Source organism: Rutidosis leptorrhynchoides, chromosome 1 (genome assembly GCF_046630445.1).
Source record: "Rutidosis leptorrhynchoides isolate AG116_Rl617_1_P2 chromosome 1, CSIRO_AGI_Rlap_v1, whole genome shotgun sequence".
Taxonomy (NCBI): Eukaryota; Viridiplantae; Streptophyta; class Magnoliopsida; order Asterales; family Asteraceae; genus Rutidosis; species Rutidosis leptorrhynchoides.
In genome coordinates this window covers 139,925,864-139,997,952 of record NC_092333.1, presented here as the reverse complement: position 1 = coordinate 139,997,952, position 72,089 = coordinate 139,925,864, and the positions used below count along the sequence as shown (strand labels likewise).

General features: G+C 35.6%; 1 protein-coding gene across 1 annotated transcript; it reads right to left on the bottom strand.

Annotated features, from left to right (window-relative positions):
- Nucleotides 1-32,980: 32,980 nt before the first annotated feature.
- LOC139865787 (adenylate kinase-like) lies at nt 32,981-41,324 on the bottom strand. The gene is made up of 4 exons (XM_071853890.1): nt 40,894-41,324; nt 35,022-35,162; nt 34,617-34,889; nt 32,981-33,391 (listed from the first exon to the last, which is right to left on the bottom strand). Exons 1-4 carry the CDS (start codon nt 41,188-41,190, stop codon nt 33,248-33,250), a joined length of 855 nt encoding a protein of 284 aa, XP_071709991.1. The 5' UTR covers nt 41,191-41,324; the 3' UTR covers nt 32,981-33,247.
- Nucleotides 41,325-72,089: the final 30,765 nt, after the last annotated feature.

Here is a 72,089-nt window from a genome sequence, read left to right as displayed (position 1 = left end):
TTATATGTCTTAAGTATTTATGTCAAATAACGTTACGTATAGTTATCGTTTTGAAAACTTAAGTTAGTAGTTTCAAAATACACATATAACTTGTTGTTATTAATATAAAATGAGATATTAAAACATTTATTATTCATGTTAAATATGTATATATACATTTATATACACAAACGTATAATTATCATATATTGTATAGTTCGTGATATCATCGGTCAAACTAGACGGTCAAACGTTGTGTAAAACTCTTTTCGGAAATATAAGTCTCGACAATTTGGATTGCTTATCATGTTGGCAAGGTTTAATTTATGTAAATATTAATCTTATAAGTATAGTATGATCGAAAAAGTGCGGGTCGTTACATTACCTCCCCGTTAAATAAATTTCGTCCCGAAATTTTAAAATTGTACCTATTTTGCGTTATCGAGAAACAAGTGTGGATACTTTTGTTTCATTTGATCCTCTCGTTCCCACGTAAACTCGGGACCTCTTCTAGCATTCCAACGAACCTTAACAATCGGTATATTGCTCTGTTTGAGCTGTTTAACTTCACGGTCCATGATTTCGATTGGTTCTTCGACGAATTGTAGTTTCTCGTCGACATGGATTTCTTCAAGAGGAATGGTGAGGTCTTCCTTTGCAAGACACTTCTTCAAGTTTGAGACGTGAAAGGTATTATGTACTCCAGCGAGTTGTTGCGGTAACTCGAGCCGATAAGCTACCGGTCCAATGCGTTCGATGATCTTAAACGGGCCTACGTACCTTGGGTTCAGTTTACCCCTTTTTCCAAAACGTATCACACCTTTCCAAGGTGACACCTTTAGCATAACCATGTCCCCGACCTGAAACTCTAATGGTTTCCTTCGAACATCGGCGTAGCTCTTTTGGCGACTACGAGCTGTTTTCAATCTCTCCTTGATTTGTACTATCTTCTCGGTCGTTTCGTGTATGATTTCGGGACCAGTTAAATGTCGATCTCCTACTTCATTCCAACAGATAGGAGATCTACACTTCCTTCCGTACAATGCTTCGAATGGCGCAGCTCCAATGCTCGCATGATAACTATTATTATACGAGAATTCTGCTAACGGTAGATATTTATCCCATCCGTTTCCAAAATCGATCACACATGCCCTGAGCATGTCTTCGAGAGTCTGAATCGTTCTCTCACTCTGTCCATCGGTTTGTGGATGATATGCGGTACTCATATCCAACCGAGTTCCTAGTGCCTCCTGTAGTGATTGCCAGAATTTTGAGGTAAATCTACTATCACGATCGGATATAATGGAAATAGGTATTCCATGCCTTGAAACAACTTCCTTTATATACAATCGTAATAGTTTCTCCATTCTATCCGTTTCCTTTATAGGTAAGAAATGTGCAGACTTGGTGAGACGATCAACAATCACCCAAATGGTGTCGTATCCCCAGGCAGTCTTTGGTAACTTTGTGATGAAATCCATGGTAATACCATCCCATTTCCATTCTGGGATTTCTGGTTGTTGAAGTAACCCTGACGGCTTCTGGTGTTCTGCTTTGACCTTAGAACAAGTTAAACACTCCCCAACATATGTTGCAACGTCGGTCTTTAAATTAGGCCACCAATAACGTGTCTTAAGATCTTGATACATCTTTCCAACTCCAGGATGTATCGAGTATCTTGTCTTATGTGCCTCGTTCAATATTAACTTCCTTAATCCACCCAACTTCGGTACCCAAATACGATTTGCAAAATATCGAATTCCATCTTCCCGCATAACGAGTTGCTTCTCATACTTCTTCATTATTTCATTTCCTTTATTTTCTTTAGTAAGTGCTTCTCGTTGAACTTCTTTGATTTGTGAGTTGAGATTCATGCGAATTTTTATATTCATTGCTCGAACTCGAATTGGTTCTCGTTCCTTTCTGCTTAAAGCATCGGCCACCACGTTCGCCTTTCCGGGATGATAACGAATTTCACAATCATAGTCGTTTATTAACTCGACCCACCTACGTTGCCTCATGTTCAATTGTTTCTGATCAAAAATATGTTGAAGGCTTTTATGATCAGTAAACACAGTGAATTTAACCCCATACAAGTAGTGTCTCCACATCTTCAATGCAAACACGACTGCTCCCAATTCTAGATCATGCGTCGTATAATTTCGCTCGTGAATCTTCAATTGTCGGGATGCAAATGCAATAACTTTCTTCCGTTGCATAAGAACACAACCAAAACCTTGTCGCGAAGCGTCACAATATATTTCAAAATCATCGTTCCCTTCAGGTAACGATAAAATAGGCGCCGTAGTTAACTTCTTCTTCAGTAATTGAAATGCGTTCTCCTGCTCCGAGGTCCATTCGTATTTCTTCCCTTTTTGTGTTAATGCTGTCAACGGCTTAGCTATTCGGGAAAAATCTTGAATAAACCTTCTATAATAACCGGCTAAACCCAAAAATTGGCGTATCTGTGTTGGTGTCTTAGGAGTCTCCCATTTTTCAATAGCTTCAGTTTTTGCTGGATCAACCTGAATTCCTTTGCTATTAACAACGTGACCAAGAAATTGCACTTCTTTCAACCAGAAAGCACACTTAGAAAATTTAGCGTATAGCTGTTCTTTTCTCAACAACTCTAATATCAACCTTAAATGCTGCTCATGCTCTTGCTCACTCTTGGAATAGATAAGAATATCATCAATGAAAACGATAACAAACTTATCCAAATACGGACTACAAACTCGATTCATGAGGTCCATGAATACAGCTGGCGCATTTGTCAACCCAAACGGCATGACCAAAAATTCGTAATGACCATAACGTGTTCGAAAAGCAGTTTTCGGAATGTCCTCTTCTTTGACACGTAGTTGATGATAGCCCGATCTTAGGTCGATTTTCGAATAAACACATGATCCCTGGAGTTGATCAAATAAGTCGTCAATTCTCGGTAGTGGATACCGATTTTTGATAGTTAACTTATTTAATTCACGATAATCTATGCACATCCTAAAAGATCCATCTTTCTTTTTAACAAATAGAATCGGAGCTCCCCACGGTGAAGTACTTGGTCGTATGAATCCACGGTCTAGTAATTCTTTTAACTGACTTTGAAGTTCTTTTAATTCGGACGGTGCAAGTCTATATGGCGCACGAGCCACTGGTGCAGCTCCTGGTACTAAATCTATTTGAAATTCTACCGATCTAAATGGAGGTAATCCCGGCAATTCTTCCGGAAAAACTTCAGGAAAATCTCTTGCCACAGGCACGTCGTTGATGCACTTTTCTTTCTTTTCGACTTTATTAACATGTGCTAAAATAGCGTAACATCCCTTTTCTAAACACTTCTTGGCTTTCAAACAGCTAATGAGTTTTAGCTTTGAATTACCCTTCTCTCCATAAATCATCACCGGTATTTTATCCTTACCAGGAATACGAATTGCCTTCTTGGCACAAACAACTTCCGCTCCTATTTTGGACATCCAGTCCATGCCGACTATTACATCAAAACCTCCTAATTCCACGGGTATTAAGTCGATTTTAAACGTTTCTCCGGCTAGATTTATTTCACAATCACGACAAATTTTATCGGCTTTAATTAGTTTACCATTAGCTAACTCAATCAAGTACTTAGCATCTAGAGGTAATGATGAACAATTCAATTTAGTGTAAAAATTTATACACACGTAACTTCTATCGGCGCCAGTATCAAATAAAATAGATGCTGATAAGTTATTAATGGTAAACGTACCCGTAACAAGCTCCGGGTCTTCTCGTGCCTCTCTAGCATTAATAACAAACGCTCTTCCACGTGCAGGTCCGCCATTCTGATTCGGGCACTGGCTCTTATAGTGACCTTGTTTTCCACACCCAAAACAAGTAATGTTAGCCAAAGCAGTTCTATTTGCGTTGGTGGCAGGAGTCTTGTTACCATTTGTAACGAGAGCCTTACAATCTTCAGCAAGATGTCCCTGTCTATTGCATTTAGTGCACAACACAATACAGTAACCAAAATGATGTTTGTGACAACGGTTGCATAAAGGACTTTGTCCTTTATAACCAAAGCTTGAACCACCACCTGCACCTTGTATGGTTTCTTGTTTCTTAAAAGATTGTTGTTGGTTACCTCGATCATAATTTCCATTCCACTTTCTTTTGTTACCTGATACCTTCACATCAGTATTGGATACTTTCTTATCCAGAATGACCTGATCCATTAACTCGTTCGCCATGGTTATAGCTTCATGAATTGTCTTAGGTTTCGATGCTGTAACGTTTGCCTTGACCTTTTTGGGCAAACCACCTTTGTACATTTCAATCTTCCGTGCTTCGGTTGGAACCAATTCAGGACATAGTAAAACTAATTCCATGAATCACTGATTGTAGTTGGTGATTTCAGTACTAACCACCTTCAAACTTCGTAACTCATCTTCTAACTTAATAACCTCATTCCTTGGACAATACTCGGTGATTATCATCGCTTTGAATTCTTCCCATGGAGTATCATAAGCTACATCTCCTCCTACCGCCTTCACATAATTCTTCCACCATGTGAGTGCACTATCTTGTAAAGTGCACGATGCAAACTTGGTCATGTCTTTTTCATCACAACCACTGATTTTGAACACCGTCTCCATCTTTTCTATCCATCGGGTTAAACCGATCGGTCCTTCCGTTCCACTGAATGATGATGGCTTGCAAGCTTGAAACGTCTTGTAGGAGCATCCTACACGAGGATTTGGGTTAACTGCAGCAGCTCTTGCAGCTTCGACCCATAGCATTCTATCGTTCACTCGCTGGTTAATGAGTTCCTCGAGTTCTTGTTCCGTCATTCGATTCAATCGCGCCATTTCCTAATGAAAGAAAATAATTATTCACATGGAATATTATAGATGTAGTGTGTATTTATAGTACATTTATAGCTTGTTAATAATATGAACCAGGTATTATTATAAAAGCCTTTTCTTCTTATTAGCGTTTTATAATTATATCTTGGGTAGTACTGATGTTTAAGCTAAGGGGTATAAAATACTATTAATTTTGGCAGGAAAATAGTATTAAATACGATACAATTTTACACAAGATATTTATTTATTTATAGAATGGATATACTTAAACCTTGCTACAACACTTATAGGCAGTGTACCTAATCGTACAGTAGTGTAGTTTTTAGTAAGTCCGGTTCGTTCCACAGGGAAATCTTTAAACAAAGCTCAACGCTATATTAGTTTACTTTTATAAAAATACAAATATATATATAAGTAATATTATTATTATAAAGGGGGGTTTTTACCGTTTAATGACCGGTTTGTCGATTTTTAAACTTTAGTCGCAGTTAAAACCTAATGTAAAATATAAAATAAATACAAGACTTTAAATTAAAGCGTAAAGTAAATAACGATAATTAAATTGCGATAATTAAAAGTACGATAATTAAAAGTGCGATTAAATAACAATAAATAAAAGTGCGATAATTAGAAGTGCAATTAAATATAAAATAAAGGAAATTAAATATGAAATAAAAGAATTATGCTTATTTAAACTTCCGTAATCATGATGTTTGACGTGTTGATTTTAGTTTTATGCCCATGGGTTAATTGTCCTTTGTCCTGGATTATTCAATATGTCCGTCTGGTTTTTGTCCATAACAGTCCATCAGTCATAAATATAAATTGCAAGTGTCCTTGTCAAATTATTATTATACCCGAAGATAAATATTCCAACTAATTGGGGATTCGAATTGTAACAAGGTTTTAATACTTTGTTTAATGAATACACCAGGTTATCGACTGCGTGTAAACCAAGGTTTTACTACTTTGTTAACAATTACACCAATTACCCTTGAATGTAATTTCACCCCTGTTTTAATTATTCTAGTGGCTATTAATCCATTCCCGTGTCCGGTTAAATGAACGATTATTCGTACATATAAATACCCCGCCCATCGTGTCCGATTGAGTGTATATGGTAGTTTATAGGGACGCCCAATTGTAAATCTTTATATTAACATTAACAAACTTTCATTTAGTTAAACAAATATAAAGCCCATTAATAGCCCATAGTCTAGTTTCCACAAGTGTCGTTCTTTTGTCCAAACCCCAATTATGGTACAAAGCCCAATTACCCAATTTTAGTAATTAGCCCAACATCATGATTACTTCGTTTTAAATAAGCATAATAATAACTTAGCTACGAGACATTAATATAAAAAGGTTGAACATAACTTACAATGATTAAAAATAGCGTAGCGTTACACGGACAGAATTTCGACTTACACCCTTACAACATTCGCTAACATACCCTTATTATTAGAATTATAATTAAAATTAAAATATAAATTATAAATATAAATATATTTACGTTGAAGAGGAAGAGAAAAAGGATGTCTAAAACTCGGCACAAAACTGGCTTTATATAGGACCTGACCAGCAATCACACCATGCGACTCGCATGGTTTTGTGCCTCTGGCCATGCGAGTCGCATGGCCACCCTGGATTCAGCCAACTGCTTTTGTTTTCTTCTTTGTCGACGTAATATAATAATAATAATATATATAATATATAATTATATATAATTATATATATATTATATTATATTCTTGTGCATAGTAGACTAGATATTTTTGGTCCGTTGCGTCGGGCGTTTCTTCTTGGCTCAGGTCCAGGTTCCGGATTTTCGGACGTCTTCGCGTATTATTTTATATCGCGTACTTTGCGTCTTGTAACTTGTACTCTTGTCATTTTGAGACGTTCCTCATCAATATTTTGAACCTTTTTAGTTGTATCTTGTACTTTTTAGCTTTTTGGTCGTTTGCGTCTTCAATTCGTCGAATCTGTCTTTTGTCTTCACCTTTTATTATTTAAACGAATATCTCTTGTAAATAGAACAATTGCAACTAAAAGCTTGTCTTTCTTGAGGAATAATGCTATGAAATATATGTTCGTTTTTAGCATTATCAAATATTCCCACACTTGAGCGTTGCTTGTCCTCAAGCAATATCGTATTGAAATACTAGAATCACTTCTTTATTCTTCACACTTTGTACATCAGTGATTTTTATACGGCGGTATAAACAATGGTAGTAACGATATGGTTTACAGTCCCACATGACTATAAAAATTTAGATCCATTAAGGAAATTGGATCTTTATGAAAACATTTGATCTTTTGAAAATTAAATCTAGTTTTTACCCTAGATAAGTTTTCCGGAATAACCCTTTACCGGTGTTTGCAAAATATTTTTGTGGGTTTGGTGGGTTTCAGATTTGAAAATTTTAGCTCAAAACTTGCGGTTTTGTGTCGCCCACTTGCTAACCTTGTATTTGGAAAGCAACACGTCCAGTTTACTTGTTCCGTATATTACCTTTCGGCAAACTACCGTCCGGTTGTAAAGGAAAGCGTTGAACAAGCAACTGTTAAGGCAATGTCCCGTGACATGCTTTTGATTATGGTCTATAACGTGTCGGACGCAATTACTATCCTTGGTAGGAGCAATAGTAAAGCTCACCCTTATAATTTGTTGGTTTGGCACAAAGTCCTGTCTTTGACCATGTTATGCAACCACCGTTCTTACGGTTGACACCCGATTTAGTTCAGGTGACCTAATGAATTCCAGGTGAATTCCTAGGATTTTACGTTCAATGGTAATGAACGCATTGAAAATAGGGTTTTCAGAAAACAAATCGGTTTGTAATTTTGATCAAAATATTTTCTCGTTTAAGCTTGAGTTTAGATATCATTGAATTCCATGAGTTTGTAATTCTCAATCTTTAAGGTCAATCTCAAGGATTGAGTAATATCAGGCTTAAAAGCTGATTTTTGATCTTTAAGGAGATTATCCTTTCTGGGGATCTGATTCATTAGTCTTATCAAGCTAATTTGCATGGTGCCTCCCCATTGTACGAGATAAATCCTTCTCATGGTTAGGATAAATCTGACCACTTGGCGACCCTGTTTAATGCTGAGGTCCGTGGATTTCCTGCTGATTTTAGTGATGACTTTTCTAGATTTTTCGTCAACCTACAGCTGGTCTGAACGACAACTTCATGACCTAAATCAAGAAGCGCGTGTCTTTTTCGGAAGACTTTACTTCCTTTTAATGATGGAATTGATTCATCGTGTAGATCCATCTCTTCTTTTCTTTCATCGGGTAAAACAGTTTAGTTTAGTCCAAAGCAAAAGTATTTTCAGTTATTTGTTACAAATATATGTGGCATATGTTTAAAATAACTTGGTAAATTTTCCCACACTTGGCTTTTTATTTTTCTTTTTATCGTCCTCTATTCCATTTTAAATGAATTTTAACATTTTAGTTTGTTTCTCAATTTATGTCCTTTCCGAGGTAACAATAATTTCGGTGTTAAAACCTAGTTTTATCGTTCATAAATATGTATAAACATGATTTGAATTCATTTAATTAAAAATTTTGAAAAATTTTACTAGAATTGGGTAGTCAGTATATAAGACTAGGGCTGTTCTTTTTTATCAGAGAGCACTAGATTCTAATACAACTACTGCTTTACTAGTATTTTTAATAGTAACCAAGTGTTTAATATAAAAATTTTAAAATCCGATCCGAAAGAATTTAACCCCTTCCCACACTTAAGATCTTGCAATGCCCTCATTTGCAAGAAATCAGTAACAATTTAAATTATTGAGGGTGATTAGTGTGAAAATGATTAAATTTTTACCAAAGTTTCCAAATATATTGGCGTTTGTTTGCTGAATGATAAATGGTGCACGTCATTTGTTCATTCCGTCTTGTTGTTATTTCACATATATTTTGCATCATTGTCGTCAAAATTACTTGCTTTTGCTGAACTTAATGCCAGTCTTTGAAAATGCGTTGTTTTACCCTGTTTTGTGCATAAAATAGAATACATACAATACAAATATAATCATACATGCAATTTGAAATGGAACTTTGGCATCCCACTTTCAAACTATAAGAAAAATATTAGTACACAATAATAATAAGAATATCAAACATTACATAAACGTAATAAAATGTTAAGTGTTTAAAATAATTAAAATAAAAATTACCAACTTATCTCTACTGATCAGGAGGTGGGTTAGGAGGAAAATTAGGATATGGATCCCAATTCATGTTCGCGTCCGGGTTCCATGGCTGATTATAGGTGTACTGGTATGCTGCGTCATAATCATATGAATCATAGGGTGGTCTCATCTCTGGCTGATGTGCGGGATAGTATGCGGGTCGGGTCGGATAATACATCTCGCCAGGCTGCAACTGGCTTATAATTTGGCGCTGATGATAATCCCATCGGCCATGCTCTCGTTGCCGGGAATGCTCGTAGTCATTCCGGCGTTGCCATGCCTCGTACTGCATATGCCTATCATAGTTCGTCATGTATTCATCCTCCATACGAATGCCTAAATCAAGAGCAGTCTCCCGAACAACTCCTATAATGTTGTTCGCCTCCTCCATCTCATCATCCGAACCTCTCTCTACCTGTCGCTGAGGTCCCTCGTATCGATATACCCGACCACGTCTCATCAATAATACCCTTGCACCGTGATAAAGGTTTGAACTTATAGTTTCACCTCCGTCCTCTATTTCGTTCATTGGACCCCCTTGGTGCTTATCTACACCTAAATACTCTCCAATGAGAGTAATGAAAATACCACCACCTATAATACTTCCCGATTTCATCCCCGAAACTACATTAGCGAGATAATAACCAACACAATAGGGAATGTTAACGAAACTCCTCGGGTCTCTAATACACTTGAGGTAGAACAAATCGTTTACGGTCAATTTCTCCTTATTCCTACCCCTTTGTGTAATTGTGTTTGCTAAGAATCTATGAATCACCCGGAGTTCAGCTCTGTCTATATCTAAGTATGTATGATTTCCACTGGCGTGAAATTCATTAAAGTGGGACATACGCCTCCAGACAGCGTTAATATCAAATTCCCTATCTACCCTTTCTCCTTGGGCAATCAAGCTATTACAGTCGGGGCTCAAAAGTTCAGCAGGGGTGTAAATCTGTAAGGCCCTAGCTAAATCTATCATGGACATTCTGTACATGCGTCCACCTAACAGAAATCTAATAAAGCTTCTATCATCTATCCTCCTAACATCACTGTTCAACTTAATAGTACTAAGTAATTCTATACACCATTCCCTATATATGGTTCTACGAATGGAAAATAGGCGCATCCAATCGTTAAACTGAGAATTACCATACCTTTGCACCAATAATCCCCGAATCGGTTCGGCAAGGTCAACTGTTTCCAAAGGTACCCAGTCAATTGCCCTTGGCATTTCAACAACCTTAAAGTAGAGAATGTGCATGTTCTTTTGATAATCTGGATACTCTATCCAACATCGATCAAATCTCAGATTTGGGTGTAACTGATCTTCATTAATGTCTAAGCTCAGAATCCTTTGATGTGGAGCGAATTGACGAAACTGATTCACGAATAATTGATCTTGATCGTGATATGGAATATGTTGCTCCTCCTGTTCTTCTTCTTCTTGTTGCATATGCTGTTCTTGTTCATGAAACATTTCCGGTTCGGGCTCTGGTTGCCTGGATGATGATGCTCCTGAACCTCCAGTATCGGCTTTCTGCAAAACACATTAAACACAAAATTTTTGCATCCAAATATGCATCAGTGTTAGCAAAATAATAACTTGAAACAATTATGATGACATGTTCAATTCATAACACATTTTATACACATTTTCTTAACAATAACAATTCTACACTTTTACATACGAAAATGTGTACAATGTTTTATCACATTTAAACTCTTAAATATGTCAACAATAATCATTATAGCAATTAAACACTTGTTACATGGCATTCAAATCAAACTAGTGCTCATTTTCATATTTTTGTCAAGTCTACACTTTGTCAAATAAGCATATACGAAAAATGTACATCAAGTTCATAAGCATTTATCTCAAATAACATGCCAAAATAATCACTACTAGCAATGAAACAAGTTTCAAATGGCCTTTATATCAAATTATCCAAGTTCATGAATTTTTAGACTTAAAAAGTCTACTTTAATTCTCAAAAACATGTTTAGGCTCAAAGTTTGGATCAATTAACTACCTAGACATGTTACACTACTCAATTTAGTAACAATTCATGACAAAAATCGGCCATAACCTGTTTATATCAAAAAGCCCCAAATTGCTCAAGAACACAAACCCTAGATTCTTAAAAATTTGAAGTTTTTAGCTTCAATTCATGTTAAATAGCTTCTATCTAGGATATATATGCATAATATAACATCAATTTAGCTCTAATTACACCTAAATTTAACAAAATCAAAATATAAATTTTCTAGCTCAAGAACACAAAAATTCGAATTTAAAGAGATTAGGGGTGAAATCTTTACCTTTCTCCTGAAGGGGTTGAGACTACTGAATCTAGGCATGATTATTGTGAAGTTTTGCAAGAAATTTGGTAAAAAATGGCGGATTTTTGAGAGAGTTTGGGAGAGTTTTCGTGTATATGTGTGTGTGTTTGTGAAAGAAGCAGAACTCGGCTGGATTTTGTTCCTGTCCAGTTTTTAATGGCCATGCGAGTCGCATGGCTTACTGCCCATCCCCATGCGACTCGCATGGGGTGTAATTCCAGGTATTTTTTGTTTTTTTTTTTTTTTTTTTTTTTTTTTTTTTTTATTTTTTAAAAACCTTAACTTATAAAACAATTAAGAAATTAATTTTAAAATTTTGTTTCCCTTGTTATTTAGGACGAGGTCGTTTCGGATCGATGTCCTAGTCCGTCCCTCGACAAAATTTTAAAATTTGTCTTTTTGTAGCGATTGTTTTAAAAGCTAAGATTTTTGGGTTTTTTAATGTTTTTGGCATACTTTAAATCAATAAGATTAAAAATAATGATAATAAAAGTTCTCGTCCCTCCCTCGGGTAAAGCAATTTCGGTTCAAAGACCTAGTCTTCAACTTACGACGAATTTTAAAAATCATATTCTTAACTTAATGAGATAAAGTAAATTTTTGTTTTTAAATTCACACAACTTAAACATAAAATTTAAAATTTCATATTTTAAAAATTAAAAATTCACACCAAACTTAAAATTTGAAATGCATAAAATTAAAATTTCATATTTTAAAAATTAAAAATTCACACCAAACTTAATTTTAAAAATTCATATTATAAATTCACACCAAACTTATATTAATTTTTCAAATATTTACAATTTTAAAAATATTGTTTTTACAAAGTTTACAATATTAATTTAAGATTTAAATATTAATTTTAAAAACATGGTAAAAATAATATTAATTTAATACAATATTAATATTAATTGTATATTAATTTTAAATATGCGCCCCTCTTTTCGGTAAAGTAATTTCGGTTCCAAGACCTAATTTAACTCATGACGAATTTTTGAAATATTTTGGGTTGATTGATTAAAGATATTTATACCTTAAGAATAAACGTTAAATTTCGCAGTGATGTAATAAATTTTTGAACGATTTCAATAATTTCGGTCGCCAAACCTAATTTTATTTAATACCAATTTAATACTTTTTAGCGAACAAATTAGCGTTTATTATCAAAAGGTTAAAAATAAAAATAAAAATAAAAACTGTACAGACATACCTGTGAAATAGATTTCTTAGTTATATGATCTATTATATTCATAAGATAGTCGGTTTAATTGGTCTTCCATGGCTGCATAGGCGTAACCTCGAGCATTCATTGTCTTTTCTTCTAAACATATGAACGGTCCGTCTCTGCATAAAGTAACAAATTCGGTATTTGAATAGGTTTGATTATTTGAACATTTACCTCCATGTGACCATTTTCCGCATTTGTGACATTTTTCTAGGTGTCGTGCTCTTCTTTTTGCTGCGGATTTTGATTTTCCTTTACCAAATTGTAACTTATTATCTTCGCATCTGGATCCTTTTCTAACTCCGTCCATTCTTTCTCTGATTACTGATACTATTTCACTCGGGAGTATGTCATTATTACGTTTAGTGATCAAAGCGTGTAGCATTAGACCATGGTTTAGTTCACAGGCAGTCTTCATTTTGTAAAAACCTAAAAAAAATAAAAATTCAGAATGGGGGGAGAAGACTAGTTCTTTAGGGTCTGCTAGGGAAAGACCATACGTGTTCCATTTTCGAGAACTACACGAAAACAGACAATCTAACTCTAACAGAAATACATATTATCCTTTAAAGACTTGATTCTCCCCACACTTAGTTAGCTGTGGTATTGAAATTGTGAGTAACTTCGTTGTCGACTTCCATCGGACCATGTATGTAATGTTTAACTCTGTGACCATTAACTTTAAATTCAATCCCATTTGAATTTATTAATTCTATCGTTCCGTATGGGAAAACTCTTTTGACTATGAATGGTCCAGACCATCTTGATTTCAATTTTCCAGGAAATAGCTTGAATCGTGAATTGAAAAGAAGAACTCTGTCTCCTTCTTTGAATTCTTTTGAACTTCTGATTCTTTTATCATGCCATTTCTTCGTTCTTTCTTTATAGATTAACGAATTTTCGTATGCTTCATGTCTTAATTCTTCTAATTCGTTTAGTTGACTTAATCGTAGACGTCCGGCTTCATGTAAATCAAGATTACATGTCTTCAAAGCCCAAAATGCTTTGTGTTCAATTTCTACTGGAAGATGACATGCTTTTCCATAAACAAGTCTAAAAGGTGTGGTTCCAATTGGAGTTTTGTAGGCTGTTCTAAAAGCCCAGAGTGCATCCTCCAATTTAATGGACCATTCCTTTGGATTTGATCCTACAGTTTTCTCTAGAATACGTTTTAAAGCTCGGTTGGTATTTTCAACTTGTCCACTTGTTTGTGGATGATATGCGGTGGAGATTTTATGAGTTACTCCATATCTTTTAAGAACTTTCTCAAGTTGATTATTACAGAAATGAGTACCCCGATCACTTATTAAAGCTTTCGGTGTTCCAAACCTTGCAAAAAGACGTTTTAAAAAGTTGACTACAACTCGTGCATCGTTAGTTGGGAGAGCTTGTGCTTCCGCCCATTTAGATACATAATCAATGGCTACGAGTATATATAGATTATTATGAGATTTTGGAAATGGACCCATAAAGTCAATACCCCAAATGTCAAATACTTCACATACTTGGATGACATTTTGTGGCATTTCGTCACGTTGACTTATTCTTCCGGCCCTTTGACATGCATCACAGGATTTGCAAAGAAGGTGTGCGTCTTTGTAAATTGTAGGCCAATAGAATCCAGCTTCATAAACTTTTCTTGCTGTTAGTTGAGGCCCATAATGCCCTCCTGTTGGTCCTGTGTGACAATGGTTTAAAATTTTACTAGCTTCATCTCCAAATACACATCGGCGTATTATTCCATCGGGACAACTTTTAAACAGATGTGGATCTTCCCAGAAATAGTGTTTTATATCACTGAAGAATTTCTTTCGTCTTTGGTACGATAATCCTTTTTCAAGGAATCCACAAACTAAGTAGTTTGCATAGTCTGCAAACCATGGGATTTCTTTATAATCTATCTTCAATAGATATTCATCAGGAAAGTTGTCTTGTATGGCCGATTCATTCAAAACTTCTAATTCGGGATTTTCAAGACGAGAAAGATGATCAGCGGCGAGATTTTCTGCTCCTTTTTTATCTCGGATTTCAATATCAAACTCTTGTAAGAGTAAGATCCAACGGATTAATCTTGGTTTAGCATCTTGTTTTGAAAATAGGTATCTAAGAGCAGAATGGTCGGTATAGACCACCGTTTTTGCTAGAACGAGATATGATCGAAATTTGTCAAAAGCAAAGACAATAGCAAGGAGTTCTTTTTCAGTAGTTGTATAGTTCGTTTGTGCTCCTTGTAATGTCTTACTAGCATAATATATAGGTTGAAATCGTTTTTCAATCCTTTGTCCTAAAACGGCTCCCATTGCAAAATCACTTGCATCGCACATTAGTTCAAATGGTAGATTCCAATTTGGTGTTATCATGATCGGTGCATTAGTGAGTTTTTCTTTAAGAATATTAAAAGATTTGATACATTCATCTGAAAAGATGAATGGCGCATCCTTTTCTAGGAGTTTATTCATAGGAGTGGCAATTTTAGAAAAATCTTTTATGAAACGTCGGTAAAAACCGGCATGCCCTAGAAAACTCCTAACTCCTCTAACATTGGTGGGATGTGGAAGTTTAGCAATTACATCTACTTTAGCTCTATCCACTTCAATTCCTTCTTTTGAAATTTTATGTCCAAGAACGATGCCTTCTTTAACCATGAAATGGCATTTCTCCCAATTAAGTACTAGATTTGATTTTTCGCATCTAATTAGCATTCGTTCCAGATTAACTAGACATGATTTAAATGTATCCCCGAAGACTGAAAAGTCATCCATGAATACTTCCATGCATTCTTCTATCATGTCATGAAAAATCGCCATCATGCACCTTTGAAAGGTTGCAGGGGCGTTGCAAAGTCCAAATGGCATTCTTTTGTAAGCAAACGTACCATAAGGGCACGTGAATGTGGTTTTTTCTTGATCTTCGGGTGCTATTGGAATTTGAAAATATCCGGAAAATCCATCTAGAAAACAATAGTAACTATTTCCGGCTAATCTTTCCAACATTTGATCTATGAAAGGTAAGGGAAAGTGATCTTTTCTGGTGGCGTCATTTAATTTTCTATAATCAATACACACACGCCATCCTGTTACAGTCCTAGTAGGAATAAGCTCATTTTTCTCATTTGTAATGACAGTCATGCCACCCTTCTTAGGCACGCATTGAACTGGGCTTACCCATGGACTATCAGAAATTGGATATATCAAACCTGCATCTAGCAGTTTAATAATCTCTTTCTTAACTACATCTTGCATATTAGGATTTAGTCTTCGTTGGCGTTGCACATACGTTTTATGACCTTCTTCCATAAGGATTTTATGTGTGCAATACGAAGGACTTATTCCTTTAATATCATGAATCTTCCATGCAATGGCTGGTTTATGAGCTTTCAACACAGAAATGAGCTGTGATTTCTCATTTTCAGTAAGAGAAGACGATATTATTACAGGTAATTCAGATTCACCATGTAAATAAGCGTATTCCAAATGGTTTGGAAGTGGCTTTAACTCTAATTTCGGAGGTTCTTCTATCGATGATTTATATCGATATCTGTCTTCTTCTTTTAGCATTTGAATTTCTTCTGTTGTTGGTTCATATCCATTAGCTATAAGTGTAGCTAACATTTCAGCTTCATCAATTGGTTCATTACCTTCTCCTAAAGAACATTCTCCTGTTCCTTGTAATTCTGGAAATTCTTCTAATAATTCTGCATGTGCATCTATAGTTTGAATATAATAACATGTATCATCTGCAGATTGTGGTTGTTGCATTGCTCTATCAACTGAAAAGGTAACACTCTCATCCTCTATACTTAGGGTCAGTTTCTTACCGAACACGTCTATCATTGCTTTAGCCGTGTTTAAGAATGGTCTTCCTAATATGAGAGGAACTTGAGAATCTTCTTCCATGTCCAAAACAACAAAATCTACTGGAAATACTAAAGTACCAACTTTAACTAGCATGTTCTCCATTATCCCTCTAGGATATTTTATTGATCTATCGGCTAGTTGTATGCTTATTCTGGTTGGTTTCAATTCTCCAAGGTCTAGTTTAGCGTATAGTGAATACGGCATTAGATTTATACTAGCACCTAAATCTGCTAATGCTTCTATTGAACTAAGACTACCCAGAAAACATGGAATTGTGAAACTTCCTGGATCAGATAGTTTTTCTGGTATCTTATTCAACAGCACTGCTGAACAATTAGCATTCATAGTAACAGCCGAGAGTTCTTCCATTTTCTTTCTATTCGTGATTAGATCTTTCAAGAATTTAGCATACCTAGGCATTCCTGAAATCACATCAATGAAAGGAAGATTTACATTTATCTGTTTAAACATATCCAAGAATTTGGATTGCTCGGCTTCAAGTTTTTCTTTCTTCATTTTACTCGGATAAGGAAGTGGTGGTTGGTATGGTTTAACATAAGGTTTAGCCTTAACTGTGTTATCTTCATTAACCTTTTCAACTACCGGTTCTTTTTCCTTATCTTGATCAGGTTGTGGTTCTTGTGGAGTAGGAATAGTTTCATCAGAAGTTACAGGTATTTCAGGTGGTTTAAGTGTTGTACCACTTCTTGTGGTAATAGCTTTAGCTGTTTCATTCCGGGGGTTAGCATTTGTATCACTAGGTAAACTTCCCGGTTTTCTTTCACCTATTAACCTTGCTAGGTTACTTACTTCTTGTTCCAGATTTTGAATAGAAGCTTGTTGATTTCTAAATGCTTGAGCATTTTGTTCATTGGTTTGTTTCTGAGATGTGAAAAACTGCGTTTGAGTTTCAACTAGCTTTGTCATCATATCTTCTAAATTCGGCTTTTTATCATCGGTTTGTTGTGGTGGTTTGTTTTGAAAATTCGGTCTTTGCTGATTGTAAGTATTATTGGATACTTGTTGATTGCTAGGACCTTGTTGGTTATTGTATGGAATATTTCGGTTATAATTCTGGTTTTGATTGTAAATCGGTCTTGGCGGTTGATAATTATTCTGATAATTATTTCCAGGCCTTTGGTTTATGTATGAAATATTCTCTCTTTGTTCCATTGTTAATTCAATACTTAGACAATCTTTTGTCAAATGTGGTCCTCCACACTGCTCACAACTAATTCGTATTGAGTGAATATCCTTAGTCATCTTTTCCATTCGTCTCTCCACAGCATCTATCTTTGCGGAAATGGAATCTAAGTCATGGCTAGAATCGGCTCTAGCTGCTTTAGATGATCTAATGATATCTTTTTCTTGATGCCACTCATGTGAGTGGGAAGCAGTGTTATCAATAATTTTGTAAGCATCAGTTTCGGTTTTCTTCATAATCGAACCACCAGCTGCTATATCTATGTCTTTTCTTGTAGTGATGTCGCATCCTTGGTAGAATATTTGTACTATTTGACAGGTGTCTAAACCATGTTGCGGACATCCTCTTAACAACTTTCCATATCTTGTCCACGCCTCATATAGAGTTTCATTTGGTTTCTGTGTGAACGTAACAATTTCTGCTTGAAGTCTTACGGCTTTAGATGCAGGAAAAAATTGTTTAAGAAATTTGTCAACTAAAACATCCCATGTATCAATCGCCCCTTCAGGTAATGATTCCAACCAATCTTTGGCTTCTCCCTTTAAAGTCCAGGGAAATAACATGAGATATATCTGTTCATCCTCCACTTCTCGTATTTTAAATAGTGTGCAGATCCTATTAAAGGTACGTAGATGTTCATTTGGATCTTCCTTTGGCGCACCACTAAATTGGCATTGATTAGTCACCATGTGTAGAATTTGTCCTTTGATTTCATAATCTGGCGCATTAATGTCTGGATGAGTAATTGCGTGACCTTGGCCAGTGCGTTTAGCTCTCATTCGGTCTTCCATACTTAAAGGTTCCAGATTCTCCATAATTGAATTTGTTGAATCGGTATCACTAGATGATTCTGATTTAATAGTTCGTTCCTCAACAATCTCTGTTTGAATGATTGGTGGTTCCGGAGGAAAGTTTAATGGTTCAGGATCTACGAACCGTTCCTGAATATTTTCTGGATTATCAATTGTGAGGTTTGTTTCAAAAACTGGATTATCGGAAATTTGAACTGAAGTACTTGGTCGACTGGATGACGATTCTAAAGAAAAATCAACGGCGGTTATATTTGTTAAACGATGTCTTGATCGAGTTACAGGTGGTGAACGTACAAAAGGTGGTGAACGTCTTGCTCGGTGCATTCACTGAATATCCTATTAGTTTTTAAAAGGAAAGAAAAATTATAATAAGTTATCCAATTAATAGACTTTTCTGATTTTGCCCACGTTTCGAATAGCCAAAAGATGCAGCAGAGGGGCAGGATTCGTTTGGTCTCAATATAATTGAGGACTGTTTGGCTCCAATAACCCGGTCCACGTACAAATCCAACTATTACTACGAACCAGAAAATTTTGATGTCTATTAATTTAACTACTTAAAATAAGTTTTCGTAATTTTAAGAAATTTAGATAAGAAGTAGAAAAAATTCTAAGTCCTAAAAACTAGAATGGCGAGAAATAAGAGAGAAAAAGAGTTCGTCGAAAAAGGTCGAAAAAGAAAAAAAAATATGGTTGAAAAATAAAAGGTGGTGGAAAAATAAAAGAAACTTATAAAAACTTAAAAATACTTTACTAACCTAACCTTATTACTACAACTAACTTAAAATTATAATCGCAAATTGAAATTACTAATTGGAATGATAATTGATACATAGTAAAATGTCTAAAAATATTAAAGCTTACAGGAAAAACTAAATCCCAAATGGAAATAACTTAAAAAGAAACTAAAACTTAAAAAGGCGTCGCAAAATTCTAAAGCACCTAAATCTTAGTCTAAAGAAAAAGCACTTAAGGAATTCTACGGCAAAGCCTAAAAATCTAGGAGTAAAAATAACTATAGCAAAAACTAATTTTAAAATTAATTATGAGCTAAAAATACAAATATTACGCTACAACGATTAAAAAGAGACAAAATATAAAAAGAAATAAAAAGTTATAAAAATATTAGATTTTATAAAAATATTATTTTCATATTTTATAATAAAAGTATTAAGTAAATAAATAATAAAACTAAATAAAAGTAAAAATAACTAAATAAATTAAACTTAATTATAATAATAATAATAGAATTAGGGTTTAGTTATAATAATAATATAATATACTCCGTAATAAATGCGAAATTAGGGTTGGATGTGGCCCTGTCAGACCCCTCATGCGAGTCGCATGATTTAAGCCGGGGGGTCATGCGAGTCGCATGACTGAACTGAACCGGTTCAACTGGACAGGTTCAATTTGACAGGTCACGTATATTTAATATTTATTTTCTTTTTTCTGTTTTATATTTAAAATATAAATATATATATATAATTAAAATAAAACTTAATTTTTAAAACTAAAAATAAACTTAAAATACTTTATAATTTTGTAAAAATAAAAGAAAAACTTAAAAATATACTCAAAATATTTTTTATTTTTTTTTCGGTTTTAAAAAAAAATTTTAATTTTTTTTTTATATCTTTTTAATTTTTGAACAAAAATATAAATTTTACAAAAACTAATTATAACTTAAAAATTAAAAATATGGCGTTTCGCTTCGGCGAATGACTCCCCGGCAGCGGCGCCAAAAATACTTGATGTTTAAGCTAAGGGGTATAAAATACTATTAATTTTGGCAGGAAAATAGTATTAAATACGATACAATTTTACACAAGATATTTATTTATTTATAGAATGGATATACTTAAACCTTGCTACAACACTTATAGGCAGTGTACCTAATCGTACAGTAGTGTAGTTTTTAGTAAGTCCGGTTCGTTCCACAGGGAAATCTTTAAACAAAGCTCAACGCTATATTAGTTTACTTTTATAAAAATACAAATATATATATAAGTAATATTATTATTATAAAGGGGGGTTTTTACCGTTTAATGACCGGTTTGTCGATTTTTAAACTTTAGTCGCAGTTAAAACCTAATGTAAAATATAAAATAAATACAAGACTTTAAATTAAAGCGTAAAGTAAATAACGATAATTAAATTGCGATAATTAAAAGTACGATAATTAAAAGTGCGATTAAATAACAATAAATAAAAGTGCGATAATTAGAAGTGCAATTAAATATAAAATAAAGGAAATTAAATATGAAATAAAAGAATTATGCTTATTTAAACTTCCGTAATCATGATGTTTGACGTGTTGATTTTAGTTTTATGCCCATGGGTTAATTGTCCTTTGTCCTGGATTATTCAATATGTCCGTCTGGTTTTTGTCCATAACAGTCCATCAGTCATAAATATAAATTGCAAGTGTCCTTGTCAAATTATTATTATACCCGAAGATAAATATTCCAACTAATTGGGGATTCGAATTGTAACAAGGTTTTAATACTTTGTTTAATGAATACACCAGGTTATCGACTGCGTGTAAACCAAGGTTTTACTACTTTGTTAACAATTACACCAATTACCCTTGAATGTAATTTCACCCCTGTTTTAATTATTCTAGTGGCTATTAATCCATTCCCGTGTCCGGTTAAATGAACGATTATTCGTACATATAAATACCCCGCCCATCGTGTCCGATTGAGTGTATATGGTAGTTTATAGGGACGCCCAATTGTAAATCTTTATATTAACATTAACAAACTTTCATTTAGTTAAACAAATATAAAGCCCATTAATAGCCCATAGTCTAGTTTCCACAAGTGTCGTTCTTTTGTCCAAACCCCAATTATGGTACAAAGCCCAATTACCCAATTTTAGTAATTAGCCCAACATCATGATTACTTCGTTTTAAATAAGCATAATAATAACTTAGCTACGAGACATTAATATAAAAAGGTTGAACATAACTTACAATGATTAAAAATAGCGTAGCGTTACACGGACAGAATTTCGACTTACACCCTTACAACATTCGCTAACATACCCTTATTATTAGAATTATAATTAAAATTAAAATATAAATTATAAATATAAATATATTTACGTTGAAGAGGAAGAGAAAAAGGATGTCTAAAACTCGGCACAAAACTGGCTTTATATAGGACCTGACCAGCAATCACACCATGCGACTCGCATGGTTTTGTGCCTCTGGCCATGCGAGTCGCATGGCCACCCTGGATTCAGCCAACTGCTTTTGTTTTCTTCTTTGTCGACGTAATATAATAATAATAATATATATAATATATAATTATATATAATTATATATATATTATATTATATTCTTGTGCATAGTAGACTAGATATTTTTGGTCCGTTGCGTCGGGCGTTTCTTCTTGGCTCAGGTCCAGGTTCCGGATTTTCGGACGTCTTCGCGTATTATTTTATATCGCGTACTTTGCGTCTTGTAACTTGTACTCTTGTCATTTTGAGACGTTCCTCATCAATATTTTGAACCTTTTTAGTTGTATCTTGTACTTTTTAGCTTTTTGGTCGTTTGCGTCTTCAATTCGTCGAATCTGTCTTTTGTCTTCACCTTTTATTATTTAAACGAATATCTCTTGTAAATAGAACAATTGCAACTAAAAGCTTGTCTTTCTTGAGGAATAATGCTATGAAATATATGTTCGTTTTTAGCATTATCAAGTACCTACCCGTTAATGTTCATACTTAATAGCTTAGTACAGAATCAATTACTACAATCTAAATAATACTTAACCATGGAAAATTATTGCATTTCATACTTCGCTATTTTACATATGCTTATCTTACATCAAACTTTAAGCAAACCACACTAATAATATTATACAAAACATTATATGATTCCATGGCTTAATACGGCAGTGCATCGTTCGGTCTATTTTCTAGGGCGTTTAGTTCCAATGAATGGCCTAACGCTTATCCTAGCTGTCTGCCTACGTTTTGGCTGAGGAGCCGAAGAACTAGATGCGGGGATAGCACTAATAGGAATAGCGGGAATAGGGGTGGTAGTGTTGAGTGGAATTGGTGCTACGTCATTCTCACTAAGTTCGGGATTTGAATTTTCTAATTCATTCGCTTTTCGTTTCTTTCCTTGATCGAATTTTTCTTTCGTAATTTCTAGTATTTCTTCCTCGGGTTCACTTTCTTCTTCGGGTTCACTTTCCTCTTCGGGTTCACTTTCCTCCTCGGGTTCACTTTCCGATATTTCTATAGTTGGTTCATCCGGAAATTGTGAGTCTTCCCCAAAAATACCACTTTCGTCATCGGATATGTTAATGACTGAAACACAATCTGAAGGTTCTGATTCGGAGTCGCTGAATGTGATAATAAGTTTCGAGCCCGACATCTATCACACAACAACTAACCCATTAGTACTACATAATATTTACATATAAATTTTAACCAACAGTGATAAGCAATGGTTTTTTTTTTTTTTTAAATCAGACCCGGTCAAAGTCCAGACTTTACTAATGTATCCTAACGACTTCTCGGTTAGACACACTAATGCAAACCTGGTTCGCTAAGACCAACGCTCTGATACCACATGTCATAACCCGTCCTTAACCATAAGAACGCGTTAGATAACGTATGATTTCATTGCGAGGTATTGACCTCTATATGAGACATTTTTGAAAGAAAACTGCATATATTATACATTACAAACCATAACCATTATTTTTGTTACAAGCTTAAGACAATAAAGAGAAGATTAACGTTTAGCGATAATCTTCGACTTACAAACTTTACAAATGATGACAACAACACGGTTTCTAGCATATTTTACAATACAACATCTCGGATATGCAGTTTTATTTTTGACACAAACATGCGTACGCAAGATCCTGGTTAGATCCAACATGATGCAGCGGAAGCTTTAGAAATCACCTGAGAATAGACATGTTTTAAAAGGTCAACATAAAGTTGGTGAGATATAGGTTTAATGCCGGCAGCAATATATATATAGACCACAAGATTTCGTATATAAACAGTTTAATAAAAGTATTCTAAGTGGTTGAGCACTTGGTAACCATACTTAACATTTTCACGTCGCATATTCCCTTTAATATGAAATCTTACTACACCGTACCAAGTGTAGTCACAAAACGAAGTACTGTGCAACCGTTGAATACTGGTCGTCCAGTCCGGTTGGGGTTGTCAGGCCCGATAGATCTATCAACAGGATTCGCGTTTACAATACCGCTGTAAATATTAGTTACCAAGCTACAGGGAAGTATGCCAGTGGTACAACTCAACGTAGAACATATTTTTCAGTTACTTGTGTCCATATCGTAAAACATAAAATACATGTATTCTCATCCCGAAATATTTAGAGTTTAAAAGTGGGACTATATACTCACTCTTGTCTTGATGATATATATATTTTGACTCGGTCTTCCGGTTGATATCACGAACCTATCCATATATAATATATCAATATGTTTTCATTTTAAGACAAACGTTATATATATATATACTTGTTATACTTTTAATATTTTGTATATTTCCTTAGTCCGTAGTTAGCAGTTCGTTGTTAGTAATTCAATTTTAATGGTTCATTTTTAGATGTTTAATATACCCGCAATGAAATAAATAAAACCCCCAACGAAATAAATAAAACCCCATCGTATATGTATTGGTCGAGATTAATCTTGACCCATGGTACCGGTGTTGTCAAATGACGTGTTGCGTACATAAAGTACCGGTGTTGTCAAATGACGTGTTGCGTACAATCATGGGATCTTATGATTAATCTTCTCGTGTTGTTTACGGGTGATCCTGAACCATATAAAATTGAATTATAAGTACATATATATAAAATATCATGTTAACTTATAAAGATGTGATTTTATGTAAATTTTTCCAATGAATCCCGAAGTCAATTAAGTCTTGGATAACCAATTTTGTTTCGGTCATAGTTTCTTCGTTACAAGTCCGTTTTCGTTGATTCAAATTGCCATCTTCTTGGATCGAGTTCTTCTTTAAGACTATGAACTGTAAATACCTTGGTTTGTATTCAAAATCATACGGCATAGGTGAAAGTTTAGTGAAACATATGAAGTTAAACATTTTTGTTACAACAAAATCATTTAATGACCATTTTTCCAAAAATACTTATACTTTGAAAAACCAAGTTTTACCTTGTTAAATTAACATATAAATAAGTTATGTTACATGTCTTGAAGTATTTTAAAAGTTAAATTAGAAGGATCTATTTAGTTTGCAAACAAGTTTGAAAACATTCAAACTATGTTCTTGTTGTTAAACTTTTGTACCACAAAATAAGATAGCTATATATATATGAATTGAATAAGGTTATGAACATAGATTCTACCTCAAGTTCCTTGGATAAGTTTGCTGTAAAAGAGGAGTAAGAAGCTAGAATCAAAAGGGTGATAGAAGTGGATGAAAGTTTGGAAGTAAGTTGGTGTTCTTGGAGGGTTTTCTTGAAGTGTTGTTGTAAGAGTTTTCTTATGGTGTTTTAGTATGGTTTTTATGGCTAGATCTTCTTGGTTATTTGCTGGATTGTTATGGAGTTTAGAGAGTAAGAAAGAGTGTGTGTTTTTGATAAGAAAATGGTAGTAAAAATGGATCAAAATGAGCATGTATATATACACCAAAAAAAACGTGAATGGGGGGTATGGAGACAAAAATTCAAGCTATCATTTTATGTATCTAGTCTTATTTGCATCCAAGTTCAATTACCTAGCTCTAAGGGCAGTAACAAGAGTAGGTTTGGTGGTGATTTGATGTGTATTTACTATTAGTAAATACGTATAAAAGCTAGGTATGATACGAGTATAAATACTCTAGGTATACGTATAGAAATTTTGTGAAAAATGGAATGAGGATTCAAATATAGCTATCTTTTGTGAATACACTTATATGGTTTTATGTATTTAAGTCTTTAAAAGTGATTAAATACATTACTTATACAATATATGTATAAACATTATATGTCTTAAGTATTTATGTCAAATAACGTTACGTATAGTTATCGTTTTGAAAACTTAAGTTAGTAGTTTCAAAATACACATATAACTTGTTGTTATTAATATAAAATGAGATATTAAAACATTTATTATTCATGTTAAATATGTATATATACATTTATATACACAAACGTATAATTATCATATATTGTATAGTTCGTGATATCATCGGTCAAACTAGACGGTCAAACGTTGTGTAAAACTCTTTTCGGAAATATAAGTCTCGACAATTTGGATTGCTTATCATGTTGGCAAGGTTTAATTTATGTAAATATTAATCTTATAAGTATAGTATGATCGAAAAAGTGCGGGTCGTTACAGAAACCCCCACTACTCCTACTCATATCCGCCAATTTTTAGGCCTCGCTGGTTACTATCGTAGATTCATCAAAGGTTTCTCTTTGATTGCGTGTCCTTTGACTGCGTTAACTCACAAGGGGAAGAAGTTCGTTTGGGAAACCGAGCAAGAGTCGGCATTCCAAACCCTGAAGCAGAAGTAAACCACCGCTCTTATTCTATCCCTTCCCGATGGCAGTGATGATTTCGTTGTTTATTGCGATGCCTCCCGACAAGGTTTTGGGTGTGTATTGATGCAACAGAAGAAGGTTATTGCTTACGCCTCTCGACATCTGAAGGTTCACGAGTGAAACTACACTACTCACGATCTTGTGCTTGGAGCCGTTGTCTTTGCACTCAAACTGTGGAGACATTATCTGTATGGAACCAAGAGTACTATCTTCACCGATCACAAGAGCCTCTAACACATATTCGATCAGAAGCAATTGAATATACGACAGCGACGGTGGATCGAGATGCTGAACGACTACGATTGTGAACTTCGTTACCACCCTGGCAAGGCAAATGTTGTAGCCGGTGCATTGAGGTGAAAGGAAAGAATGGTACCACTTCGTGTCTGAGCCTTGAACGTCACCATTCACACGAATCTCAATAGCCAAATCCGTGTAGCCCAAGAGGAAGCTCTCAAGGAGGAGAATATTGCTCAAGAGCACTTGAACAGTCTCGTTTCTCGATTCGAGGTCAAGGAGACTGGACTGCGATACCTTGCCGGAAGAATCTGGGTGCCTAATTATGGAGATCTACGAAGCCTTATTCTAGATGAAGCCCATAAGTCAAGGTATTCGATTCATCCAGGAGCTGGTAAGATGTACCACGACCTCAAGGTTCAATATTGGTGACCAAACCTCAAGAAGGATGTTGCGACTTACGTCGGAAAGTGTTTAACTTGTTCTAAGATCAAAGCCGAACATTAGAGGCCATCCGGATTACTTCAGCAACCCGAAATCCCTCAATGGAAGTGGGAAGGAATAACGATGAACTTCATCACGAAGCTACCGAAGACGGTAGGCGGTTATGATACCATCTGGGTTATCGTTGACCGTCTTACCAAATCTGCACACTTCCTAGCCATGAAGGAAACTGATACGATGGAGAAACTCGCGCAATTATACATAAATGAAGTTGTATCTCGACACGGTGTAGCCTTATCGATTATTTCAGACCGAGACGCCCGTTTCGCTTCTAGATTCTGGCGTTCTTTGCAAGAAGCTTTGAGAACACGTTTGGACATGAGTACTGTATATCACCCGCAAACTGACGGACAGAGCGAACGCACGATTCAAACCCTGGAGGACATGTTGCGTGCTTGTGTAATTGATTTCAGAAAGGCTTGGGAGAAGCACTTGCCGCTAGCCGAATTCTCTTACAACAATAGCTATCAAGCAAGCATCAAGGCCGCACCTTTCGAGGCTTTGTATGGCCGCAGATGTCGTTCTCCTATCTGTTGGGCCGAAGTAGGTGAAAAGCAGGTCATCGGACCCGAACTCGTCCATGAAACTACCGAGAAGATTGTCCAAATTCAAGCGAGGCTCAAGACGGCCCGTGATCGTCAAAAGAGCTATGCCGATCTTAAGCGTAAAGATCGCGAATTTCAAGTGGGTGACCGAGTGATGTTGAAAGTTGCACCTTGGAATGGTGTAATCCGTTTCAGAAAGCGTGGGAAGCTAAATCCGCGATATATTGGTCCTTTTGAAGTCTTGGAGCGAGTTGGACCCGTTGCTTACCGTCTGGATCTTCCGACTCAGTTGAGTGCTGTTCATCCCACTTTTCAAGTGTCGAATCTGAAGAAATGTCTTGCTGAACCAGAACTTTTCATACCACTTGAGGAGCTTACGATTGATGATAAACTCCACTTCATGGAAGAACCTGTTGAAATTATGGACCGTGAGGTCAAAACCTTGAAACACAACAAGATTCCAATTGTTCGAGTTCGTTGGAATGCTAAACAAAGACCCGAGTTTACTTGGGAGCGAGAGGATCAGATGATGCAGAAGTATCCTCACCTCTTCACAACTCTACCGTCTACCTCAGCTTAAAATTTCAGGACGAAATTTTCATTAACAGGTGGGTAATGTAATGACCCGACTTTTTCGACTTGCTTTTGTGCTTGTTACTTTCTGCGAAACTGCGTATTTGTGCGTACTGAGCTATATTATATTCTGGGATCTTATTTCATGATTAATTACCTTCGTTTATACCATACAACGTGCCAGTAAGTACTTAGTTACTTAACTTGATCCTCGAATGCTTTTACGACCGTTAGTGTCACTTGACGTTGAGAACAAGCTATATGTATTTTGGTACACGTTCAACTTTGGTCGTAATTGGAATATTACGACTACGAAATACTAATTGTTATTTTCTAATAACAATTACTTGGTCTTTTAGTTGCTTAATTACGCTTAGTAATTTATTTATGCTCACTAGTTAGTCTTGTTGGACTTTCTACCTTGTTGGACTCAAGCCCACCCTACTCTAGCTAATGGACTATTTAATTAGCCCAATTTTAATAAGTTTATGACCCATATAAATGTAAGACAAATGCCCTTTTATTAGAGGGAACATACTAGCATTTTTGTTAACCATAATCACAATTGTTGCATGGGATCCCAACATAAGCACCAACTTTAGACAACCATTAACCAAAAAGCAAAAGTTTGTCCCTCTTGTCCCCCCCTAAACCCCACGGCCACCACCACCATACCACCCCATCACCTCCTATAAATACCATGCTAATTCCTCACATTTCACACTTGATTTCATTCACAAATTACACACACTTACTCTCTAATTCTCTCTCTAGTCTTTCTCACTCTAAAAAGTGTAAGTTTTAAATTTTCTCTCTCTTCTTCTTCCTTTCATATCCACGACATCATCATCATCATTTAAAGGATCTAGCTTTTTAGCTTTTGATCTTGTTATATCTTGTAGATTCAAACTTGGGTTTGAATCCTTCAAGAACATGAAAGATTCAAGCTTTCTAGCTTTGAATCTTCATTTACTTGTTAGATCTAGCTTATGATTTCTTTATTTGGTTATAAAGATCAAAACTTGTGTTTATGATCTTCATGTAACTTGAAGATCTAGTCTTTTGCTTTAAGGATCTTCAAGAACACTAAAGATCCAAGCTTTCTAGCTTAGGGTTTCATTATTTTGTTAAAGATCTTAGCTTTTTAGCTTATGGTCTCATTACTTTCATTAGATCTTAGCTTTCTAGCTTATGGTCTCATTAATCTTGTAAAGATCCAAGCTTTCTAGCTTAGGGTTTTCTTAATACTTGATATCTAAGTTATTATTGAAGATCTCACTTGCTTGAAACCTTTTTGTGTTTGTTGTGATGATAAAGATCAAGTCTTCATCATCACATATGATGGAGATGCATAAACTTGTGTAAAAAGGACAAAGGTTGAAGCTTTATTGGATTTATGCAATAAAGAGGCAATCTTGATGTTCAAAACTTGTAGAATGATAGATTTAACTCTTAGTTGTGTTTTGATGGTTGAAACTTGGTCAAATTGATGCTAAAATGTCAAAGAGTTGTACACTTGAAGCTTACACGCATCAAGGATGAGAACCGCGATGAGCATCAAGCACCAAGAAACCCACCGGAGCACTTGTTTGCTGTTTTTCGGGGTCTGATCAGACTCCTGGACTTCTGAAAAATTAATTTTCAGATAGTTCGTTTCGAGTAGATAACTTTTCGTTTAGGCCTCGCCTAAATCCGATATACGGTTTAGGATTTATAGCCTTCCGAAAGTCACTATGCCTTTGTAACGACGTGCTGAAAATTCTGACCTACTCGCACTTAAACCGTCGCCACGGTCAAACGAAGACGAGTTAGGTTCTGAAAATTGGAAAGAGGTTAGAGGACTCACATACGGAGCCTTAGCCACTGACCACGCGTCTTTTCATTTTGCATAGAGGTCGTAGCAGCTGTCCGAAATCAGCCTTTTGTTTCGATCACTTTTCATTTTGAAAACTTACTTTATCTTTTACGAATGATGATGACGATGATGATGTCTAGGACTTTACTTACGTACTTTTAAAACTTTTGGGACAACATACTGACTTAGTGATCTTTGACTTAGGTTGACGACCTTTCGGGCCGACTTACTACCTGCATACTTTTCATATCGACTTTTACTGCTTATTCACTGTGAGTTATAGCTTCCCTTTTTACTTTAATATTTTTGGGACTGAGAATACATGCGCTTTTTATGTTTTACATACTAGACACGAGTACTTAAACTTTATATATGTGTGGGTGATATAACGGCACAAAAATTCCCCTTAGCACGGTAACGTTTAATCATTGGTTTTTGAACCGGTGAACGCGAATATTAGATATGGATCCATAGGGTTTGACATCCCCACTCGGGCTAGTCGCGCTTGCATTTAACGGGTGGTTGATACTTCGAGGACATACGCACTCGCCAAGTGTACTTTTAGGGGGTATTACTATTACGTTAAGTTAGTTACCAGGTGCCCACGGATAAGCATATACTTTTCATACTGTTTTGAATATGAAATCTCGTGGTCTACATTACATTACTGAATACAAACTATAGCTCATCAACATTCGTGTTGACTTTTAAGCGTGTATTTCTCAGGTGCTTAGACGTTGTTGCTTCCGCTGTAAGACTTGCTGTCTTGGTGTTTTATACTTGCTATTACAGACTCGCTGTTTTAGACTTCCGCTGCATAACTTAGAGATGTCTCAATCATGAAACTTTTATCTTGCATTCACAACTTATGTTATTTGAATAATGGCTTGTAAACGACCTTTGTGTCACGTTATCTTTTGTAAAACGTTATCCTTTTTGAATGCAAAACTTGTTTTAAAACAGCATGTAGTATTGTACCGTGTAATGGACCTGTTGTTGACGACTCGTACATGATGGTTTTGTACGGGACGTCACATAAATTCCAAAGTAAAATTCAGATACAAACAAAACTTCTCAAGACCATTTCACAAGTCAGATGTCTCGTTGCATAATCATATGCATCCAACTCCATTCTTATATTCAACTCACGTGCTATCTACTTTGACCGAATTACCAGTTCTAATATAGCTCGTCCCCTGGAACTGTTTCACAAGTTATCAAATCATCACATCCATTGTTCACTTGACTGATATTCTCAACATTCTCTTTTGCTAAAAGGGTTTCCTCACTTGTGATTGATTAGATGATCAGTCTTTAACAAATTTAAGGTTCTCAATAGCTCTGTTTCCTCTTCAAAATCTTTACTTTGTTTTTATCTTCTCAACCATGACAGGAAATTCCATCACCAATGTGTCAAAAATTACAGTAGTCTTTTTCTTTCTATACCATTTTCAATCGCGAATAAGTGATGTCAACTTCTGTATATCCTTGTTTTGGTAACAAATTACAATAATATTGTAAAAACAAACCACTTTAGACTTTCATTTAGGCCACGAGTGCCACATGGACTTCCTTTTGAATCGGTTCTTGAATTGCACCTTTATAACTATGTCAGCCTCTGGTCCTTGATTATGATTATGATCATGTGCAAACAAACATGTACTCATCTCATGAGCTAAGGTAATACAAATGGTATTTACATGTTCATCTTTCAAGTCATTCCTAACCACTACTCCACCTTTGATATCTTCTTTCACCAATAGCGGGTTAAACTCGGTTTGGTTAACTTTTCCAGCCTTTTCACAACTATTAGCAGTAGCAACAATAGCTAGCTCACTTTGATCATCTTTATCAAGTTCTTCACAAATATCAGCAACAACAACTATACCATTGTTGTTTTCTACTTCACTTGAACCTTTAACCCCTAAAGTAGGTAGTGATTCCAAACAATGTGTTTCCACTACTTCATGTGAGTTAACAAAACTAACCAAACAACTACTGCCATTATTCACTTCATTTGCAACATTATGACTATGAACATGCAAAAACGAAGGATCAGTTCGTTTCTTCATGACACTCTTAATATCTTTTTGCAATTTAGCCAAACCATAGGCATCCGAAAGAGTTTTAGGTTGATACATCTCAACCCACTTTTTGATTTCCGGTTGCAAACCCCTAATGAAAAGGCTAACAAGATACCATTCATCAAAACCCGTATTATTATACATAGATTGAAAAGCATCACAATACTCTTCAACCGCGTCTTCTTGTTTGAAACCTTTTCTTTTGGGCATTTCATCAAACACCTCATATGCAAACTTATTGTCAAATTTGTCTACCCTATTACTATCATTTACCCTGAATTCCTTCATTTCAGCAACTAAATCTGAACTACCTCCTGAATTTGTAGATTCATAACATGGAAAATGTGAATTTTGATTATTACCTTGTCTTTTTTCTCTTAGACTTTGTACTTCACTAATCATGAATTCTTGATTGTTTGAAAACACATCCAATTTCGTGGTTATTTCCTTGATAGAATCACATAGTTAACGAAGAGATTGCGTGATTGAATCACCAAATTTTTTTCCAGCTATTGTCACTTGCGGCAGTACTCATCTTAGAAGTCGCCATGTTTTTTGTTCAAAAACCAGTAGCGTATGAACCAGGTCAAGAATATAAATTTCGAAAGATAGATGAATTGGTACAGGAAAGTGGCTCTTGATACCAATTGTTATGAACTTCTTGAATTCAGTGAATTGAAGAAGAACTAGTAATCAACCTGAAAGCTTTAGAGAAAGAAACGAGCCTTGAAATTGATTACAAAAGATTGAAATCACAATTAGAATGGAATTGCTATTAGCCTATTACAATCTGAGTTACAGAGATAGAGGGAGAAGATGAGTGTTTTTCACACACACACTAATTCATAAGCTAACTGTTACAATGAACTAGTCTAATACTTATATCCTGGCTTTGTTAATTCTGTTAAGGTCATGTGCTAAGCACATGCTATCTACTTTAAGCCCATGACAGTAAGCATCGTTCGTTGGTCATCCAACAACTATCTTTGTTTTCAAGTTATTAGTTGAATTAATTTATAATATCTGCTGTTATTCTTGTGCATCCTCTTCTTTAGGTGATTAGAGTTGTCAGCTCAAAGCACCTCAAACAATGTCCTCCATGAAAATTCATTGGATTGAACACAAGCAACAAAAATGTCCCTACCCAATAATTAATATCAAACTATTAAGAAAGTTTTCATTCCATAGAGAGCCTCGATCAGACTTCAAATTCATGATAATGTTACAGATTACAACAAATAAATAAACGCAACAGCTATCATAACATGACAGCTTACAATAGTTCCTCGTGTTTTGTTATTTAAAATTCAAGGAAAAAAAACAAAAATTGTATTTTCATTATTCTTTCATCCAAAATTTGGTGTGCGTGCCGATTATGAATGCAAATAATGATCGGCGATAGAGAAAATCAACAACTACCTAATTTATGCCACTGCTGACCGTTTGACCTCATAATCATCGAGGTTAAGTGCTTCCAACAACTTCGGCCATGATTCTGGTATCCCTCCAGGTAGATCAAACTCCATCAGTTTGCCTTGCGCTTTATAAAAACCCTCTACGGGTTGACTCTGCACAACAACAAAAAAACATTAAAAAAAAAAAAAAAAAACAGAATAAAAAAAATCAACTTCATGGTTTCAATAAAAAAAAGGCAAATGTCACACTATGCCTGGCAAACGGGTCAAATTGGGTCAGTTTGGGTAACGGGTCAAAATGGTTTTGGGTTGAAATGGATCATAGGTCAAACGGGTCAATTTTTTAAACGGGTCAAAAAGGGTCAGGTTGGGTCGGTTTGGGTAACGGGTCACAGGTCAGTTGGGTCAAATGGGTTACATCGCTTTTTTACATTTATTACATTATTTTAGTTATTATTATTTATTATATATACATAAGAACTATTAATATACATGATAAATGATATAACCATGAATGCTTTTATAAATTTTTGACGGATGAAACTTTTTGTGCTCGACCCATTTGACCCATTCACAAAACCCATTAGACCCATTTCTATTTATTGATCTTTGAGTATTGATACCCATTGGACCCGTTTCTTAATTTTTTGTATAGGACTCAATAGGTTGGAGAGAAACTCAATTGGATCTTTTGTTTAGTTTTGATTTACATTGTTAGGCTTAATTTTTCTCAAGACCCAATTGACCTGAAAGCTTGACCCATTTGACCCGAATTTGAGTGTATGGGTCACAATTGCCAGGTCTAGTCACACATTTACCTATAAAAGACTTAATTCAGGTCGTATTTTATCTCCTACTGGATTAAGTCTATTAAAAAACAAATAATAAAAGGTGGCTTATGACAAATTAAAGAGGTCCAAAGTTGCCCCCGAGTGCATTTTTAGTGTGCAAAACCTCTCAAACCAATTTGTTAACAAAATTAGGTTAGTAACAGGTATTTTACAAAAGAACATTCGTAACTAGACAGCATTGGACAAATAAGTGTAACCCAGCCAGACATAAAGGGCAAACATTCAGACATGGAGCTAGGAATATGCAATATTTGTCAACTAAAACCAAAAGTGTATCAATGAAGTTTTTAAATTTCCAATGTGTCAGTGCAAAATCAATGTAATTAGACATGTACATAAAATCATAATTAGAACAATAATATACTTCCTGTTTAAAAAAGATTTATGATGTCATAAACATTAAAATCCAAAACTTAAGACTTTTGACCCATTTGACTCGTTTTCCAGACAAATAATCCATATGACTAAAAATAATGAGTAATTTGAATGTCTGTAACTTCTAAAGAGTTGTGAGTAAAAAAAAAGACCTTTTCATGGTACACACGAAGCCGCTCTTTGACAACTTTTTCGGTGTCATCAGCACGCGTAACAAGCTTGGAAGCACAATGTGCGGGTGGAAGAAGTGGGGCCATGCTCATTCCAGGTCTCCCGTTCTCAGCCTTTGCATTAATCGATGCAATATTAAAACCTTTCCCACATTCACTACATATCCTTCGGCCAAGACATTTTTCAACCAATACATCTTCCCTCAATTTGAGATTCACGACCAAATCAATTTCTGTTACTTCATCTAGTATCTCCTGATTATGTTAATTACACACAAAAATTAAATATCAAAACCCATGACAACAAATATAATTATATGATAAGGTATTAGGTAAAAAAAAAAATGAGCTAATCTTGTTTGATATAGTTAGATATGATATACTTACAGCTTGTCTTATAGTTCGAGGAAACCCGTCAAGAATAAAGCCCGATTCTCCTTTTGATTCTCCAGCTTCAAGTCTTTTTGATAGTAAGTTGAATATAATTTCATCAGAAACCAACTTCCCTTGATTCACTATCTCAGCAAGCTGCAAAACATACAAAGAGGAATAAATTGCTAGCGAAGAATAATTGTCATTTATTCATTACAAGTTCAGTTACAAAAAACTTATCTCCCTTTTAAGCTCAAAAAATAAGGATAGTACTAAAAATTATATGTCTAAATTCCCACTTTCATACCACTCGAGGTTCAATAAGAAATAGTGTGCTCATAAATTTCATTCGAAATGTTACTGAGTAGTAAGTTCCTAAGCACAAAGCAGCTAGCTTGGTGAGCTAAGCAACCTTACTATTGGGACAATAGTAAAAACTAGCAAAGGTTCAGATCACACACAAGATACTTCATACATCAACAAACTTGTTGTATGGTGTTGTACAATGTGCAGCTTATGTCGTACCTTTAAACCTACAAACTTACTTCAATAATGTACAGTACAAACTATAGATCATCAACCACATATAGTATCAGCATTCCAATTTAGTCTTCCATGATTATTTAAAATTATTCGTTCTCACTTTTCACAAACATTTGTTAAGAAAAGTGACACCGAATTATAGCAAACCGCTAGTAATACTCGAAATAATGACAATAAATGAACACCAAGATTTAACGTGGAAAACCCCAATAGGGTAAAAACCACGGGCAAGGAAAGAAACGTTTCACTAATATGAATAATAGGAATTACACTTCTCTCTAATTACAAGGATAAGTACTAATCTTTATATCTCTTGTAATTAGGAGACTAAACACTCAAACTCTCTATTAACTCTTTTAGTACATAAGATTGAAGAAGTATTTTGGGATGGTTTTAGTGAAGCTCCTGATCCCCCTATTTATAGTAAAACAAAAGGGGTTGGTGAAGTGGGAAAACACAGAAAAACTTGCACACATTGTAGGCGCCTGCAATCTACATATTCAACACCTACCCACTAATATATTTCAACATCTACCAACTCTTACTTTATTATTTCAACAATCTCCCACTTGAAGATTTGATTGAAGCTCAATCAATCTTCACACGATAATCCTTCCTTGCCAATGATGTTGCTTACGTCTCTGCTAGGTCGCATGAGGAACGACACCAAATAAACTTGTCACGGTTGATTGACTTTGTTAGAAAATCAGCCACATTATTATCAGTATGAATTTTCTGCACATCCACGGTTCCTTCTTCCACTTTCTCACGAACGAAGTGATACTGAACTCGTATATGCTTTGTCTTTGAATGAAATGCCGGATTCCTTGCAAGATGCAAGGCACTCTGGTTGTCACAAAATAGAGTGATATTCTCTTGTTTGTGCCCGAGTTCCTCCAACAACATCTTCAACCATACTGCCTCTTTAGTAGCTTGAGTAGCTGCTACATATTCTGCTTCTGTTGTTGACGTCGCCACAACTGACTACAGTTTTGAAACCCAGCTTACGATTCCACCACGAAGTGTGAAAACATATGCAGTTGTAGATTTACTTTTATCGATATCACCTGCATAATCTGAATCAACATACCCTTTGACTATAAATTTCGGTTCCCCATAACATAATGCAACATCTAAGGTTCCCTTGATGTATTTAAGGATCCTCTTTACCGCATTTCAATGCTCTTTACCAGGATTCGCCATGTACCGACTAACTACTCCCACTGCATGTGCAATGTCTGGTCTTGTACATATCATTGCGAACATTAAACTTCCCACTGCTGATGCATACGGTACTCGAGACATCTCCTTCATCTCGTCTTCACTGCTAGGACACATAACGGAGGATAACTTGAGATTAGTAGGAAGTGGGGTTGAGACTGGCTTACTATCTTGCATATTGAAACGCTCCAAGATTTTCTTCAAATAATTCTTTTAAGAAAGCCAAATCTTCCTATTATCTCTGTCTCGGTGAATTTGCATCCCTAGAATCTTGTTTGCGGTATCCAAGTCTTTCATTTCAAACTCCCTAGCCAATTGAGCCTTCAGCTTATTAATACGATCTTTGTTGGGGCCTGCAACCAACATGTCGTCTACATATAACAGCAAAATGACAAAATCATTGTCCCCAAACCTCTTGAAATATGCACAAGGGTCTGCATAAAGTCTGTTATATTCAAGGCTCATTATGAAAGAATCAAATCTCTTGTACCAACATCTCGGCGCCTGTTTGAGACCATACAGAGATTTCTTTAACCTGCAAACCAAGTTCTTTTTTTCTTGTAGTTCAAAACCTTCTGGTTGAAGCATATAAATTTCTTCTTCAAGATTTCCATGAAGAAATGCAGTTTTCACATCTAGCTGCTCTAGATGCAAATTAAATGTAGCACATATCGCTAGAACTACTCGAATTGTTGTAAGTCGAACCACAGGAGAAAATATTTCATTAAAGTCTTTACCTTCTTTCTGAGCATATCCTTTAACCACCAGTCTTACACGATACCGCTCCACTTGATCATCGCCATTTCGCTTGATCTTATACACCCATTTATTTCCAATAGGTTTTCTACCTTTCAGCAATGGCACAAGTTCCCATGTTTTATTTTTATGAAGAGCTTCAATTTCTTCCTGCATAGCCGTCATCCACTGAGATGCATCTGAATGATTCAGTGCCTCGCGAAGAGTTGTTGGCTCTCCTTCCTCTGTTAGAAGACAATATGCAACATTGCTTTCCATAATATAATCCGAGTGCCACCCTGGACGTTTCCGTTCCCGATTAGAAATACGAGTCGCTGGAGTTTCATCAACGACTACTTGATTTTCATCGTGCTCTGGTACTGCTTCAGAAGAATCTTTATGAAATTCATTTCTAACCTGTATAGGTATAGTTTCTTTTGAAGTGCTAACATCTTCAAGATCTTTGTCTTCTGTAAAGACATCTCTGCTGATGACTACTTTGTGGGCAGTGGGGTCCCACAAGCGATACCCCTTAACTCCATCAGCATACCCCAAGAACAAACACTTTCTGGACTTCGGATCCAACTTTGTCGTTTCTTGAGAATTGTACATTGCGTACACAGGACTTCCAAATATATGAAGGTCAGAATAATTAACTGGTTTTCCAGTCCACATTTCCATCGACGATTTCAACTCAATTGCAGTTGATGGTGACCGATTTATCACGTAACAGGCAGTACTTACTGCTTCTGCCCAGAATGATTTTCCCAAGCTTGCAGTTGCCAACATTGCCCTTGTTCTATCTAATAAGGTTCAGTTCATCCGCTCTGCCACTCCGTTTTGTTGAGGAGTGTATGCCGTCGTGAACTGCCTTTTGATACCTTCTTGTTTGCAGAACTTATCAAATTCATCACCAGTGTATTCTCCTCCATTATCAGTCCTTAAACACTTGATCTTTTTACCAGATTCAAGTTCAACCCGCGCTTTGTAAACTTTGAAAACTTCAAACACATCCGCCTTTCTCTTGATTGGGTACACCCAACATCTCCTAGTGTAATCATCAATAAATGATACAAAATACTTTGCTCCTCCTAGGGATTGAACTGGTGCTTGCCACACATCAAAGTGAACCAATTCTAGAATCAATTTACTTCTAGAATTTGATGTGTTAAACTTCAGGCGATGCTGCTTGCTGATTACACAATGCTCACAGAAAGGTAGCGATACCTTTGTAAGACCAGGAATAAGATTTCTTTCAACAAGAATCTTCATACCTTGTTCAGACATGTGTCCAAGCTTTTGATGCCATGTCATAGCAACTTTATCACTTGAACTATTCGAAGCAACAGATGCTTCTGATTCCTGTACCGTCTCGCCTTTCAGAATGTATAAATTAGCAGCCACCTTTTCTCCTTTCATAAGTACAACCGCGCCTTTTTTGATTATCATGATCTTCTCATGTATCACCATCTTACAACCAAGATCATCCAATTGTCCTAAAGACAATAAGTTCTTCTTCAAACCCTCCACGTGTCGCACACCTTGAATAGTACGAACTGTACCATCATGCATCTTCAAAACGATATCTCCAATTCCAATGATCTTTAGTTCATGATCATTGCAACTGTATACAGATCCTCTTGAGATACGTTCATATTGTTTGAACCATTCTCTTCTAGGGGTCATGTGAAAAGTAGCTCCCGAGTCAAATAACCAGACATCAACAAATGTCTTTCTGCCTTCATTTGCTACCACTGCCTCACTAACCAAAGCAGTCTCATCATCTGAAGTGCTTGCAATATTTCCTTGAGGATTTGAGTTATTTAAACTTCAACAATCCTTCTTCAGGTGACCTTTCTTGCCACAATTGTAGCATGTATAGGTCTTCTTCTTTTTAGACTTCGGTTTACCATGATTGTGACTCCCACTTGGGCCACGTTCCGTTGATCTCCCTCCTGACACCACCAAGGCCTCCACTTGTCGTGAACCGGCCTGTTTGTCCTCCTTGTTATTGTGCCGATTTTCTTCTTCTAGAATAGCAGCCGCAACTTCATCATAGACTAGATACTCCGAGAGAACATTATTGGTTAAGTTAATAATGAGTTGATCATACGAATCAGGTAGACTCTGAAGTAAAAGTTCAGCACGTTCTTTTAGCTCTATATTGCAACTTAATGAAGCGAGTTGAGAAAATAGAGTATTCAAAGAATTAATGTGCTCATTAACTGAAGTAGATTCATTCATGCGTAGCGCATAAAGTTTCCTCTTAAGGAATATCTTGTTGTGGAGTGATTTGGTCTCGTACAATTTTACGAGGTGATCCCAAATCTCTTTCGCCGTCTTCTTTTCTTCAATGCTAGACAAAACGCCATCTGCTAGTGCCAGATGAAGATTTGCGATAGCCTGACCGTCCATCTCTTCCCATTTTTCATCAGTGACTTCGGCTGAACGTCCACTGATGGCCGCCAAACACTTATCCTTTCTTAGGATAGCTTTCATCTTTAGTTTCCATAACGAGAAGTTACTCCCGTTGAACTTTTCAATTTCGAATTTCGTAGACATTGCTATAATCACAATCTTCTTTTCGACAATACTATTTTTCTAAGAAATAGTACCCGGGAACTTTTATCGAGTGAAATTAATCTTACTTATTTTCTGATGTGGACGATCCACTCCCGTGGCAACCACAGAGCATACGATAAGTAGATTAATACACACTAGATATTAGAACCTTAGCTCTTGATACCACTTGTTAAGAAAAGTGACACCGAATTATAGCAAACCGCTAGTAATACTCGAAATAATGACAATAAAGGAACACCAAGATTTAACGTGGAAAACCCCAATAGGGTAAAAACCACAGGCAAGGAAAGAAACGTTTCACTAATATGAATAATAGGAATTACACTTCTCTCTAATTATAAGGATAAGTACTAATCTTTATATCTCTTGTAATTAGGAGACTAAACCCTCAAACTCTCTATTAACTCTTTTAGTACATAAGATTGAAGAAGTATTTTGGGATGGTTTTAGTGAAGCTCCTGATCCCCCTATTTATAGTAAAATAAAAGGGGTTGGTGAAGTGGGAAAACACAGAAAAACTTGCACACATTGTAGGCGCCTGCAATCTACATATTCAACACCTACCCACTAATATATTTCAACATCTACCAACTCTTACTTTATTATTTCAACAACATTCATATGAATATTTTTTATATTTTATTATATACATACACACACATACACTAGCAAGGTTAAATGTAAACTGAAACGATAAACGACAATATTACAGGAAAACGAAAATCTAAATAGTATAAATACGAAATCAATTAATGATATAATTTTATTGATATTATATTTAATTAATTTAATAAATGAATTATACCTGACGAGAAAGAGGACCAGAAGAAGATAACTCTTCACGAACGAGATCACCGGTGGCGATATGAGGGACGCCTAAAAGAGTAGAAAGACGACTAGCGTAAGTACCTTTTCCGACGCCGGGAACACCGAGGAAGACCCACTGGAAGTTTCTAGAACCTTTTGGATATGATAAATTAGGTCGTTGTTGATGAGATTCAATTTCTGAAACTATGGCTGTGTTTGAGGTGGTGGTGGAGAGTGAGCGTAAGATAGAGATGGAGGAATTAGAGGGTTTGATGAGGCGGATGAGGGCCGCCATTTCGACGGCGGAATTGCAGAGAGATTATGATGATGATGATTGAATTGGGGGAGAAAATGAGATGGAGATACCCAAATTGAGAGGGGTATTTTGGGTTATCGTTAATTCGTTATGGTACCATCGCATACGGCATATGCCTTTGGGGCAACTTTTATGTTTTTTTACTTAATAAAAAAGTAAATTAAATTGAAATATATCAAACGATCTAAGACCACTTATAACATTTGTGTGGTCTATTGCAACGTAGCGTATTGGCTGAATGGCTGCATTTTTGACCCACCAAGCCTTCACCACGTCTGTAGCGCGGTGTGTTGGAGGGTTTGAAAATCGACATGCTAGCCAACGACACAAAGAGGGAGACAAACGTGTTTGACTCGTGGCGACGACTCACGAGTGATCACCAATAAAAACCAAGGGCGAACCTATGAAGGGGCAGGGTGGGGCGCCCGCGCCAAGTGGATTTGCAATTTTTAGTCAAATTTTTTCGGTTTTTTGATTTTGTCCCCGGTGGAATTTTTTTTCTCCAAACCTTTCATATTTTGTCCCAAAAACTCCATATTTTGTCTCAAAACCTTCGTATTTTGTCCAAAAACCTCCAAATTTTGCGTAAAAAACTCTACATTTTGCCCCAATACCTCCATATTTTGCCAAAAAAAATCACTGCGTTTTTAAAAAAAAAATCGCCCCCGGTGAATTAAATTCCTGGCTCCGCCACTGATAAAAACTGACCATCACACTTGAAGTTGTTGCTTCATTTGATATGTGGATATGACACGCTTTTTTTGGTATTGGAGGTTCTAACAATTACATCAATGTTTTAAACTGTTCGCTACTGTTTGATTCTATTGCAGGTTCCAACAATTACATCAATATTTATCCAAATTGGATTACGCTTATTCATCCCAAACTGACGAATCATGTGCAAGGTTTAAACAGTTTCAAGAAAGTCCACGAAAGGATGTCGAGCGCACCTTCAATGTTCTTCAAGGAAGATTCAATATCTTACGTCTCGCTGGACGTTCATGCAAACCAAACAATGTCCAGAATCTTATATACTTGTATAATATTACACAATATGATCCAAGAGGGTAACAGTTTCGCTATAAGTTCGCTCGACTAAAACTTCTTGCCATACCAGAAAATTAGTCTATCTTTGTTAGGAATCAAAATAGCGATCGTGCAACTCGTGATATGGAAATACGCGACAGAGATGTGCATAATCAACTATGTGAATACGTAACCGAGCATATCTGACATCTTGCTCTAAATTTCTGCCACACTAATAACTAGCTTTTTACTTATTGTATTTCTTCAATTTTAGTACTTTTTCTAACTAATGTATTTTTGGACCTTTTAATTAATATAACTGTATTTAATTTTAGTTAAGTGTTATACTTCTCTGTTCCAATATAATTGTCTCGGTTGACTTTTCAAAGTCTTTCATGTTTGTCATAACCCGACCTTAACCATAAGGACGAATACAATAACATATGATTTCATCGCGAGGTATTGACCTCTATATGCGATATTTTTCAAAAACTGCATTCGTTTTTACAATACAAACCATAGCTTTTATTACAAATACAAGGTTTAAACAACTTAATAATGATTATCGTTTAGCGATAATCTTAGACTTACAAACTTTACATGTGATAATAACAATACGACCTCCAACATATTTTACATTACAAATCCTCCGATATGCAGTTTTATTTTTGACACAAATATGCATACTCAAGATCTTGCTTAAATTCAACATGTTGCAGCGGAAGCTTTTAGTTATCACCTGAGAATAAACATGCTTAAAACGTCAACATAAAGTTGGTGAGATATAGGTTTAATGCCGGCAGCATTATAAATATAGACCACAAGATTTCATATATAAACGTTTTAATAAAAATATTCTAAGTTGTTGAGCACTTGATAACCATACTTAACATTTAATCAACGTCGCATATTCCCTTTATTATGAAATCTTACTACACCGTACCAAGTGTAGTCACCGAAACGAAGTACTGTGCAACCGTTGAATACTGGTCGTCCAGTCCGGTTGGGGTTGTCAGGCCCGATAGATCTATCAACAGGATTCGCGTTTACAATACCTCATGTAAATAATAGTTACCAAGCTACAGGGAAGTATGCCAGTGGTACAACTCAACGTAGAATATATATTTTTAATCACTTGTGTCCATAACGTAAATCATAAAATGCATGTATTGAAATGTCCCGTTCTTATTGATTAAAAACGTTCCATATTAATTGATTTCGTTGCGAGGTTTTGACCTCTATATGAGACGTTTTTCAAAGACTGCATTCATTTTAAAACAAACCATAACCTTTATTTCATCAATAAAGGTTTAAAAAAACCTTTGCGTAGATTATCAAATAATGATAATCTAAACTATCTTGTTTACACACGATCATTACATAATGGTTTACAATACAAATATGTTACAATAAAATAAGTTTCTTGAATGCAGTTTTTACACAATATCATACAAGCATGGACTCCAAATCTCGTCCTTATTTAAGTATGCAATAGCGGAAGCTCTTAATAATCACCTGAGAATAAACATGCTTAAAACGTCAACAAAAATGTTGGTGAGTTATAGGTTTAACCTATATATATCAAATCATAATAATAGACCACAAGATTTCATATTTCAATACACATCCCATACATAGAGATAAAAATCATTCATATGGTGAACACCTGGTAACCGACATTAACAAGATGCATATATAAGAATATCCCCATCATTCCGGGACACCCTTCGGATATGATATAAATTTCGAAGTACTAAAGCATCCGGTACTTTGGATGGGGTTTGTTAGGCCCAATAGATATATCTTTAGGATTCGCGTCAATTAGGGTGTCTGTTCCCTAATTCTTAGATTACCAGACTTAATAAAAAGGGGCATATTCGATTTCGATAATTCAACCATAGAATGTAGTTTCACGTACTTGTGTCTATTTTGTAAATCATTTATAAAACCTGCATGTATTCTCATCCCAAAAATATTAGATTTTAAAAGTGGGACTATAACTCACTTTCACAGATTTTTACTTCGTCGGGAAGTAAGACTTGGCCACTGGTTGATTCACGAACCTATAACAATATATACATATATATCAAAGTATGTTCAAAATATATTTACAACACTTTTAATATATTTTGATGTTTTAAGTTTATTAAGTCAGCTGTCCTCGTTAGTAACCTACAACTAGTTGTCCACAGTTAGATGTACAGAAATAAATCGATAAATATTATCTTGAATCAATCCACGACCCAGTGTATACGTATCTCTGTATTGATCACAACTCAAACTATATATATTTTGGAATCAACCTCAACCCTGTATAGCTAACTCCAACATTCACATATAGAGTGTCTATGGTTGTTCCGAAATATATATAGATGTGTCGACATGATAGGTCGAAACATTGTATACGTGTCTATGGTATCTCAAGATTACATAATATACAATACAAGTTGATTAAGTTATGGTTGGAATAGATTTGTTACCAATTTTCACGTAGCTAAAATGAGAAAAATTATCCAATCTTGTTTTACCCATAACTTCTTCATTTTAAATCCGTTTTGAGTGAATCAAATTGCTATGGCTTCATATTGAACTCTATTTTATGAATCTAAATAGAAAAAGTATAGGTTTATAGTCGGAAAAATAAGTTACAAGTCGTTTTTGTAAAGGTAGTCATTTCAGTCGAAAGAACGACGTCTAGATGACCATTTTAGAAAACATACTTCCACTTTGAGTTTAACCATAATATTTGGATATAGTTTCATGTTCATAATAAAAATTATTTTCTCAGAATAACAACTTTTAAATCAAAGCTTATCATAGTTTTTAATTAACTAACCCAAAACAGCCCGCGGTGTTACTACGACGGCGTAAATCCGGTTTTACGGTGTTTTTCGTGTTTTCAGGTTTTAAATCATTAAGTTAGCATATCATATAGATATAGAACATGTGTTTAGTTAATTTTAAAAGTCAAGTTAGAAGGATTAACTTTTGTTTGCGAACAAGTTTAGAATTAACTAAACTATGTTCTAGTGATTACAAGTTTAAACCTTCGAATAAGATAGCTTTATATATATGAATCGAATGATGTTATGAACATCATTACTACCTTAAGTTCCTTGGATAAACCTACTGGAAAAGAGAAAAATGGATCTAGCTTCAACGGATCCTTGGATGGCTCGAAGTTCTTGAAGCAGAATCATGACACGAAAACAAGTTCAAGTAAGATCATCACTTGAAATAAGATTGTTATAGTTATAGAAATTGAACCAAAGTTTGAATATGATTATTACCTTGTATTAGAATGATAACCTACTGTAAGAAACAAAGATTTCTTGAGGTTGGATGATCACCTTACAAGATTGGAAGTGAGCTAGCAAACTTGAAAGTATTCTTGATTTTATGTAACTAGAACTTGTAGAATTTATGAAGAACACTTAGAACTTGAAGATAGAACTTGAGAGAGATCAATTAGATGAAGAAAATTGAAGAATGAAAGTGTTTGTAGGTGTTTTTGGTCGTTGGTGTATGGATTAGATATAAAGGATATGTAATTTTGTTTTCATGTAAATAAGTCATGAATGATTACTCATATTTTTGTAATTTTATGAGATATTTCTAGCTAGTTGCCAAATGATGGTTCCCACATGTGTTAGGTGACTCACATGGGCTGCTAAGAGCTGATCATTGGAGTGTATATACCAATAGTACATACATCTAAAAGCTGTGTATTGTACGAGTACGAATACGGGTGCATACGAGTAGAATTGTTGATGAAACTGAACGAGGATGTAATTGTAGCATTTTTGTTAAGTAGAAGTATTTTGATAAGTGTATTGAAGTCTTTCAAAAGTGTATAAATACATATTAAAACACTACATGTATATACTTTTTAACTGAGTCGTTAAGTCATCGTTAGTCGTTACATGTAAGTGTTGTTTTGAAACCTTTAGGTTAACGATCTTGTTAAATGTTGTTAACCCAATGTTTATAATATCAAATGAGATTTTAAATTATTATATTATCATGATATTATCATGTATGAATATCTCTTAATATGATATATATACATTAAATGTTTTTACAACGATAATCGTTACATATATGTCTCGTTTAAAAATCTTTAAGTTAGTAGTCTTGTTTTTACATATGTAGTTCATTGTTAATATACTTAATGATATGTTTACTTATCATAGTATCATGTTAACTATATATATATATATATATATATATATATCCATATATATGTCATCATATAGTTTTTACAAGTTTTAACGTTCGTGAATCACCGGTCAACTTGGGTGGTCAATTGTCTATATAAAACATATTTCAATTAATCAAGTCTTAATAAGTTTGATTGCTTAACATGTTGGAAACATTTAATCATGTAAATATCAATCTCAATTAATATATATAAACATGGAAAAGTTCGGGTCACTACAGTACCTACCCGTTAAATAAATTTCGTCCCGAAATTTTAAGCAGTTGGAGGTGTTGACGTATCTTCCGGAAATAAATGCGGGTATTTCTTCTTCATCTGATCTTCACGCTCCCAGGTGAACTCGGGTCCTCTACGAGCATTCCATCGAACCTTAACAATTGGTATCTTGTTTTGCTTAAGTCTTTTAACCTCACGATCCATTATTTCGACGGGTTCTTCGATGAATTGGAGTTTTTCGTTGATTTGGATTTTATCTAACGAAATAGTGAGATCTTCTTTAGCAAAACATTTTTTCAAATTCGAGACGTGGAAAGTGTTATGTACAGCCGCGAGTTGTTGAGGTAACTCAAGTCGGTAAGCTACTGGTCCGACACGATCAATAATCTTGAATGGTCCAATATACCTTGGATTTAATTTCCCTCGTTTACCAAATCGAACAACGCCTTTCCAAGGTGCAACTTTAAGCATGACCATCTCTCGAATTTCAAATTCTATATCTTTTCTTTTAATGTCAGCGTAGCTCTTTTGTCGACTTTGGGCGGTTTTCAACCGTTGTTGAATTTGGATGATCTTCTCGGTAGTTTCTTGTATTATCTCCGGACCCGTAATCTGTCTATCCCCCACTTCACTCCAACAAATCGGAGACCTGCACTTTCTACCATAAAGTGCTTCAAACGGCGCCATCACAATGCTTGAATGGTAGCTGTTGTTGTAGGAAAATTCTGCTAACGGTAGATGTCGATCCTAACTGTTTCCGAAATCAATAACACATGCTCGTAGCATGTCTTCAAGTGTTTGTATCGTCCTTTCGCTCTGCCCATCAGTTTGTGGATGATAGGCAGTACTCATGTCTAGACGAGTTCCTAATGCTTGCTGTAATGTCTGCCAGAATCTTGAAATAAATCTGCCATCCCTATCAGAGATAATAGAGATTGGTATTCCATGTCTGGAGACGACTTCCTTCAAATACAGTCGTGCTAACTTCTCCATCTTGTCATCTTCTCTTATTGGCAGGAAGTGTGCTAATTTGGTGAGACGATCAACTATTACCCAAATAGTATCAAAACCACTTGCAGTCCTTGGCAATTTAGTGATGAAATCCATGGTAATGTTTTCCCATTTCCATTCTGGGATTTCGGGTTGTTGAAGTAGACCTGATGGTTTCTGATGCTCAGCTTTGACCTTAGAACACGTCAAACATTCTCCTACGTATTTAGCAACATCGGCTTTCATACCCGGCCACCAAAAATGTTTCTTGAGATCCTTGTACATCTTCCCCGTTCCAGGATGTATTGAGTATCTGGTTTTATGAGCTTCTCTAAGTACCATTTCTCTCATATCTCCAAATTTTGGTACCCAAATCCTTTCAGCCCTATACCGGGTTCCGTCTTCCCGAATATTAAGATGCTTCTCCGATCCTTTGGGTATTTCATCCTTTAAATTTCCCTCTTTTAAAACTCCTTGTTGCGCCTCCTTTATTTGAGTAGTAAGGTTATTATGAATCATTATATTCATAGATTTTACTCGAATGGGTTCTCTGTCCTTCCTGCTCAAGGCATCGGCTACCACATTTGCCTTCCCCGGGTGGTAACGAATCTCAAAGTCGTAATCATTCAACAATTCAATCCACCTACGCTGCCTCATATTCAGTTGTTTCTGATTAAATATGTGTTGAAGACTTTTGTGGTCGGTATATATAATACTTTTGACCCCATATAAGTAGTGCCTCCAAGTCTTTAATGCAAAAACAACCGCGCCTAATTCCAAATCATGCGTCGTATAATTTTGTTCGTGAATCTTCAGTTGTCTAGACGCATAAGCAATCACCTTCGTTCGTTGCATTAATACACAACCGAGACCTTGCTTTGATGCGTCACAATAAATCACAAAATCATCATTCCCTTCAGGCAATGACAATATAGGTGCCGTAGTTAGCTTTTTCTTCAATAACTGAAACGCTTTCTCTTGTTCATCATTCCATTCAAATTTCTTCCCTTTATGCGTTAATGCAGTCAAGGGTTTTGCTATTCTGGAAAAGTCTTGGATGAACCTTCTGTAGTAACCAGCTAGTCCTAAAAACTGGCGTATGTGTTTCGGAGTTTTTGGGGTTTCCCACTTTTCAACAGTTTCTATCTTTGCCGGATCCACCTTAATACCTTCTTTGTTCACTATGTGACCGAGGAATTGAACTTCTTTCAACCAAAATGCACACTTTGAAAACTTAGCGTACAATTCTTCCTTCCTCAATACTTCTAACACCTTTCTCAAATGTTCACCGTGTTCTTGGTCATTCTTTGAGTAAATAAGTATGTCATCAATGAAAACAATGACAAACTTGTCAAGGTATGGTCCACACACTCGGTTCATAAGGTCCATGAACACAGCTGGTGCATTAGTTAAACCAAACGGCATGACCATAAACTCGTAATGACCGTAACGTGTTCTGAAAGCAGTCTTTGGAATATCATCTTCTTTCACCCGCATTTGATGATACCCGGAATGTAAGTCAATCTTTGAATAAACAGACGATCTTTGTAGTTGATCAAATAAGTCGTCGATTCTCGGTAGTGGGTAGCGGTTCTTGATGGTAAGTTTGTTCAACTCTCGGTAGTCGATACACAACCTGAATGTACCATCTTTCTTCTTGACAAACAAAACAGGAGCTCCCCACGGTGATGTGCTTGATCGAATGAAACCACGCTCTAAAAGTTCTTGTAATTGGCTTTGCAGTTCTTTCATCTCGCTGGGTGCGAGTCTGTAAGGAGCACGAGCTATTGGTGCAGCTCCTGGTACAAGATCTATTTGAAATTCAACGGATCGATGTGGGGGAAATCCCGGTAATTCTTTCAGAAATACATCGGGAAATTCTTTTGCAATGGGAACATCATTGATGCTCTTTTCTTCAGTTTGTACTTTCTCGACGTGTGCTAGAACAGCATAGCAACCTTTTCTTATTAGTTTTTGTGCCTTCAAATTACTAATAAGATGTAGCTTCGTGTTGCCCTTTTCTCCGTACACCATTAAGGGTTTTCCTTTTTCTCGTATAATGCGAATTGCATTTTTGTAACAGACGATCTCTGCTTTCACTTCTTTCAACCAGTCCATACCGATTATCACATCAAAACTCCCTAACTCTACTGGTATCAAATCAATCTTAAATGTTTCGCTAACCAGTTTAATTTCTCGATTCCGACATATATTATCTGCTGAAATTAATTTACCATTTGCTAATTCGAGTAAAAATTTACTATCCAAAGGTGTCAATGGACAACTTAATTTAGCACAAAAATCTCTACTCATATAGCTTCTATCCGCACCCGAATCAAATAAAACGTAAGCAGATTTATTGTCAATAAGAAACGTACCCGTAACAAGCTCCGGGTCTTCCTGTGCCTCTGCCGCATTAATATTGAAAACTCTTCCGCGGCCTTGTCCATTCGTGTTCTCCTGGTTCGGGCAATTTCTAATAATGTGTCCCGGTTTTCCACATTTATAACAAACTACATTGGCATAACTTGCTCCGACACTACTTGCTCCGCCATTACTCGTTTCGACACCATTTGTTCCTTTCGTTCTATTAACCCCTGGTCTGTAGACCTCACACTTCGCCGCGCTATGACCATTTCTTTTACACTTGTTGCAAAATTTGGTGCAGAACCCCGAGTGATACTTTTCACACCTTTGGCATAGCTGCTTCTGATTGTTGTTATTGTTGCGGTTATTATTGTTGTTGGGATGATTGTTGTAGTTGCTATTGTTGTTGTTGGGCCGTTTGTTGTAGTTGCGATTGATGTTGCGATTGTCGGGATAATTGTTGCGATTATTGTTGTAATTGCTATTGTTGTTGTATTGGTGATTCTTATCACCGTTTTCCTCTCACTTTCTTTTGACTTGCTTCACATTGACCTCTTCAGCAGTCTGTTCTTTAATTCTTTCTTCAATCTGGTTCACTAGTTTGTGAGCCATTCTACATGCCTGTTGTATAGAGGCGGGCTCGTGTGAACTTATATCTTCTTGGATTCTTTCCGGTAATCCTTTCACAAACGCGTCGATCTTCTCTTCCTCATCTTCGAATGCTCCCGGACACAATAGGCACAATTTTGTGAATCGTCTTTCGTACGTGGTAATATCAAATCCTTGGGTTCGTAACCCTCTAAGTTCTGTCTTGAGCTTATTGACCTCAGTTCTGGGACGGTACTTCTCGTTCATCAAGTGCTTGAATGCTGACCACGGTAGTGCGTACGCATCATCTTGTCCCACTTGCTCTAGATAGGTATTCCACCATGTTAACGCAGAACCTGTGAAGGTATGCGTAGCGTACTTCACTTTGTCCTCTTCAGTACACTTACTTATGGCAAACACCGATTCAACCTTCTCGGTCCACCGTTTCAATCCGATCGGTCCTTCGGTTCCATCAAATTCCAAAGGTTTGCAGGCAGTGAATTCTTTGTAGGTGCATCCTACACGATTTTCTGTACTGCTCGATCCAAGGTTATTGTTGGTATGTAGCGCAGCCTGTACTGCGGCTATGTTTGAAGCTAGAAAAGTACGGAATTCCGCTTCATTCATATTCACGGTGTGTCGAGTAGTCGGTGCCATTTCCTTCAAAATAGTCAAATGGAACAAGTTAATCATACAGAATATTAAGAGTAGTTAATAGTATTTCGTAGCATAATATGAACTCATTTATAAAAGCTTTTTCTTCATATTAGCGTTTTATAAGTTTAAATTCGGGTAGTACCTACCCGTTAAGTTCATACTTAGTAGCTAATATACAATTCAACTACTACAATTCTATATGAAAAACTAATTATAATAATATTTCGCGTTCAAGCTTTTACACAATATTTTACAAACTTACAATACCGCTTATTTTACATATAGCATGAAATATAGCACACAATAAATTTGATACAAGATGGTTGTGAAGATAATTCTAGCTAGTACACAAGTCATTCAGCAAAGGCAATAAAGACACATAATTCATACGTCCAGAAACAAGTCATGCATTCTGGTTTTACTAGGATTACTTCCCATCCTTGGTCTTGTGGAACATAACCGTTATGGCTGTTGATAAGACAGCGTGTTGTAACGTCGTCAAAGGGACGAGGGTTACGTAATGTCCAACAGTCCCGTAACAATCTAAAAACCTCATTTCTTACCCCAATTACCGACTCCGTCACTTGTGGGAACGTTTTGTTTAATTGTTGTAGCCCGATGTTCTTGTTCTCACTTTAGTGAGAAGCGAACATTACTAATCCGTAAGCATAACATGCTTCTTTATGTTGCATGTTAGCCACTTTTTCGAAATCACGAAGTCCAATATTCGGATATATTGAGTCAAAATAATTTCTTAACCCATTGCGTAAAATAGCATTTGGGTTCCCCGCAACATATGCGTCAAAGTAAACACATCGTAACTTATGGATTTCCCAATGTGATATCCCCCATCTTTCGAACGAAAGCCTTTTATAAACCAAGGCATTCTTGGAACGTTCTTCGAATGTCTTACAAACTGATCTCGCCTTAAATAGTTGTGCCGAAGAATGCTGACCGACTCTAGACAAGATTTCATCAATCATGTCTCCGGGTAGGTCTCTTAAAATATTGGGTTGTCTATCCATTTTGTGTTTTTATACTGTAAAATAGACAAGAGTTAGATTCATAAAAAAAAAATACTTATTAATACAAGCAATTTTTTTACATATATCATAAAGCATAAGCACACTATATTACATATATTACACCACACGAATACAACTATCTTATTCCGACTCGTTTGTTTCTTCTTCTTCGGTTTTGGTTCGTTTTGCCAAGTTTCTAGGGATATATGATGTTCCCCTAATACGAGCCGTCTGTGTCCACATTGGTTTAGAAAAACCTGGTGGTTTAGAGGTTCCCGGGTCATTGTTACAACTTAAGGACTTCGGGGGTTGACGATACATATAAAGTTCATCGGGGTTGGAATTAGATTTCTCTATTTTTATGCCCTTTCCCTTATTATTTTCTTTTGCATTTTTAAATTCAGTTGGGGTAATTTCTATAACATCATCGGAATTCTCGTCGGAATCCGATTCATCGGAGAATTGGTAATCCTCCCAATATTTTGCTTCCTTGGCGGAAACACCATTGACCATAATTAACCTTGGTCGGTTGGTTGAGGATTTTCTTTTACTTAACCGTTTTATTATTTCCCCCACCGGTTCTATTTCTTCATCCGGTTCCGATTCTTCTTCCGGTTCCGATTCTTCTTCCGGTTCCGACTCTTCTTCCGGTTCCTCTTCGGGAACTTGTGAATCAGTCCACGAATCATTCCAATTTACATTTGACTCTTCATTATTATTAGGTGAGTCAATGGGACTTGTTCTAGAGGTAGACATCTATCACATAATATCAAACACGTTAAGAGATTAATATATCACATAATATTCATATGTTAAAAATATATAGTTTCCAACAAAAATGTTAAGCAATCATTTTTAAAGAAAACACGGTCGAAGTCCAGACTCACTAATGCATCCTAACAAACTCGATAAGACACACTAATGCAAATTTTCTGGTTCTCTAAGACCAACGCTCTGATACCAACTGAAATGTCCCGTTCTTATTGATTAAAAACGTTCCATATTAATTGATTTCGTTGCGAGGTTTTGACCTCTATATGAGACGTTTTTCAAAGACTGCATTCATTTTAAAACAAACTATAACCTTTATTTCATCAATAAAGGTTTAAAAAAACCTTTGCGTAGATTATCAAATAATGATAATCTAAACTATCCTCTTTACACACGACCATTACATAATGGTTTACAATACAAATATGTTACAATAAAATAAGTTTCTTGAATGCAGTTTTTACACAATATCATACAAGCATGGACTCCAAATCTCGTCCTTATTTAAGTATGCAATAGCGGAAGCTCTTAATAATCACCTGAGAATAAACATGCTTAAAACGTCAACAAAAATGTTGGTGAGTTATAGGTTTAACCTATATATATCAAATCATAATAATAGACCACAAGATTTCATATTTCAATACACATCCCATACATAGAGATAAAAATCATTCATATGGTGAACACCTGGTAACCGACATTAACAAGATGCATATATAAGAATATCCCCATCATTCCGGGACACCCTTCAGATATGATATAAATTTCGAAGTACTAAAGCATCCGGTACTTTGGATGGGGTTTGTTAGGCCCAATAGATATATCTTTAGGATTCGCGTCAATTAGGGTGTCTGTTCCCTAATTCTTAGATTACCAGACTTAATAAAAAGGGGCATATTCGATTTCGATAATTCAACCATAGAATGTAGTTTCACGTACTTGTGTCTATTTTGTAAATCATTTATAAAACCTGCATGTATTCTCATCCCAAAAATATTAGATTTTAAAAGTGGGACTATAACTCACTTTCACAGATTTTTACTTCGTCGGGAAGTAAGACTTGGCCACTGGTTGATTCACGAACCTATAACAATATATACATATATATCAAAGTATGTTCAAAATATATTTACAACACTTTTAATATATTTTGATGTTTTAAGTTTATTAAGTCAGCTGTCCTCGTTAGTAACCTACAACTAGTTGTCCACAGTTAGATGTACAGAAATAAATCGATAAATATTATCTTGAATCAATCCACGACCCAGTGTATACGTATCTCATTATTGATCACAACTCAAACTATATATATTTTGGAATCAACCTCAACCCTGTATAGCTAACTCCAACATTCACATATAGAGTGTCTATGGTTGTTCCGAAATATATATAGATGTGTCGACATGATAGGTCGAAACATTGTATACGTGTCTATGGTATCTCAAGATTACATAATATACAATACAAGTTGATTAAGTTATGGTTGGAATAGATTTGTTACCAATTTTCACGTAGCTAAAATGAGAAAAATTATCCAATCTTGTTTTACCCATAACTTCTTCATTTTAAATCCGTTTTGAGTGAATCAAATTGCTATGGCTTCATATTGAACTCTATTTTATGAATCTAAATATAAAAAGTATAGGTTTATAGTCGGAAAAATAAGTTACAAGTCGTTTTTGTAAAGGTAGTCATTTCAGTCGAAAGAACGACGTCTAGATGACCATTTTAGAAAACATACTTCCACTTTGAGTTTAACCATAATATTTGGATATAGTTTCATGTTCATAATAAAAATCATTTTCTCAGAATAACAACTTTTAAATCAAAGCTTATCATAGTTTTTAATTAACTAACCCAAAACAGCCCGCGGTGTTACTACGACGGCGTAAATCCGGTTTTACGGTGTTTTTCGTGTTTTTAGGTTTTAAATCATTAAGTTAGCATATCATATAGATATAGAACATGTGTTTAGTTAATTTTAAAAGTCAATTTAGAAGGATTAACTTTTGTTTGCGAACAAGTTTAGAATTAACTAAACTATGTTCTAGTGATTACAAGTTTAAACCTTCGAATAAGATAGCTTTATATATATGAATCGAATGATGTTATGAACATCATTACTACCTTAAGTTCCTTGGATAAACCTACTGGAAAAGAGAAAAATGGATATAGCTTCAACGGATCCTTGGATGGCTCGAAGTTCTTGAAGCAGAATCATGACACGAAAACAAGTTCAAGTAAGATCATCACTTGAAATAAGATTGTTATAGTTATAGAAATTGAACCAAAGTTTGAATATGATTATTACCTTGTATTAGAATGATAACCTACTGTAAGAAACAAAGATTTCTTGAGGTTGGATGATCACCTTACAAGATTGGAAGTGAGCTAGCAAACTTGAAAGTATTCTTGATTTTATGTAACTAGAACTTGTAGAATTTATGAAGAACACTTAGAACTTGAAGATAGAACTTGAGAGAGATCAATTAGATGAAGAAAATTGAAGAATGAAAGTGTTTGTAGGTGTTTTTGGTCGTTGGTGTATGGATTAGATATAAAGGATATGTAATTTTGTTTTCATGTAAATAAGTCATGAATGATTACTCATATTTTTGTAATTTTATGAGATATTTCTTGCTAGTTGCCAAATGATGGTTCCTACATGTGTTAGGTGACTCACATGGGCTGCTAAGAGCTGATCATTGGAGTGTATATACCAATAGTACATACATCTAAAAGCTGTGTATTGTACGAGTACGAATACGGGTGCATACGAGTAGAATTGTTGATGAAACTGAACGAGGATGTAATTGTAGCATTTTTGTTAAGTAGAAGTATTTTGATAAGTGTATTGAAGTCTTTCAAAAGTGTATAAATACATATTAAAACACTACATGTATATACTTTTTAACTGAGTCGTTAAGTCATCGTTAGTCGTTACATGTAAGTGTTGTTTTGAAACCTTTAGGTTAACGATCTTGTTAAATGTTGTTAACCCAATGTTTATAATATCAAATGAGATTATAAATTATTATATTATCATGATATTATCATGTATGAATATCTCTTAATATGATATATATACATTAAATGTTTTTACAACGATAATCGTTACATATATGTCTCGTTTAAAAATCTTTAAGTTAGTAGTCTTGTTTTTACATATGTAGTTCATTGTTAATATACTTAATGATATGTTTAATTATCATAGTATCATGTTAACTATATATATATATATATCCATATATATGTCATCATATAGTTTTTACAAGTTTTAACGTTCGTGAATCACCGGTCAACTTGGGTGGTCAATTGTCTATATAAAACATATTTCAATTAATCAAGTCTTAATAAGTTTGATTGCTTAACATGTTGGAAACATTTAATCATGTAAATATCAATCTCAATTAATATATATAAATATGGAAAAGTTCGGGTCACTACATGTATTCTCATCCCGAAATATTTAGAGTTTAAAAGTGGGACTATATACTCACTTTTGCCTTGAAGGTAATAAACACGACTTGGTCTCCGATTGATATCACAAACCTAACCATATATATAATATATCAACATATTTTCTTTTCAAGTAATCGTTACATATATATATATATATATATATATATATATATATATATATATATATATATATATATATATATATATATATATATATACTTTTAATATTTTCTTAGTCCGTAGTTAGCAGTCCGATGTTAGTGGTCCACAATTAGTTGCTTAAATAAAATAAATAAAGACCCCATCGTATTCGTATTGATCAGAATTAATCTCGACCCATGGTACCATGTTGTCAAGTGACGTGTTGCGTACATAAAGTACCGTGTTGTCAAATGAGGTGTTGCGTACAATCATGAGGTCTTATGATTAATCTTCTCGTGTTGTTTACGGGTGGTCCTGAAATATATAAAATCAAATCATAAGTAAATATATATTAAATATTATGTTAATTAGCCAAGATATGATTAATCCGATTTTTTCATGATATGATATATTACAGGTCTTGAAGTGTTTTTAAAAATCAAATTAGAAGGATCTATTTAGTTTGCGTACAAGTTTGAAATCACTCAAACTATGTTCTTGTTGTTAAAATTTTACAACACAAAATAAGATAGCTATATAAATATGAATCGAATAAGGTTATGAATAAGGTTACTACCCCAAGTTACTTAGACAAAGCTACTGGAAAAGGTAAGAAAAATCTTGGAATCAAAAGAGTGGTGGAGTGGGATTGAAAGATTGGAAGTAATCTCCTTGAAATCGGATGACTATATTGATACGTTCTTGAGTAGGTAAATGAAGAGAGATTAGGGAGTGAATTAACTTGAAAGAAAATTGGAAATGAAATTGTATGTGTGTGTGTGTGCAAAATAGCATGATTATGGGATGGATATATAGGAGATTTAGTTTGTTTTCTTGCACAAAAGTCACACATGAGGTTAAATGGCTGGTTCCCACATTTAACATCATGTCTAGTGGCTGATCATTGAAGTTTATTGTTGGTATATACCAATAGTAAATACGTATAGAAGCTGGGTATGATACGGTTACATATACCCTAGATATACTTGTAGAAATTTTGAGGAATCGGAACAAGAATTCAAATATGGACGGGTTTATAACTGTAAAAGAGGCTCAAAAACTGGGCTTTTATTTTTGGGTCAAACTGGGCTAAAATAAAATTTTAAGACAGGGGCTCTACCCCTTGGACCCCGCCAGGGGTTGCCACCCCTTGGACCCCGCTTATCGGGGGCGCTGCCCCCGAACCCCCGTCATAATCAAGATAAGTTCAAACAAGTGTGCACTCCACACTTCCCCAAACTTGTTCGATATTTATCAAGATTATTTTGGTTACAAATTAATCCCATTACACTTAAATCATATTGGTGACATAGATCACCAACACATTATAGATTGTAAGTATATATGTCAAAGAACGTTACATATAGTTATCGTTTTGAAAACTTAAGTTTGTGGTCTCAAAGTATACTTATGACTCATTATTGTTAATTCACAATGAAATGTTAAACCATCCTTAAATCATGTTAAATATGTATAGATATGTACATATACATAATCGTATAATTATCGTGTGTTATATAGTTCGTGATATCATCGGTCAAATTGGACGGTCAAACGTTGTGTGAAACTCTTTTCAAAAACATAAGTCTCAACAGTTTGGATTGCTTATCATGTTAGTAAGGTTTATTTTATGTAAATATTAATCTCATAAGTATAAAATGATCGGAAAAATCCGGGTCGTTACAATGTTCAAATTTGACTTTAAATATTTTTATTTGTAGTATATAATTTTTATTTCTGAACAACGGAAATTTTATTAATATAAACTAGCAAGGAACTAGAAAAATTACAAGGGACTTTGAAGCCATAAGTTTCAATGTGGAACTAAATTGCTTATGTTTTAAGCCAATTAAAAGATTATACTTTAATCGAATTAAACAAACCAACCCCATTGACTGTTGTGTCGTTGAAGACAACACATTTTCGATATCGCCAAATAACCGGTAGGATGCGCCACATCTGAATCCCTCGACTTGATTTTGATGTTGTCACTTTGTAAGGATGATCTACGAAGAAATCCATCAGATGCACCGCATCAATATTAGATGTGCCACATCTGATATGTGCAAAAAAATTGAGTCTAAGGGGTTTACACGTTCAACGGTATGGCCTACCACCCTGTTGGTGGTTGGTGGTGGTCGTCGAAGATTATTTGGATACGGTCATAATCATCTGGTGGCTGTTGTGGGCTGTTATCCTGTTGGTGGTGGTCATCAGAGGTTTCGTTGTCTTTATTCTTTGGCGGCTTGTGGTGATCCTTCACCCAGTTGTTGAAGGCTACTGGAGACGGTTGGAGGACGATGAGTGGGTGGTAGAGGACCACGGAGTTGGTGGTGAGTTTAGGGTTTGGGACGGGTTATGAAGTTCTGTTGCGGTGGATGCGTTTTGCGCGTCTTTTTCTTATTGGGGACGCCCATAGATTTGAACCATGCGACGATCTCCCTGTTGAAATTTGGTTTCAAATATGGGGATGTGATAGTGCTCCAAATGAACATATATTTAGTAACAATATCCTCCCAATATGTAAATTATTTAGTTGTAATTGTCCTATTGTAAGTTGTAATCGTTTATATTAAATAAGTGCGAAGACAAAAGGCGAAAACGACAATTTGAAGACGCAAATGACCAAAAAGCTCAAATGTACAAGATACAATCCTAGTGGTTCAATTTATTAATAAGAAACGTCTAAAAATGACAAGAGTACAAGTTGCGGAACGCAAAGTACAAGATATTAAATTATACGAAAGGACGTTCGGAAATCCGGAACCGGGACCTGAGCCAACTATCAACGCCCGATGCAACGGACTAAAAATTATGAGTCAACTATGTACAAGAATATAATATAATATTTAAATAATTATATAAATTATTTATATATTAAATATATTTAAATAAAACGTCGACAAGCAAATGGCCAAAATTTTGTGAGCTGGATTTCGGACCTCCGCATTCGCGGAGCTGTGAAGGCTTAAACCTCCACGATCGCAGAGCACACCAGGATCAAAATTTCCTATAAATTCAACGAGCTTCTGCCGAGTTTTAAACATAAAAAATAAATAATACTCCTCTGTAATAATATATATATATATATATATATATATATATATATATATATATATATATATATATATATATATATATATAGTATAGTTTTATATTAGATTAGTTTTGGGTTATGTAAAGGTTATTTTACGGGTTTTAAAGTCGGAGCTCTGTCCGTGTAACACTACGCGATAAATAATCAATGTAAGCTATGTTCTCCTTTTTAAATTAATGTTTTGTACTTAAGTTATTATTATGCTTATTTAAGACGAAGTAATCATGATGTTGGGCTAAAATACTAAAATTGGGTAATTGGACTTTGTACCATAATTGGGGTTTAGACAAAAGAACGACACTTGTGGAAATTAGACTATGGGCTATTAATGGGCTTTATATTTGTTTAACTAAATGATAGTTTGTTAATTTAATATGAAGATTTACAATTGGACGTACCTATAAATAACTACATACACTCGATCGGACACGGTGGGGGGATATTTATATGTACGAATCATCGTTCATTTAACTGGACACGGGAATGAATTAATAGTCACTAGAATTATTAAAACAGGGGTGAAATTATATACAAGGACACTTGGTGTAATTGTTAACAAAGTATTAAAACCTTGGGTTACACGCAGTCGATATCCTAGTGTAATTATTAAACAAAGTATTAAGACCTTGTTACAGTTTAAGTCCTCAATTAGTTGGAATATTTGACTTCGGGTATAAGGATAATTTGACGAGGACACTCGCATTTTATATTTATGACTGATGGACTGTTATGGACAAAAACCAGACGGACATATTAAATAATCCAGGACAAAAGACAATTAACCCATGGGAATAAACTAAAATCAACACGTCAAACATCATGATTACGGAAGTTTAAATAAGCATAATTCTTTTATTTCATATTTAATTGCACTTTTAATTATCGCATTTTTATTTACTATCATTTTATTTATTGCACTTTTAATTATCGCACTTAAATTATCGTCATTTATATTTTTCATTAGGTTTTAATTGTGACTTAAAATATAAAATGGACAAACCGGTCATTAAACGGTAAACCCCCTTTTATATTATTATTATATATAAAAATATATATTTTGTACAAATATAGTTGTTTAAAATATAGTGTAAAATAAGTCGTCTCCCTGTGGAACGAACCGGACTTACTAAAAACTATACTACTCTACGATTAGGTACACTGCCTATAGTGTTGTAGCATGGTTTAGGTATATCTCATCTGTAAATAATTAAAACTTGTGTAATTTGTAACGTATTTCGTAGTAAAAATAATACTATTTCGTACCCCTTCGCTTTAACATCAAGTTTTTGGCGCCGCTGCCGGGGACTCGGCGAAACGCTATAATTTTAATATATATTTGTATAAATATATTTTTAGAAAAACAATATAAAATTTTAAAAAAAAAAAAGTAAACCTGTCAAATGAATTATCACCCTCCGCGACTCGCGGAGTTTGTTGCCAGCTAGGATCCGCACTCGCGGAGTTTGGCCTGACACGCCTGATCAACCTAATTCAGCATTAATTATGGAGTATTAATTATTATTATTTATTATAAACCCTAATTACTTTATTATTATTATAATTTAGTTTAATTTTTTTATTAATTAGTTATAATTAGTTTTAATATATATAAAAATTAATACTGTTATTAAATAAATATAAAAATAATATTTTTATAAAAATAAATAAATTTTTTCATTTTTAGCTTCTTTTTATAAATTGTAACTTTTTAATCGTTTAATCGTAAAATTTGTATTTTTATCGTTCGTAGCTAGTTTTAAGTTCTAGTATTTTGCCGTAGCTTATTTTTATTTCTAGATTTTTAGGCTTTGCCGTAAAATCCCTTAAGTGCTTTTTCTTTAGAATTAAGATTTAGGCGCTTGATGTCGTTATAGATTTTAGTGCCTAATAACGTAATTACCGATTTCCTATAGAATTGCATTTAAGTTTTAATACCTTTAGGCGCAACTTTTTAGATATAGTTTTTAGAATTTTAGTTTCGATGTTTTTCTTTCTCATTTTTATTTTTCGACGTTTTTCAATGCGCTCTTTTTCTTTCTTATTTCTCGACGCTCTAGTTTTTAGGACTTAGAATTTTTTCTATTTCTTCTCTAAAATTTCAAAACGAAAAATTATTTTAAGCGGTTAAATTGATAGACATCCAAATTTTCTGCTTCGTAGTAATAGTTGGATTTGTTAGTGGCTGAGTTGTGAGCTTCCGATTTAAAGGGTTCTGGCTCCCTGCTGCATCTATTGGCTATTCGAAACGTGGGCAAAAGCAGAAAAGTCTATTAATTTGATAACTTATATAATTTTTATTTTTATAACTAATAGGATAATTAAGTAAATGCACCACATTGTAGCTAAAATTTGGTAATAAGCGCATTATGGAAAATTTCGAAAATATTTTGGAAACTCTTTATGACATACGACGGTGTTGATGACAATTCGTTCGGTCAATCTTGGATCACGAATGGCGAAACAATAACTGGTTGCGAAATCTGTGGAGATTATCACTCAACATGGGAATGTTATTATTACGTTCCTATGGAAAATTATGCACCCATGGAACCTGAATGGAATGATTATGAGGAATACAATTCTAATTGGGATTATTTCCAAGAATATATCCAAACTCAACAACCAGAAGACGAGGAAAATTATGTGCCTGAAAATTCTTTAGATTATATGAAAATCAAACTCGAAGAACTTGATGCTCAAAACGAACAAATGAGAGAGTTTGTAAATAGGCAAGCTGAAACTCTATCAGATTACACACCTGTTGATCTGAGGAGTCGTGTGCAAGAAAATCTCATATCATCGAATTTTGATGAATTCGAGAGCTCCGAAATCACCAACTATCCCGATGATACTTTTTATTCAGCTTTACCAATTTCACAACATATCGACACATTAGCCTCAACTGACGAAATCATCGATCCATCTATGGATGAAGAAGAAGTAAGGGAGACAAATTTGTACTCTTGGAAAAATGATAACGTTGAAAATTTTACCCCCAAGACCAAAATGGTGGGACCGATAAGTACCATTAATGAAGAAGAATTTACTTCGATCCCGAAATTCACCATTCCACAACCTTCCAACTCAATATTCTCAATAGACAAGTCATCTACTAAAGATGAACTACAAGCTGTAATAGATATTGACACCTCAAATTTCACCCAATTGGGTAATAGAGGTGAAAACTTTGATCCCGAGAATGAACGAAAGGAAATGTTAGGAATTGTCCACCCTATAGTATGTATGTCGGTGTATATCGATCCATTTGACCAAGAACCAGAAAAGAGACATATCCATTTACTAAAAGCTACACTTAAAAAAGAATTAAGTAGTGATGATCGGGTGGTTCTAAACTTTAAACCCATTGATATATTATACACCACCCGAGATGTAAATAACTGGCTCACTATTCTAATTCGTGGAACTTATTCTACTGACTTCACATGTCGTCAGCTAAGTGTGCGGAAGTCTAACCCCACTTAACGTTAAATTAGGGGTTCGGGTTAGTGCATAACTCATTAATAAAAATGCATGATGAGTTAGGGTAAAAGACGCATTTTCAAATATTAGTAAACAGTTCAGAAAAGCAGCCGTTTTTGAAGAAAAACATGTGTGATAAAACAAGAAGGAATGAACGATGAGGCGCGCCATCTATCATTCGACGAGCTTTGTAATTACAAACTAGGTATTTTTAATCACTTTTCTACACTTATCACCCTCGTGAATTTATAATTATAGTCTGATTTCATGCAAATGAGGGCATTGCATGATCTCAAGTGTGGGGAAGGGTTATAAATTCTCTCGGGTTTGCACTTAGTTTATTTTCTAAATTTTATGAAAATTTGAAAAATTTTCAACTAAATGAATTCAAAATCATGTTTATACATATTTATGAACAAAACTAGGTGTTAATACCGAAATTATTGTTACCCTAAAAAGAGGACATAAATTGAGAAACAACTAAAACGCTTGAATTTATTTATTAAGATATAAAAATACGCATGAAAAAAGCCAAGTGTGGGGAGAATGTACCAAGTTATTCAATTAAAAACTATCTATCACATGTTTCTGTAAAGTTATTGCAGGTGCTTTTGTTTTGGACTAAATTAACTGTTTTACCCGATTTATTGTAATACTTTTGAAAGAATAGATGGATCTACACGATGAATCAATTCTATCATTAAAAGAAAGTAAAGTCTTTCGAAAAAGACACGCGCTTCTTGATTTAGGTCAAGAAGTTGTCGTCCAGACCAGCTGTAGGTTGACGAAAAATCTAGAAAAGTCATCTCTAAAATCAGCAGGAAATCCACGGACCTCGGCATCAAACAGGGTCGCCAAGTGGTCAGACTTATCCTAACCATGAGAGGATCTGTCTCGTAAAATGGGGAGGGCGCCGTGCAAATTAGCTTGATAAGACTAATGAATCAGACCCTCAGAAAGGATAATCTCCTTAAAGATTAAAAATCAGCTTTTAAGACTGATATTACTCAATCCTTGAGATTGACCTTAAAAATTGAGAATTACAAACTCATAGAATTCGATGATATCTAAACTTGAGCTTGAACGAGAAAATATTTTGATCAAAATTAAAACCGATTTGTTTTCTGAAAATCCATTTTCAATGCGTTCATTACCATTGAACGTAAAATCTTAGGAATTCACCTGGAATTCATTAGGTCATCTGAACCAAATCGGGTGTCAACCGTAAGAACGGTGGTTGCATAGCATGGTCGAAGACAGGACCTTGTGCTAGACCGAAAAATCATAGGATGATCTTTACTATTGCCCCTACAAAGGATAGTAATAGCATCCGACACGTTTTTGGACCATAAGCAAATGCATGTCATTAGACATTGCCTTAACAGTTGCTTGTTCAACGCTTTCCTTTACAACCGGACGGTAGTTTGCCGAAAGGTAATATACGGAACAAGTAAACTGGAAGTATGCTTTCCGATACAGGGATAGCAGTGGATTACAAGAACCTAAATGTTTTTAGCCAAAATATTGATCCACAAATATATTCTGCAACACCGATGGTGGGTCAAATCAGAAAACTTATCTAGGGTAAAAGCTAGATTGAATTTTCAAAAGATAAAATGTTTTCATAAAGATCCAATTTCCTTAAGGATCTAAATTTTTATAGTCATGTGGGACTGTAAACCACAATGTTACTATCATTGTTCATACTGCCGTATCAAAATCACTGATGTATAAAGTGTGAAGAATAAAGAAGTGATTCGTGTGATTTAATTTCAAGTTCTATATTGCTTGAGGACAAGCAACGTTCAAGTGTGGGGATATTTGATAGTGCTCCAAATGAACATATATTTAATAACAATATCCTCCCAATATGTAACTAATTTAGTTGTAATTGTCCTATTGTAAGTTGTAATCGTTTATATTAAATAAGTGCAAAGACAAAAGGCGAAAACGACAATTTGAAGACGCAAATGACCAAAAAGCTCAAATGTACAAGATACAATCCTAGTGGTTCAATTTATTGATAAGAAACGTCTAAAAATGACAAGAGTACAAGTTGCGGAACGCAAAGTACAAGATATTAAATTATACGAAAGGACGTTCGGAAATCCAGAACCGGGACCTGAGCCAACTATCAACGCCTGACGCAACGGACTAAAAATTATGAGTCAACTATGCACAAGAATATAATATAATATTTAATTAATTATATAAATTATTTATATATTATATATATTTAAATAAAACGTCGACAAGCAAATGGCCAAAAATTTGTGAGCTGGATTTCGGACCTCCGCACTCGCGAAGCTGTGAAGGCTTAAACCTCCACGATCGCAGAGCACACCAGGATCAAAATTTCCTATAAATTCAACGAGCTTCTGTCGAGTTTTAAACATAAAAAATAAATAATACTCCTCTGTAATATATATATATATATATATATATATATATATATATATATATATATAGTATAGTTTTATATTAGATTAGTTTTGGGTTATGTAAAGGTTATTTTACGAGTTTTAAAGTCGGAGCTCTGTCCGTGTAACACTACGCGATAAATAATCAATGTAAGCTATGTTCTCCTTTTTAAATTAATGTTTCGTACTTAAGTTATTATTATGCTTATTTAAGACGAAGTAATCATGATGTTGGGCTAAAATACTAAAATTGGGTAATTGGGCTTTGTACCATAATTGGGGTTTAGACAAAAGAACGACACTTGTGGAAATTAGACTATGGGCTATTAATGGGTTTTATATTTGTTTAACTAAATGATAGTTTGTTAATTTAATCTGAAGATTTACAATTGGACGTACCTATAAATAACCACATACACTCGATCGGACACGATGGGCGGGATATTTATATGTACGAATAATCGTTCATTTAACCGGATATGGGAATGAATTAATAGTCACTAGAATTATTAAAACAGGGGTGAAATTATATACAAGGACACTTGGTGTAATTGTTAACAAAGTATTAAAACCTTGGGTTACACGCAGTCGATATCCTGGTGTAATTATTAAACAAAGTATTAAGACCTTGTTACAGTTTAAGTCCCCAATTAGTTGGAATATTTGACTTCGGGTATAAGGATAATTTGACGAGGACACTCGCATTTTATATTTATGACTGATGGACTGTTATGGACAAAAACCAGACGGACATATTAAATAATCCAGGACAAAGGACAATTAACCCATGGGAATAAACTAAAATCAACACGTCAAACATCATGATTACGGAAGTTTAAATAAGCATAATTCCTTTATTTCATATTTAATTGCACTTTTAATTATCCCATTTTTATTTACTAACATTTTATTTATTGCACTTTTAATTATCGCACTTAAATTATCGTCATTTATATTTTTCATTAGGTTTTAATTGTGACTTAAAATATAAAAACGACAAACCGGTCATTAAACGGTAAACCCCCTTTTATATTATTATTATATATAAAAATATATATTTTGTACAAATATAGTTGTTTAAAATATAGTGTAAAATAAGTCGTCTCCCTGTGGAACGAACTGGACTTACTAAAAACTATACTACTCTACGATTAGGTACACTGCCTATAGTGTTGTAGCAAGGTTTAGGTATATCCCATCTGTAAATAATTAAAACTTGTGTAATTTGTAACGTATTTCGTAGTAAAAATAATACTATTTCGTACCCCTTCGCTTTAACATCAGGATGATTCGGTTTTTTTGCGGTTTAAGCTCCTTCTTCAGACGATATAGTTTGTAATGCTTTTGATGGGTTCATTATGTTGCATTGGCGGTCAACGTTATATCAACCGATGTCGTTGCTTATGCTATATTTTTGTTGTTTAGTATAGCTGATACTTTGTATAGTTGTTGTTACCTTATTAGGCTTGATTACACTTTCATTATCATTTGCCTTCCTTATTTCCTTATGTTGGATGGATTTATGATTTAGATTAGTGTTTTCTGCCGCTTATTTTAGCTAGGTTTGAATATCCTTTTGTACCAGTTATACTTGTTGATCTTGAGATCAATTACTATTTGTTACAGTATTACTCTATACATTTTTACAAAAAACTCAATAAATAAAAAAATACTGTAATTGTTATAATTCAGTAGGCTTATAACTACCTTTAGTGGTTTGATGTTATAATTCAGTAGGCTTATAACTACCTTTAGTGGTTTGATTCTTGATTAAGAATACTAATAAAATTATAAGAGGAGCAAAGAGAGTATATGAGAAGAGTATATATTATATATATGAAATTGATATATGATATTGGTGCATCTCTTACACTTCCATTTGATGCATATTTATAATGCATAAGATATACTGTACAATACCGATATTTTCAATATGTAAATAGTAAAGAGATAAAGCTAACACAAATTGTCAGCCACTTGCTTGACTTTTTAATTTCATAACACTCCCCCTTGGATGATAATTTGTTTTCATTAGATATCAACTAGTACTGTCTCGTTAAAAACCTTGGCCAAAGAAAAACCAAGTGGGATAAAAACTTTAGCTAAGGGAAAAAGAGTGCAGCATAGAGTTAACTCCCCCTCAAATAGACATCGCTGAGCTGTTACAATGTAACATTCGTGTTACATCCGTCCCACATCGGTTGGAGAGGGGAACGAAGCATGCCTTATAAGGGTGTGGAGACCTTTCCTAGCATGACGCGTTTTGGGACCACAAGCACAGCAGATCCCATGAGAACTCTGCAGTTAAGCGTGCTCAGGCAAGGGCACTACCAGGATGGGTGACCTCCTGGGAAAGTGTTCGTCGTGTGTGGTCTCCAAGAAAAATCCGTGAGCAACCTACGGGGGAGACAAGGGTATGTCCCTATCTCTGCAAAGCGGACAATATCATGCTACGGGGAACGTTTACCTGGGATGTTACAGATGGTATCAGAACCAGGCCCCGGACCAAACGTGCACAGCGAGGACGCTGTGTCCCATTAGGGGGGAGGATTGTAACATCCGTGTTACATCCGTCCCACATCGGTTGGAGAGGGGAACGAAGCATGCCTTATAAGGGTGTGGAGACCTTTCCTAGCATGACGCGTTTTGGGACCACAAGCACAGCAGATCCCATGAGAACTCTGCAGTTAAGCGTGCTCAGGCAAGGGCACTACCAGGATGGGTGACCTCCTGGGAAAGTGTTCGTCGTGTGTGGTCGCCAAGAAAAATCCGTGAGCAACCTACGGGGGAGACAAGGGTACGTTCCTATCTCTCTAAAGCGGACAATATCATGCTACGGGGAACGTTTACCTGGGATGTTACAGATGGTATCAGAGCCAGGCCTCGGACCAAACGTGCACAGCGAGGACGCTGTGTCCCATTAGGGGGAGGATTGTAACATCCGTGTTACATCCGTCCCACATCGGTTGGAGAGGGGAACGAAGCATGCCTTATAAGGGTGTGGAGACCTTTCCTAGCATGACGTGTTTTGGGACCACAAGCATAACAGATCCCATGAGAACTCTGCAGTTAAGTGTGCTCAGGCAAGGGCACTACCAGGATGGGTGACCTCCTGGGAAAGTATTCGTCGTGTGCGGTCGCCAAGAAAAATCCGTGAGCAACCTACGGGGGAGACAAGGGTACGTCCCTATCTCTGCAAAGCGGACAATATCATTCCACAGGGAACATTTACCTGGGATGTTACAGATGGTATCAGAGCTATGATGGACGTGTTACTTTATAGGGACGCTGCATACTATATCAGGTAACGTTATAGCACTGATCCTGTATTTTGCTATGCCATCGATTTGGAAAACTTATCAGAATCTGGAAGCAAAGATAGGTAATCTGGAAGAAAAAATAGGTTACCAGTTGAGGTTGCTATGATCGTCTTGCAAAGAACGCCAGAATCTGGAAGCAAAACGGGGATCGCGATTTGAGATAATTGATAGAGGCACGCCATGACGAGATACAACCTCTTTTATGTACAGTTGAGCAACTCTCTCCATTGTATCTGTTTCTTTCATCGCTAGAAAATGAGCAGATTTGGTAAGACGGTCAACGATAACCCAGATTGTATCGTATCCGCCCACCGTTTTTGGTAGCTTCGTGATGAAATCCATCGTAATTGCTTCCCATTTCCATTGTGGGATTTCTGGTTGTTGGAGTAATCCAGATGGCCTCTGATGCTCAGCCTTAACCTTCGAGTAAGTCAAACACCTCCCAACATAAGTTGCAACATCCTTCTTAAGATTTGGCCACCAATACTGTTCCTTGAGATCGTGGTACATTTTTTCGGCTCCTGGATGAATCGAATATCTCAACTTGTGGGCTTCATCAAGTAAAAGGCTTCGTAAATCTCCATAACGAGGTACCCAAATTCTTCCGGCATAACATCGGAGTCCAGACTCCTTAACCTCGAATTTAGAGATGAGGATGTTTAGGTATTCGCGGGATATGTTCTCCTCCTTGAGAGCCTCTTCTTGGGCTACCCGGATCTGACTGTGAAGGTTTGAATGGATTGTGATGTTCAGAGCCCGAACACGAAGAGGTACCGTTCTCTCCTTTCGACTTAAAGCGTCGGCTACAACATTGGCCTTACCAGGATGGTAACGAAGTTCACAATTATAGTCGTTCAGCGTCTCAATCCATCGTCGTTGTCTCATGTTCAGCTGCTTCTGATCAAATATGTGCTGGAGGCTTTTGTGATCGGTGAATATGGTACTCTTTGTTCCATAGAGATAGTGTCTCCACAACTTCAATGCGAAGACAATGGCTCCAAGTTCGAGATCGTGAGTAGTGTAGTTTCGCTCATGAATCTTCAGCTGAAGAGATGCATAAGCAATGACCTTCGTTCTTTGCATCAATACACAACCAAAACCATTCTTCGAAGCATCGCAGTACACAACGAAGTCGTCACTGCCTTCAGGAAGAGATAAGATAGGTGCGGTGGTTAACTTCTGCTTCAGGTTCTGAAATGCTGCTTCTTGTTCGGTTTCCCAAACGAACTTCTTTCCTTTGTGAGTCAGTGCGGTCAAAGGACGCGCAATCAACGAAAAACCTTCAATAAACCTTCTGTAGTAACCGGCAAGACCTAGAAATTGGCAGATGTGAGTCAGAGTAGTGGGTGTCTCCCACTTGCTGATAGCTTCAATCTTGGCAGGGTCAACTTTGATACCTTGATCACTCACAATATGACCCAGAAATTGGACTTCCTTCAGCCAAAATTCACACTTGGAGAATTTGGCATAAAGCTGCTCTCATCTCAAGAGTTCAAGCACTAACCGAAGATGTTGATCATGTTCTTCTTCACTCTTGGAGTAGATGAGGATATCATCTATGAAGACGATAACGAATTTATACAGATAAGGCTTGCAGACACGATTCATGAGGTCCATGAACACGACTGGTGCGTTGGTTAATCCGAACGGCATCACGAGAAACTCGTAATGACCATAGCGGGTTCTAAACGCAGTCTTCATCACATCACTCTCTTTCACCCTCATCTGGTGGTAACCGGATCGCAAATCAATCTTAGAGTAAACGCTTGATCCTTGCAGCTGATCAAAAAGATCGTCAATTCTGGGAAGAGGATATCGATTCTTGATCGTCAATTTGTTGAGTTCGCGGTAGTTTATACACATGCAGAAGGATCCGTCCTTCTTCTTCACGAATAAAACAGGTGCGCCCCAAGGCAACGAGCTCGGTTAGATAAACCCTCGGTCGAGCAATTCCTGAAGTTGACTCTGCAACTCTTGCAGTTCGGAAGGTGCTAGTCGATAAGGTGCGCGAGCTACGGGTGCAGCTCCCGGCACTAGATCGATCTGGAATTCCACGGCTCTCGGTGGCGGTAATCCAGGCAGTTCTTTCGGAAAGACGTCGGGGAATTCATTCACGGTTCGCACATCATTCACACTCTTCTCCTCTGTTTCTAAAGCCTTCACGTGTGCTAAAATAGCAAGACGTCCTTTCTTCATGATCTTCTGCGCTTTCATACAACTAATGAGGTTCAGCTTTGAGTTACATCTCTCTTCGTAAATAGTCAATGGCTCACCGTCTCCTTGTGGTATACGAAGAGCTTTATCTCCACATATAATATCGTCCTTTACTTTGGTCAACCAGTCCATACCGACAATCACGTCAAAACTCCCCAATTTGATAGGTATTAAGTCAATTTCGAAATCCACGCCAGCTATGTTAATAATAGCTCCTCGTCCAATTTGGTCAACTTTCTCAAGTTTCCCATTGGCTACTTCTACTAGTATATTTTCCTCTAAAGACACTAATGACCAATCTATCTTAGAGCAAAAGTTTCTACAAACATAGCTTCTATCGGCACCAGTATCAAATAGGACAGAGGCTAATAGTTTGTTGATTGTGAATATACCTGTAACCAATTCGGGGTTCTCACGGGCATCCCTTGCGTTCACATTGAAAGCTCTTCCACACGGTGGTCCTCCGTCCTTTCGCTTGTTGGGACACTCATTCCTAAGGTGGCCCTGCTGTCCACACTCATAGCATTTCCTTGGTCCATTTGAGTTTGTCCTCACAGCTGGGATAGGAATCTTGCAGTTCTTGCCAACGTGCTCGATCCTGTTGCACTTTTCACAGACCGCATTACAGTACCCGGTATGGTGCTTGTAGCACCTCTTGCACTGTGGTAGAGTACCCTTGTAGTTGGGGTTAGAGCTGGTATTCGGGTTGAGGTTCCTTCCGTCGTTAGGCCTCTTAGCGGGGGTTTGATCATAGGTTCTCCCCTTGTTATTGTAGTCCCACTTACGCTTCTCACCACTGGTTCCCAATTCGGATTTAGCCTTTTCCGGTTCTTTGCTGATAATTTGGTTCATAAGGGTATGCGCCATGCGCATAGCTGCCGG

Coding starts and splice junctions, on each gene's coding strand:
- LOC139865787 (XM_071853890.1), bottom strand. CDS start 41,190: ATGGCGGCCCTCATCCGCCTCATCAAACCCTCTAATTCCTCCATCTCT. Junction 35,163..40,893: donor CTGGTCCTCTTTCTCGTCAG/GTATAATTCATT, acceptor TATGTTTTGCAG/CTTGCTGAGATAGTGAATCA. Junction 34,890..35,021: donor CTCGAACTATAAGACAAGCT/GTAAGTATATCA, acceptor TAACATAATCAG/GAGATACTAGATGAAGTAAC.